This window comes from Macrotis lagotis, chromosome 3 (genome assembly GCF_037893015.1).
Source record: "Macrotis lagotis isolate mMagLag1 chromosome 3, bilby.v1.9.chrom.fasta, whole genome shotgun sequence".
Classification (NCBI taxonomy): Eukaryota; Metazoa; Chordata; class Mammalia; order Peramelemorphia; family Peramelidae; genus Macrotis; species Macrotis lagotis.
The window spans coordinates 281,460,787-281,530,940 of NC_133660.1; the positions used below are offsets into that span (position 1 = coordinate 281,460,787).

Below are 70,154 nucleotides of genomic sequence, written 5' to 3' on the forward strand. Positions count from 1 at the left end.
CACTGTACCACCTAGCTGTCCCACCCCAGAGACTCAATGTTTTTTTGTGCAACAGACTCGTGTGGCAGGCTGGGGAAGCCTGGCATCCCATCAAAGAATCATGTATAAAATAGAATATATTTTTTGAGGCTGCAAAGTCAATTATATCAAAATACAGTTATCAAAATATTTTTAAAAACAAGTTCATGGACCTCACTATCAGGATACATCTTAGAACATATGTACATGAGTTCATACAAAGTAATTTGAAGAGAGATAGAAAACCAGAGAATACTAACAAATGAAGTGGGATTACAGAAGCCTTTATGAGGAAGCTGAGCCAATACTCCTCAAGGGGCTCTATCTTTGGGCTCACTTAGATCTGCTCACCAAGAGTTTGGAGATACCTGATCCCAGTGGAAGAATTGGGTCTCTCTCTCTCTCTCTCTCTCTCTCTCTCTCTCTCTCTCTCTCTCTCTCTCTCTCTCTCTCTCTCTCTCTCTCTCCCTCTTCTCTTCTCTTCTTCCCTCCCTTTCCCTCTCCTCTCTCTCCCTCCATCTTTCTCTCTCATTCCCCCGCCCTAACTCTGGTAAACTTCCAGAGAAAGCCCCAAAACAAAGCATAGGTGGGACTCACATCTAGGGTCTCCCCAAAATGTGGGTCATAGGGTCTCTTCTAGAAAAGTATTCAATACATGATACTTACTATATGTGTGACCTTGGGCTAGTCACTTAACCCCATTGCCTTGCCAAAAAAAATTTGAAAGAAAAAGAATTCAATACATACAGTTGGTATCAAATCTGGAGCAACACTTTATTTCTTCTAGCTTAGAAAATAGTCAAGACATAGGACTTGCAGGAACAAGAAGAGGGAACACAAAACATCTCTAGTCACCATTATAGTCATTCTTCTCCCTGGAGAAGATAGATGAGTTTATATAAATGCAGAACACATAATTCACTTTCATCTCAGATGTGCAAGATCCAAGAGATTCCTAAGGACCAGATCTCTGACCAGCCAAGGCAAGTCCAGGGGTTCCAAGAATGAATTGTTATGGTGATGGTGCCATAGTATATAAAATACAGGGCTTGGAGTCAGAAAGACCCCTCTTCCTGAGTTCAAATTTGGCCTCAGATATTTCCTAGCTATGTGTTCCTGGACAAGTCCCTTCACCCTGATATCTTAGTTTCCTCATCTGTAAAATGAACCAAAGAAGGAAATGGCAAGCCCCTTCAGTATCTCTGCCAAGAAAACCCAAATAGAATCATAAAGAATCAGACATGACTGAAATGACTGGCCAGCAAGAACAGAAATCCAAAAATGGTCTTGGGAGTGGGCTTTCCTTCTTCTTGTTTCCTATGTCCCATTACCCCTTCCACTTCTCACATCTCAACTTTCCCCATTGCTATTTCAATATATCATGACTTGGCATAGGAAATTAAATGAGAATTTTTGGAGAATTTTGCAGAAGCCAGAGATGACACTCAAAGATCATAGACAACATAGAAAAAGTTTAAAAACTCAGAAATGCATAAAATAGATCAATCCAAATTTTAAAATAAGATACTGTAAACATCTCATAAAAGAAAAACAAAAAATTCAGACTCCTCTTGTATGAAGGGTGGCCAAAAAAATTTACATGGTTTTTCCAGGTGGCGGCAGTGCTGCGCCCCTAACCCCAAACTATGCTAAGAAGCTGTCATCACCAAAGCAATTTGGTATCAGACAATGGAATGGTTGATCAATGGAACAGATAGGTGCATAATATACAGCATCAAATGCTCACAGTAGAATTGTGTTTGATAAACCTAGAGATCCCAGTTATTGGGATATAATGCTGGGAAAACTGAAAAGCAATCTGGCAGAAACTGGGTATAGAACAACATCTCATACCATGTAGCAAAGTGAATTCTAAATAAGTACATGATTTAAATATAAATTGTAACATCATAAGCAAATTTTAAAGCATGGATGAAAGGACCTCTCAGGTCTATGGATAAGAGGAGAGTTTGGAACATTTTAATTACATAAAATTAAAAATTTTTGCACAAACAAAACCAGATAAAGTTTGGAGAATTCTGGGGGAGGGATGTGTGGCAAATTTTTTTCTTTTTCCTTTTTTTCATCCATATGCACATGTATATTTTTTAGGTTACAAAATTTCCTTCCCACCCCCCTCCCCTCAGTGGTAAATAGTTAAATTAGCATTATATTTACATATATATTTTGATAAACACGTTTATAAATTAGTTATTTTGGTATGAGGAATTCGGATTAAGGGAACGAGATACGTAAGAGATAATTTTTATAAATTGTTCATCAGTTTTGGAAGGGTTGGGTTTTGGTTTTGTTTTTGTTTTTGGATGGGGGATAACATTGTCCATAGCCAGTCTAATATGGCTGTCCTAGCTCTCTGAACTGCTGAGAGAGCTGCTTCCATCAAAATCGATCATCTCACAATGCTGTTGTTCATGTGAACATTGTTCTCTTGGTTTTTGCTCCCTTTGCTCAGCACCAGATTCGGTAAGGCATTCCGTGTTCCTCTAGAGTCCAACCATTTATGGTTCCTTATAGAACAATAATATTCCATAGTATTCATGTACTTGTTTAGCCATTCCCCAGTGGATGGCATCCCCTCAATTTACAATTCTTTGCCACTACAAAAAGGGCTGTATGAATATCTTGGATCATGTAGGACTTTTCCTATTTTTTTATGATTTCTTCTTGCTGAGTCAAAGTGTATGAACATTTTTATTGCTCTTTAGGCTTACTTCCATATTGCTCTCCAGAAAGGTTGGATCCATTCACAATTCCACCAATAATGCATTAATGCCCCAATCTTCCCACAACCTCTCCAGCATTGATCATTTTCCCTTTTCCTTATCTTGGCCAAACTGATAGGTGTGAGATGATACCTCATGGTGGTTTTGATTAAATCTGCAGCAAATTTATCTCAGAAAAGACTGATTTCTAAGATATATAGGAAGCCGAATCAAATTTACTAGAATTAGAGCCAATACCCCAACTGATAAGTAGTCAGAGGATTGGAATAGGCAGTTTTCACAAGAAGAAATTCAAGCTAAACTATATGAAATACAAGCTATATGAAAATACAAGGTGCGAGCTACCACCTCACACCTGTCAGATCAGATGACAGAAAAGGAAGGGTCTGTAGGAAAGCAGGTACACAACACACTGTTTGGAACTGTGCTCAACAGACTGTGTGTGTACTTTGACCTGACAATATCACTATGCTCTAGAAAAATCACCAAAAGAGGAAAAGAACCTATGTGTACAAAAATATGTAGAATAGTTCCTTTCCTAGTGACAAAGAATTGGAAATCAAGGGGATGCCCATTGGTTGGCACATGGACAAACAATTCCTGGTATAGGAAAGTGATGTAATTCTGTTGTGGTATAAGAAATAATGAAGGGTGGGGTGGATGGGTGGTACAGTGGATAGAGCACCAGCCCTGGAGTCAGGAGGACCTGAGGTCAAATCCGGTCTCAGACACTTAATAATTCCCTAGCTGTGTGGCCTTGGGCAAGCCACTTAACTCCATTGCCTTGCAAAAACTAAAAAAAAAAAAATGATGAAGAGGATGGTTTCTGGAACACCTGGAAAGATCTGTGTGAACTGATGCAGAAGAGAGTGAGCAGAACCAAGAAAACAATTTACACACGACCAGCAATGCCATAAAGGTAATCGACTGTGAAAAACTTAGTAATTGTGATCAATACAATGATCCACCACCGTTACAAATAACTCCTATTAAGTCTTAGAGGCAGCATGATGTAATGGGGTAAACACTAAATTTGCAATCAGAGGATCTGGAGTTAGCTCAGGTACTGCTTGCTGTAAGGGCTTGGTCCTCAGTTCCCCCCAACTACCAAATGAAAGGGTTGGATCATCTGGATTCTGAGAATGCTTCCAGCTCTGTAGGTATGAGCTTATGAACCTGTGACGTAGAAAGTCTATATGAATGGGAGGGAGGGGAGAGGGGAGGAAGGGAGAATTAGCAGGACCAGGCAAGTCACCTAACCACTCCTTTGTGTCTTGTATCTAGTTACATGTTGTCTCCCCAGTTGGAATGGGAGGGCAGGGATTCTGGGGTTTGCCTTTCTCTGTTTCTCCAGGTCTTAGGACAGTGATGGACAGAATAAAAGTTTAATAAACAGTTTCTGACTGACTGGTCTTGGGCCAGCCCAACTCTGGAGCCTCAGACTCACTGTGTGACAGGGTCTCTTCCAGGATTTCCAACTTGCCAACAGGTAGCGTGAAGGGTGGATCTGGACATCTGGTCTTCCCTTTGAGTCCAGTGCTGTCCTGATCCCAACCCCCAAACCAGGCTAAGTAGATCAACAAGGCAGGCCCTTGGTTCCAAGTGTGACCCCAGACGGCCTCCTGACCATCTTGGGAAGCAGAAGAGCCTCCAGGACCGGGGCAGGCTTTGGTGGGAGAAGAATGTGGAGGGACAGGAGGAGAGTACTCAGAATAGGGAGGCCCATGCCCCAAGCATTGAGCCCCAGCAGAAACCATGATCCTGGACCATAGCATCTACAATGACAGGTTATGGGTTAGGGTTAACAATATAGGAAAGTGGAGGGTCTTGAGAAGAGGAAGGGGGAGAGGGAGGAAACCAAGTCAACCTCTCCCTTCTCCCACTCCATTGCACTGCAATCCCCTTCTCTCCAGCAGCTTTACCCTTCTCTCAGTCTTCTCTCTTCTCCCTCTGCAGGCTTCCTGCCCCCCTCGCCTTTCCATTTCTCACCTTTTTTTTGGCAGTTAGCAAGAATAAATTACTTTTTAAAAATAACTTCATTTCACAGGGGATCAAGTCAGAAGTGTTGGGGAGAGGGAAGGTCCCAGACCACCTGGGGGCGGCAGCTCAAAGTGGGGTCAGGAAAGAGAAGGGGGAACTGGGGGGAGGCAGAAGGAAGGGAGAGGTCTGAAGAAAGTTCTCATCCATAGATCCCAAAGGACAACATTTTCTGATCCAGACCTCAGAGCGTGTGTGTGTGTGTCATATATGAGGGGGTGAGTATGTGTCTCAGCTTGTGTGATGGGAAGGGGGAAAGGACTTGGGGTATCTAGGGAACAGATGGGTCCCCGGGTTCTGGCATGGGCAAGGTCTCTCCCAGGGTGTTCTGTGTTAGTCACACACTTCTCCCTGTGTGTGTGTGTGTGTATGTGCTTTTAAGTGTGATAATGGTCCTGAATCTGGGGCCATCAGATTGGGTGTGATCAGTGGGTCCATGTTTTTCAGTGTGTGAAGTGGTGGGAGCAGGACTCATAGTCGGTGGGTACTAAAATCTCAATAAAGATGTGATCTGGATGGCCAGCGTGTGTATCAGATACTATTAGTGGATAGTGTCCTAGTGTATCTCAGCTTGTGTGTGTCAGTGGTTTGTGTGTGTGTCCCTGTGGAGCTGTGAGGAAGGACACGAGCGGTCACAGACACGGTCCCGGCTGGAACCAGGGAAGGAGACAGACACTCAGTAGCAGCAGCGGTGGCAGTAGAGACAGCTGATGGGCATTGGAGCTGGAACCCACAGCAATTGGTCCAGACCTGTGTTTGCCTTCCGTCCAGAGGCCGGTGAGTCCTCCTGCCCCACTTGCCCCCAGCAGCCCTGGGACAGAGGAGAGCTCACCCCCATGACTCCCCAAGGAGATCCCTGAAGCCCCCAACCCTGTATCTATCTTAGACCCTGTTGGGAAAATAGGGTCCCCAAAATAGGGGCAAGACCCTCAGCCTCTCCTAACACCAAACCTTCCCCATTCTGATATTCCATGGGGACAGAGAACCCCCCCAAGTGCTGCCCGGGACAGCAACCCCCAACAGATATTTACCCCCCAAACTGGGACCTGAATATCCTTGGGCTAACCCTCCTTTCAGACCTTCCAGGGTCCCCTCCCACCGCAATACAAGCAACTGCCCTCTCCCCAGAAAGGAGAATTCCCCTCCACAAGGTCATCCCCCACAGCCCCCCCAACTAAACACAAACAGATAAGCCCCTGCCGATAGAGTGACCAACCCTCCAAAACAGACCGATACGTAAAATCTTACCTGAGGACCTGGTCCTCCCCCACCCAAAATGCACCCATGCCCAGTCCCCGATGTCGTATTCCCTGCTGCACCCCATATTTGTAGCAGAGCTGATGACCAGAAACCACTTGCACTTCACTAGAGTCTGTCAGTCACTGTGCCTGGAACCCCAAGGGTCCTGTCCTCCTAGAGAGGCTCCCCCATGACCCTATGAGAATCTCCTCCAGTCCAGCTAGCTGGATTCTGGGTCCACTCCCAGAGCACCCCTTTCTGCCTAGTCCTTTCCATTACATTCACCTTTTCCACCAAATTGACTCCTCTCCTTTGTCCAACCTTCTAGTCATGGGTCTCACATTGACCCACTCTCCTTGACCCTTCCCCCGTGTTGAGCCTTCCTTGGGTACTGTCTCCTCCCCTTGACACTTCCCCCTTGTCCAACCTTCCTGCCATTGACCTCTACCCTCTATCTGACTCTTTCTCACATTGACCTTGCCGTGTGTCTGGCCCCAACCTCATACCAGGACCTCCCTGATCCGCCACAACCCTTTTAGGGAACCTTCTGATCTTTGGCACCTATGGCCATGGCTAGCAGTCGCGGGGAGAAGGTCACCATGCAAGAACATATGGCCATCAACGTGAGTCCGGGTCCAATCCGTCCCATCCGCCAGATCTCCGACTACTTCCCCCACTTCTACCCCTTTGCTCCTGCCCTACTCCGGCCCCGGCCTGCTCCTCTGCCTGCACTGCCCAGTGGGCCAGTCCCAGAGACAACCTTGAGCAGCCCTATAGAGGAAGCCCAGACCCCAACTGCAAAACCTGGAGGCTTTCAGGTTCCCCAGTATCTGGAGCAGGAACACGATGGAGACTCAGATGAGACCAGTGAGTATTCAGATCTTGGGGTCTGCCAAGGGGTGGAGGGAGGGGGAAAGAGCCATATTACTTTATCCCCAACCCTTGTCTATCTGAGCAAGGCCAGGAAGGGAACTCCCCCCAGCCTCTCCTAATCCCAAACTTTCCCCCATCCTGATACCCCACTGGGGCCAGAAACTCCCCCAACTGCTCCCCAACACAGAAACCCCTATCAGATATGCCCCCCCAAACTAGTACCTGAGCATCCTTGGACTAGCCCTCCATTCAGACTTCCCAACTTCCCCTCCCACTGCAGTCCAAGCAACTACTCTCTTGGAAAGATCTCTCCAAGAAGGGGGACTGAGATGACAGTACCTCCCATAGGTCAGTCTCACCTTTCTAGCATAACTATAGCTCAGAAACTCACCTGTGCCAATGCCACACACACACACACACACACACACACACACACACCTGCTCCTCTCCGTGGGGGGGGGGCAACATCAGTAGAGCCAAGGTTGGAGGTCACATGGATGTGGGGAAGATGCTGGGGTCCCCCGCCCCCATCTCTGCTGCCCTATCAGCTAAGAACATTGAGAACACAGGACGTCCATCCAGGGGTGGACAGGGCTCTTGGTAGGCATCCATCCATCCATCCAGTCTAAGCCAGGGGCCCTGAGACCACCCTCAGCCCCCAGTCAGTCCATAAACAGTTAAAGCAGTGCCTTCTATGGGCCAGACACTGTCCTAAACCTTGGGCAGACACAGAAAGGTTTGAAGAGATGAAAAGCTAAAAAGGAGCCAACACTCAAAGTGATGTTAGCTGTGAACAGGAGTTATAATGCTCAAAGGGAAGGTCCTAGGACTCAGGCAGATGGAGAGAGGTTTCCTGGAGAAGGGGGGACCTCAGCTGGGCCCCCAAGGGAGCCAGGAAGTCCTCATGACCTCTCTCTCTCCCTAGCTGCTCTGGGCTCCCTTGAATTCACCCTCCTTTTGGACCAGAAGAACTGTGTCCTCCACTGCACCATCCATCGGGCTAAGGTGAGAGGATAGGGCTGGGGCCTGAGGTCCAAGCAACTTCCCCATCCTCCACCAGACCTGAAAGCATCTGCCCCCCCCCCTTGTCCTCCAGGGTCTGAAGCCTTTGGACTCAGGTTCCATTGACACCTTCGTGAAGGCAAATTTATTGCCAGGAACTAGCAAGGTGAGGAGCGGGGAGGGTGGGGCTTAGGACGGGGATGTGGGGAGCTGGAGGGGACCCCCAGGGGCTTCATGCTTGAGGAATGGGAACTGAGGACCAGAAAGGGGACTGGAGGGAGTGGCAGTGCCAGGTCCACTTGACCTGGTACAGGGGGAGTCAGGTGAGCAGAGTGCCTAGGACTGGGGCCGGACTTTTTCAGAGCTGCCTTCTCTCACCCACCACCCTGCCCCTACCCACAAGGATCTTGCCAGATGTCAGGAAAACAAGATGGTGGAGGTAGAATGACTACTGAACCATGAAGGCCCCTTCTAACAAAAATCCTATGAGATCCCGTGAGAGTGATCATTTTAGGGCACTGGTTGGAATTACCTGGGATCAGAGAAGAGTGAGGTCAACTAGGGGATGCCGCAGTGGCTAGAACCCCTGGCCAATCAGGAAGACATTCTCCTGAGTTCAAATCCATCCTCAGATATTTTCTAGTTGTGTGACCCTGGGCAAGTCCCTTCACCCTGTTTGTCTCAGTTTCCTCCTCTGTCAAATGAGCTGGGGAAGATGGCAAACCACTCCAGGATTAAATTTAAATTAAAAGATGCTCTTTGGAAGGAAAGCTATGGCAAAATGGCAGCATACTAAAAAGCAGAGACATCACTTTGTTGGCCAGGGTCCTTAGGGTCAAAGCTATGGTTTTCCCAGTGGCATCGAAGGGCTGGGAGAGTTGGACGATAAGGAAAGCTGAGTAGCACAGAAGCAACTCTCCCTTGGACAACAGGGGGATCAAAGCAGTCAACAACTAAAGAAATTAATTTAGTTAGCCACTGGACACTCAAATATTGAAGCTGAAGCCAGGATAACGAGACAATGGGACTCCCGGTGTTGGGAAAGACTGAAGGCAAAAGAAAAAGGGCTTGGCAGAGGATGAGATGGATGGAGAGTAACATGGAAGCCATGAGAATGAGCTTGGACAGAGATAGATAGTAGATGATGGAAGGGTCTGGGGTGCTCTGGTCTGGGAGGGCATGAAGAGTCAGACATAACTGAACTACAGCAATATAGCAAGGTCCTGGTGGGCTTCTGCTTAAATGCTTAAATGGTGCTTAAATGGTCTGTAAAGGAGGGTTTTGTTGAGGAAGGGAAAGGGTGCTCCAGGTGGAGGTCACAACCTCAGCAAAGGCCCATGAACCAAAGTATGAAGGTGGGGTGGAACAAGGGCAGGATGAAGGATAGAGCAAAGGCTGGAGGGGGAGATTGGGGCCTAGACTGCTAGAGAAAAAAGGTTGGATTTATCCTATTGGTAAGAGGAAGCCTTTATAGGTTCTTGAGCAAGGGTGTGTCATGAAAATAATAATAATAATCTCACATTCAAATAGAATTTCCAACTTTTAAAAGATTTTTTGACATTTTCCATATGAGGAATCTGAGGCTTTGAGAGGCTAAGCCCAAGGTTCCACAGGCAGGATTGAGCCCAGGTTCTCTCTACTCTAAATCCACACCTTCTTCCACTAGTTAAGGAAGATGGACAAGATGAAGGGGACAAGGAAGGGATGAGGCAGGAAGAGCAGTTAGGGAATGAGTTGGATAATCCAGACCAGACACCACTGATGGGGGCCTCTCGAGATGCCAGCCCTGCTCTCCAATATAGTAGGAGCATTGTAGAGAAGGGAAGAGATTCCAGAGAGATTTCAGAAGGACCAACGGCAGGTCATCGATATGGGGCTGACCCTTCGGACAGGAAACAGACTCACGCACAGGCTGCCCTGTTATCCAGAGGACGAGGTCATTCACAGCTCGTGGCCTCCCCTGGACCAAGCAACAGAACAGGTACAAAGTAGCTCTCCTGAGCTGGTCCCTACCCTCACCCCTGCCCTAGGCAAGTCAGCTACGGACCCGAACTGTGAGGGGCAGCCGGGGGCCATGCTGGGATGAGACCCTCACCTACCACGGCTTCACCTGCCAGGATGCTGGGCGCAAGACCCTGCGGTGAGCCCCCTTGCTGCATGCGCTAGGTGTGGGGGCCCTAGACCAGGCCTGCCCTCCCTGTCTGAGTCAGGGAACCCTCAGGTGTCTTTCGGTCTTTCTGTCTGTGCGACCTGCATCTCCTGGGCACAATTTTCTTGGATGGCAACCCCTTCCACTGGCCCAAGGGGGGCAGCATGCAGAAAAACATTCCTTCCAACTAAAGATGGTGCATGAGTCTCACCATCAGGGATGTCACAGGAGAAGTGTGACTAGAAGAGAGGTGGGGCTGGTTATAGGAGCTGTCCTTGGGCTGGGGAAGTGAGAATGAGGAAAGAGCCTCCAATATCCTAGGGTGGGGGGAGTTAGGGAAAGTTCCAAGTCACCCTGGGGTGGGAGGCTTGGCAGATGCCCCTCAAGTCATGCTCTCCAAGGAAACTGTAACTGTAAACCTCAGTCATTGCTATGGAAGTGCCAGCTATATATCCTGCCCACCGTGGATCTGGCTGTTGGTCATTGGCATAACTGTGCTTGTGAGCCCAAGTTCTTCACTGGCATCGCTACCATCACCAGGGGAGGGGACACTCCAAGGGCCATAAAAGGGCTTTGGCATCAGTGAGTGAGGGAGGGAAACATGAGGAGACAGGTCACAGTCTTCCTGGGGCTTTGATCAACCTAGGAGGGCTGAGGACATGAAAACCCTCCTCCCAACAGCAAGAAAGGGGTACACTGGAATTAGGGAGAAGGCAAGAGAGCCCCATGTAATGTTCAGGGGTGGACTGGGATCAAGATGGGTAGGTGGTCCCCAAAGTACTTTGCTTACCAGCCTTCCTGGGTCTCTACGATTCCTCCCTTCCTCAGTTTCCTGCCAAGATGGATTTGGAAACAAGTTGATGCCCTGCACTCCAGGTGCAAAAATCACCAGTTAGGGCATGACTTGGAAACCCTGAGGGGTCTGGGAGCTGAAGGAGATGGGAGCAATGGGGTATAGAGATGGGCAAGGAGACAGGTGTGAACCTGGGGGCAAGGGGAGCTGGGCAGAGGTGCTAGACTGGGGTCAGAGGGCAGAGTCCGGATGAACCCGAGCAGTGACAGGGACCCGGGATCTGGGACCAGGCTGTGTGTGTGTGAGGAGTCCCGCCTGCGGAGGCGGGCAGAGCCCCTGGGGGAGCTGCGAGTGCCCCTGAAGAAGCTGGTGCCCAACCTGACAAGGAGCTACAACGTCTGCCTGGAGAAAAGGCGCCTGGTGAGATGGGCGAGGGGTGAGGAGGCTGCCAAGGGCTGAGGCCAGGGCAGGGGCAGGGAGACAGATGAACTGGGAGAGGTGGGGAGGGGAAGGCTCTAGAATGGGATGAGCCGGAGCCCTGGGCCCCCAGGCTGACATTCTGCCCTCTGGGTTTTCAGACCAAGAGGCCCAGCAGCCTGGACACTGCCCGGGGAATGTCCCTGTATGAGGAGGTAGGTCCAATGGGCCGCCCCATCCACCTTCACCAGCTTCTGGAACTCTGGTACACCAGCGGCAGGCCCCATGTGGAGCTCCCCCATCAGTTAATTCTATTTTGGGGAGATGCTGGGGGCTTCCAACTGTCTTTCTGATGTTAACCGCTTGGATGTGATCTCTCCTGCTAAATCTCTTGGTGCCACTGACAGCCCATACCTAGAGGGACAGCTGGGGAGTAGAAGGGTGCACTTAGTGCAAGATGAAAAAGGAGGGGACAAGGGACCCCAAAGACAGGCATCCCACAGTGCCAGGGTTAGGACACCAAGGATCTCAGGGCTGGTGCTGTGCGAGGGGTGAGGGGACTTGGAAGGTGGGACCCTGTGGGTAAAGAAAGTGGGGCCTGGCCTTTCCGAGGGAGTTCAGGCCCCAGGGAGCAGACCCAAGGAATCTGGGGGGCCGCCCTCCAGCCCTTCACCAAACCACCTCATCCCAGGCCCCAGGCCTCAGGCCCATGGTGATGGGCAGACCCAAGTCCAACATTCTATCGGCAGGCGGGCTGTGAGCCTGACCAGGGAACAAGGGGCCCGTGCAAACGCATCCCCCTCGTGGTTTTGGCCTGAGACCCTGTTTGACCAGGGCTCCAACTAAAGGCAACATTATGTTAACACTGGCAGAGCTCTTAGAACGGGGATGCCAGGGCTGGAGGGGGTCTCAGAACAGGGACTGGCAGAATTGTCAGACACCCCTCCCCCCAGTCTGCCTCCATTTGGAGCCATTATCTCAGTCTGCCCTCCACTCAAGTTGTCTCTGGCCTCCAGCCCCTTGCAGAGGATCCAGCCCTAACTCCTGCCCCTCCTCCCTCCCTCTGAATCCTTCTCGAGGCCATTGGCAGATGGGGAAACTGAGCCCCAGAGAAGTGGAGTTGCCTAAGATCAGAGGGAGCCACAGAGCAGATTGTGCCCTTGGTGTTAAGAGAGATCTCCGACCTCCTCCCCACACTTCTGCTAGAGTAGAGCTGAGGGGCCTCTGGGTCCCTATTTGGGCTGAGGGTTCATGTGGGTCTAAGTCAGCCTCTCCAGCTCGGGTCTGTGCTGGAGTGGGGGGTAGAAGAACCCTATAATTCACCACAGCAGCCCGTGTCAGACCCCCTGAGGCCCCCTGCCCACATTTGTTCCGGGGGCCAGGCCAGGCCAGTGACAGCTGTGACATCCGACCTGCAGGAGGAGGTGGAGGCAGCCGGAGAGGAGAGGGGCCGGATTCTGCTGTCGCTCTGCTACAGCTCGCAGCGGGGGGGCCTGTTAGTCGGGATCTTGCGCTGCGCCCACCTCGCCCCCATGGATGCCAACGGGTATTCAGACCCATTTGTGCGCATGTGAGTGAGCTGGGTCACCAGGATCCAAACTTCCCCCACCCCAGCAACCAGGACCTTCTCCACTAGTAGGGAGAGTTAGGGGCCACAGGCAGAAAGACTCCCCCCAATTCTCGCACCCTCCCCACCCACCAACTACTCATCCCTCAGCTTCCTCAGACCAAACACGGGTAAAAAGTCCAAATATAAGACAACCGTCCGGAAGAAGACCCTCAACCCTGAGTTCAACGAGGTGAGTTGGGGGGCCAGGCCTGACCCCAGGCCCCTCTCTGGGAGGTGCTTGGGGGCCCACGAGTAACCAGCCGAATTCACAGGAATTCTTCTATGCGGGTCAGAGGGAGGAGCTGGCCAAGAAGACCCTCCTGGTGTCGGTGTGGGACTATGACCTGGGCACGGCCGATGACTTCATTGGTGAGGACGGGGGGATGGGCTGGGGCAGGGGGAGAAGCCCTGGGTGGGGGGCTCTGCTCAGAAGGTGCACGCTCCCACCAGGTGGGGTGCAGCTGAGCATCCACTCCACTGGGGAGAAGCTGCGACACTGGAGCGAGTGTTTGGCCCGAAGTGATCGGCGCCTGGAGCTGTGGCACCCGCTGGATGGAGCCCCTCCTCAGCTCAGCGATTAGGCCGGAGGAAGGTGTGGTGCAAGGAACCCTGGACCCACTGGCCACCGAGTCACATTCTTCTTTTTTCTGCAATCCCCAATAAACTGCTTCAACCTGTTGTGCCTGTTTCTCAGACTCTGCAGTTTGGGATCTCCCCGGGTATAATGGGCAGTCGAACAAAGCTGGGGTCCCTAAACTCCAAATCTAGCCCCACTCCCTCTGAGGCCTCCCCCAGAAGGATCTGGCCCTCCATGAGTCAGTAAGCAGAGGGAGTTAAATAGAAACTCAGCAACGGCCCAAGGGCCGCCCCAACTTTATTCACACACATCAGCTCAGGGAGGGGGAAGGGGTGGTGGGATCCAGCCTAGGCAGCCTGGCGGGCCGGGTACTCCTTTGCAAAACGTTGCATCCGATCTTCAAGTTCTGGGCGAAAGTGGCGGATCAGACCCTGCTCAAGGGGGTTAGGAAAAGGAGCTCAGGAGCAAAGACCACCCCAAGGACCCCCTGCTCACACCTGGGGGCCATTTCCTTCATACCTTGTGTGCTCCCCTCACCAGCCAAAGATCATTTTCTTCCTCCCCTGTGCCCCCCCCCAGATCCCCAGTACCTGCACAGGCCAGGCAGCCCCATCACCCAGGGCACAGATGGTGTGGCCCTCAATCTGCTTGCTGATCTCCCAGAGGGCATCGATCTCAGCCACGCGGGCATCCCCCTTGACGAATCGCCACATCACTTTGTTCATCCAGTCCACACCTGGGGTGGCCAGGGAGATGGGGTTCCGATGACCCGAGGCTGGTCCCATGCAGGGCTCCCCTCCCCCCCTTCCCCATGTTGGGGGGCTCACCCTCTCGACAAGGTGTGCACTGGCCACAACTCTCATGCTTGTAGAATTCGATGAGGCGTGCGATGGCTTTCACGATGTCTGTCTGAGGGGGCGGGAGGAGTCGCTACTGAGACAAGGAAGGGGCGCAGGGGCAAAGATTGGGGGGGACGCTGGGACACCCTCACCCCCAGACTGAGAGGGAGGCAGGACAGAAGGTGCCCTTACTGAGCGATTCATGACGATGACGGCGGCGGTGCCCAGCCCGGTCTGGGCCTGGATCAGCCCATCGAAGTCCATCAGCACCGTCTCACACACAGACTTGGGAATCAGAGGGGTAGATGAGCCGCCGGGGATCACCGCCAGGAGATTGTCCCAGCCGCCAATCACACCCCCTGAGGGCCACAGGTTTGGTTAGTGCTTGGGCCCCCAACCCCTCCCTGGAGTTTTCCCCCTCATCCTAAAATCTCCTCCCCTTCCTAAACTCCCTCCTTTCACCCTAGGGTCCCCCTCCCCAGGGCCCCCCATCCTCACCCGCGTGCTTCTCTATCAGCTCCTTGAGTGGCACCGACATCTCCTCCTCCACGGTGCAGGGGTAATTGACATGGCCAGAGATGTTAAAAAGCTTGGTGCCCGAGTTCCGCTCCCGGCCAAAGCTTGCAAACCAGGACCCGCCACGGCGGCAGATGGTAGGAGACACGGCCACGGTTTCCACATTGGCAACGGTGGTGGGGCAGCCAAACACGCCTGCCAGAAGGGTGGGAGGTCTGGACAGAAACCCCAGCACTGCCCCCCCCCCCGCCTCCTCCCTCCCAAAGGTCTCCTCTCTGCTGATACCCCTGGGGTCAAGGGTCCTCATGGAGATCTCCACCCTACAGCTCAGGACCAGGGACCTCACCCCCATCAGAGCTGGAGCAGTTATGCCCAGACACCCTCCCCTACACTGAGCCTAGAGTCCAAAGCCCACCCCCAAGGCCTGGGCTCTCTGGTCCAGCCAGCCCTGGTGCTGTGTGTCCACCCTGGGCACGTACCCACGTCGGCAGGGAACGGTGGCTTGAGGCGAGGCTTTCCCTGCTTGCCCTCGATGGATTCGATGAGTGCCGTCTCCTCCCCACAGATGTAGGCCCCGGCCCCCCGTACCACAAACACGTCAAAGTCATAGCCAGATTCACAGGCGTTCCTGCCGATCAGCCCAGCCTCGTAGGCCTCCCGGATGGCCACCTGGGGGGAAAGGGTAAGAGGAGAGGGTGGTGAGGGGGCATCTGGGAGTACTGGGAGAGGGCTCTGGGGAAGGCTCGAGGCAGAGATTGTCGATGGGGGCTGGGAAGAGGAGGCTCTCTGTCAGCATTGCTCTTGGGGAGCCCCCTTCAGGTTCAAGCTTGGTCCCCCTCACCTGCAGGTTGGAGGCTTCATTGTAGAACTCGCCCCGGATGTAGATATACGCAGCCCGGGCTCCCATGGCGCGGCCCCCAATGAGGCAGCCCTCCACCAGTTTGTGGGGGTCGTGCCTCATGATCTCCCGATCCTTGCAGGTGCCGGGCTCCCCCTCGTCTGCATTCACCACAAGGTACTTTGGCCTGGGGAAGGCAGGGGACGGACGGGTCAGTGGAGCCCCGGCCGCGTCCTCCCCAGTCATCCAAGCTCTGTCCAGTCGGGGCTCCGGGGTCCAGCAGGAGCGGTGAGGAAGGGCATGACCGGCTGTGCCTCCCCCACAATCCCGGCGACCCCCACCTGCCGTCCGAGGGCTTGTTCATGAAGCTCCACTTGAGGCCCGTGGGGAAGCCGGCGCCCCCGCGGCCGCGCAGCCCCGACGTCTTGATCTCGCCCAGGATCCAGTCCGGCCCCTTCAGCAGAATCTCCTTCGTCTTGTACCAGTCCCCGCGGCTCAAGGCCCCTTTCAGCCTGGGGCGGGACAGGGCGGGTGAGATGGGCGGCCGCCCCCCACCAGCCGCCCCCCACCAGCCCCCCACCAGCCCCCTGAGCACCTCCACTCGTGGCGGCCGTAGAGGTTGGTGAAGACGCGGTCCTCGTCCTTCAGGGACCCGAAGGTCGTCTTCTTGGGGGGCGCCTGCGGAGAGGGGGGCTCGGGAGCGCCGGGGCCGGGGGACCCCGGGTCTCCTCCCCCTCCCGGGGGCTCCTCTCCCTCTGCCCCCCTCAAATCCCCGTGTCCGTGACCGGGGGGGGCGAGGGGGCGGCCAAGGGTCAAGGTCAAGTGTCCCCGGGGAGCCCGGGCCAGGCCCAGAAGTGGGGAGGGGGCAGCGCCCCCAGCAAGAGGGGGAGGGGGGGGGCACCCTCAAGCCCCGCCCCCGCCGGCGGCCCCGCCCCCATCCCGGCCCCGCCGCCCCGCGGGGGGGGGGCGCCCTTACCGTTCCTGCCTCCTGGAAGGTGAGGCGGGACAGGACCCTGCCGGAGAGCGCCCCCCGCACGAGCCGCTGCGACGCCAGCATGGTGCGGGCGGCGGGAGAGGCCGAGGCTCGGCGGCGCCGCTGTCACCTTCGCTCCGGACGGACGGGCAGGAGCCGGCGCCGCGGCGCGCCACTTAGACGTCACGCGCCGCGCGCCACTTAGACGTCACGCGCCGCGCGCCGCGCGCCGGCGTCACGCAGTCACGCGGCTGCCGGCCCCGCCCCCGGGCGCGCGCCGCCCGGCCCGAGGCATTCTGGGGATCGTGGTCCGCCGGGCGCGCCTGCGCAGCGAGGCTCGCGGAGGCGCCTCGGGTCCCCGCCCGCCGCCTGGGGTCGCTGTCCTTCCCGGAAGAGGGCGAGGCGTCCCTCTAGCGCGGGGCCCCCAGAGCACGCCGGGAATTCGGAAGGGGAGGCCTGCGGGCCCCCGCCTCGTCCCCGGCAGCCCCGGCCCGGCCTGCACGCGGCCCCGTCCCCATGGCCGCCCCGCGCGGGCATCACCTCCCCGGGCCACGGCCTTCCGGACGAAGGACAAGCGTGGCATCCCAACGCCGGGGCCAGCCTCTGTAGGAAGCCTTCATGGGCGGGCCTCCCTCCCTTGGGCCCTGCCTGCGCCTCCAGGGGCGGCCACGGATAGAGCCCTGCCCTCGGACTCCGGAGGACAGCCGGGGCGATCACAGCTCGCACCCACCACCCGGCCCAGCCCCGGCCCAAGTCAGCCTGACGCTGGATCCCCAGAAGGGTCTGGAGGAGAAAGTGAGGCTGGGGACGTCGCACAGCCCCCCCGATGGCATGGTCTTTGAGAAGGAAGGGCCCACATTCTCATTACTCCCGTCTGTAGCGCGCTTGTGCGCCTCTTCTTCCTGAGATTGTGAGCTCGCAGGCAGGGACTGCCTTGCTTTTCTATATCCCATGCCAGAGTGGGCACCTAATACAGACTTGGTCCTGCTTGGTTGGTTCCCGCCCTTCATTATGGAAGAAGTGACATCACTATGTTTGAGACACATGCCAGTGTGTCCGACTGGCTGATACTGACTAACTGAAACTAGACCCATAACTTTGTTCCGATTAATCGACCAAAGAGTCTTTGCCATTGCTGTGTCTGTACGGCAGTCTGCAACGCATCCATACCGGCCCTTCCTTTGTGACTGCTGTCCACATCCTCATAAATACTCCGGCTGTTTGAACTTCAGAGTTTCTAGATAGCTCTGGTCTTGTCACCAGAAAAGGCTGTTGTTGACTGACTGGGAACCTCACCTTCCAAAGGGTTGAGTGGAAACTCTTTGGGTGCAGGGATTGTCCAGTATGTGTCTTTGCATCTCCAACCTGCACAAAGAGGGGCCTCAGTTGTTGAATTTGAATTTTAAAGCCACAGACATCAGTACCGAAGTAAAGGTGCCACCCTTGGCACAACAGTAACTGTCCACAACAAAGACCGTCCCTAGCCAGTAATGCCAACTGGAGGCATTCCCAGATCATGGGGCTGATCCAATTAGGTTTATGTGGATCTGTCAGCAGGTCCAAGACTTGAAATTTCTTCCATGCGGGAAGTGTCTCAGGAGCCGCTTGAAAACTCCTTAATGCCTCTTCATCTGTGGATATCTTTGAGCCTCAGAGAGTGACCCAAGCCATAGAAGGTCACGTGACTTGCCCAGGGTCATCCAGCTAAGATCTAAGAAAACCTAAGCAGAGGTCTTCTTGATTCCAAGTTTGGTCTGCTCAAACATTTCTTGATGTATTTGTCATTCACTCCCACTTGACTGTGTTTTCTCTCTCCTGCATTTCCCTCCCACCTCTGGGTGCTGCAGACAATAGGAAGTGTGAAGACAAACTGTCCAGAGACATTTTTCATGAAAGCAGTGGCTAAGGTTTATCCTAAAAGAGTTTTTAAACCTAGACGGGGCAAGAAATTGGTCATTATAGCTAGCACATATGAGGCATTGTAAAGTTGACAACATGCTTGGAGCATGTCTTCATGAATCACCACAACAACCCAGAGAAAATGATGCTCTTCTTATTCCCCCTTTTAATAGATGAGAAAACTGAGGCCCAGAGGGTGATTTGCCCAGGGACACATAAAATGTTACTTAAGACAGAATTGGAACCCAGGTCTTCCTACTGCTAGTCCCATACTTTATTGACTGCATCCTTGCCTCACAAAAATGCAGAGGAAGAGACCCTGACTCCTCCCTCCCCATCCAGAAATTATAGTGATCAAGCTCATTTTAATTCAGGGCTGCTAGATGGCATATTCATTTATCTAATCTTTCTGTACCTCAGTTTCTTCAGGAATAAAATGGGATAGGCATGCCAGGCCCAGCTGAGATGCTGTCCTGGGCAAGAAGGAACCAGCACACACTCAATGAGTACAGAAACTGTGGCAGGGGAATGCATCTGCTGGCTGTGGACCCTTAAGTCTTGGTTCTAGGCCAGAGGGGAAAAGTAAAGGTCTAGCTACTAGAAGGTTCTCGGGAAGTAAGATCATTTCCAACATAGTGGGTGCAGAGGGCTCTAGTTGAGGCTTGGAGAGAAGAAAGAATGCAGAGGCTGGGCCCTGGAGAAGGCTCCTGAGATCAGAGGCAGCATCCTCCACAATACAAGGCTAGAGGTGAATATAGTAATAAAATGCTAGTATTTACATGAGCAGGCAAAGGAGAAAGAACCCAACCATGCACAGTTACTATGGAATAGAGAAGACCAGGGTTCATCTTCAGAGGAAGATGCTGAAGCACAAAAAGACCTCTCCTACCTTGAGTAATGTCAAATGGCTACCTGCCCAAAAAAATTCATAGAAAAATTCAAAAAAAGACTTTAAAAATCAAAATAGAGAGATTGAGAAAAAACTAAAAAATATATAAGAATAATACAAGAAACCCAATATTATGAAAAGAAAGTAAACCAATTGGAAAAGGCGATCCAGAATCTTAAGGAAGAAAATGAGTCTTTGAAAATTAAAATTGGTTAAGGGGAAGTCAGTTAAGCTATAAGAGACCAAAAAATAATAAAACAAAATATAAATAATGAAAAAATAGAAGAGAATGTGAAATACTCCCTGAAAGCTATGATCAAAAAAAAAATCTTGATATAAGACAAGAAAAAATTAAAGAAAAACATCCTGAAGTGTTAGAACAAGAGGCAAAAGTAGAAATAGAAAAAAATTCACCAATCACCACCTGAAAGTGATCCTAGGAGGAAAACTGACAGGAATATCATTCCAAAATTCAACATTCCAAAATTCCCAGGTTAAATAGAAAAATATTAAGAACAATAATATAAAAACAATTTAAATATGGCAGAGCCACAATTAGAAATACATAAGACTTAGCATTAGCAACATATCCTTTAAAAGACCTCAGCTCTTGGAGCACTTACAAATCAAAGAACAAGAGTTGACCAAAAATATCATACCCAGCAAAGTTAAGTATAATCCTAAAGGATAAAAATGGATGTTCGATGAATTACCAGACCTTGGGATTTTGTTGCAAAAAGACCTGAATTTAACAGAAAATACAAGAGATATACAAGGCAAACATCTAAAACTAATTATAAGGGACTTAAGGATAATAAGTGGAAACGTTAAACATGTCCAAGGTTATTAGTAATTGAGTAGTTCAAAGGGAAGATTGGGGTAGAACTGAGTAGGATGTGATTCTTAAAAGTAAAACGGTGTTGGAAAAGATTTTTTTAAAGTTATACAAAGGGGTGAGAGGAAGAATTGATAGAGGGGAATAGGATGAAGAAGGAAAGCTGATAGTTCTGGAACCCTCTACTAGGGAAGGAGTTAAGGAGGGAACAATATTTGTGTATACACACATACAGGGTATAAAAGTCTTTTAAATTCAGAAAGAAATAGGAGAGAGGGAGGGTACTGAGTCAGAGGATGAGGAATAGGATAAGAGAATTTCTAGAAGGGTCGGAGGGAATCAAGGAAAGGTATAGAAGGGTGTGTAAAATAGGAATTAGTGGAAGGGTGATAGCTCAAGGAAGAGGAAGGTAAAGTAGCAAGTAGAGCAGTGAGGAGGGGTTGCTACTTTCAAAAAATGTTATAAAAAGATCTACACAAACCAAATATATAGATATTTTTGAGTATATGCATATATGTATCTAGTGTCTATGAGAATGTATACAGATTTGTATGTATATGTGTTGTCAAAGCATTTTAAACTATATTCCTGATAAAAAGACTGATTTTATGTCTCAGTCACCTTTGCCATTAGATAAGAAGTCAAGACTCATGGGTATCTCCTCCTATATTGAAATTTAGAAAGACAATTAGAAAACTGGAAAACTTTGTCTTGCTTTCTTGATGCTAAAAGTTCAGATAGAGCCCTCAGGGAAGTTAATGATTTCTCCCCATCCTTTGCTTTTTAAAAACATTTTACTTATTAAGGCAATGGGCTTTATGCGGCTTGCCCAAGGCCACATAGGCAATTATTAAGTGACTGAGATTAGATTTGAACTCAGGTCCTTCTGACTCCAGGTTCAGTACTCTATCCACTGCACCACCTAGTTGCCCCTATCATTTGCTTTTGGATAAATGTTCCCTTCTCTCTCAGTTCAAGGAGTCATTTTGGACAGATGGCCTCCACCTATAGGGTTTTTTTTGTTGTTTTTGATTTTTTTAGGTTTTTGCAAGACAAATGGGGTTAAGTGGCTTGCCCAAGGCCACACAGCTAGGTAACTAGTGTCTGAGACCAGATTTGAAAGGTATTCCTAACGCCAGGGCCAGTGCTTTATCCACTACGCCACCTAGCTGCCCCTCCACTTATAGGTTTTGGTAAATCCTAGAGAATAAAACTTTGTGTCTAGCCTATATTTTCTGTCATTTTATTTTAACCTTATGTTTTTAAGATTTACAATTTTTGTGCCATAATATGTAGATATGGATAGGAATTTGGGGAGGGCCATGTTCTTCTCCTTTCAGACATGCTCCTTGGAAGGAAGGGATCTGTGATTTTTCAAATCCATGCTCTATTTTGAACCCAGGTTTTAGTTTAGGATGAACAGTACTGACCTGGAAAGGGGGTAGACTCCCTTTTAACAACACTCCAAAAAAAAAAATGCTGACATATGTTGAACCTGGCCAGAGATGGTCTTGCAATGAAGTGAATCTACCACTTTTTCAACTCAATTACTCTATTTTTGAACCTTTGTTTTGGTTGAAGTTGAAATATTCTCTGGAATTTACCATTGGTTATTGAAATTCCTACCTCGGTTAAGAATTTCCTCTGGTTTAGCCTTTAGATAGCACTCTTGGTTTTCTGTCACTAGACTATGTGACAGAGGTGATTTGGGGGTTGTGCCACTTGCAGCCCAACATGTGAAACTTTGGACAACCCTCCTTTCTGCTCTGTGTGTGTGTGTGTGTGTGTGTGTGCGCGCGCTCAGGTATCTGTGTTTATTTGTTGCTCTTTTTAATGCTGGTATTTCTGTTATGAACTAGTACAAGTTTAGAATGAGTTTCGAGAATTACTTCACATGGACTCCAGCCACTTGCCTTCCCTTCTCCTTCACATAAAGCAGAAAATTCCTTTATCACACCAACCAAAGTGGTGGGGAGCCCCTAGAAATCCCGGACTTTTTCCTCAGAGATATTGGTGGCTGGTGAATAGTGAGGTTTTTTCCTCTGATATTAATCACGTAGTGAAAGAAGAATCACATCCAAATGGAAGAAAAAAATATTAGAGAGAAAAAAAGATATAACTCATAAGACAACTATTTATTAAAATGGAAGATAGAAAGCTTTAGTCTGCATTTAAACTGCACAGTTCCTCTTCTGGATATGGATGATATTCTCCACCACAGATCTTTTTTGTGTTGTCTTTAATTTTTTTTTTTTTTTTTTTTTAGTTTTTTGCAAGGCAATGGGGTTAAGTGGCTTGCCCAAGGCCACAGAGCTCGGTAATTATTAAGTATCTGAGGCCGGATTTGAACTCAGGTACTCCTGACTCCTGGGCCAGTGCTCTATCCACTGCGCCACCTAGCCACCGCCTGTCTTTGATTATTGTACACAGAAATGATTGAGTCCAACTATTAGAAACTAGGAGGGAGGGGAATTCAGAGAAGCCTGGAAAGATTTGCATGAACTGATGCTGAGTGAGATGAGCAGAACCAGGAGAACACTGTATACCCTAACGGCAACATGGGGGTGATGATCAACCTTGATGGACTCGCTCATTCTATTAGTGCAACAATCAGTGACAATTTGGGGGTATCTGTGATGGAGAATACCATCTGTATTCAGAGAAAGAATTGTGGAGTTTAGGGATTTTTTTGGCAAGGCAATGGGGTTAAGTGACTTGCCCAAGGCCACACAGCTAGGTCATTATTAAGTGTCTGAGGCTGGATTGAAGTCAGGTCCTCCTGACTCCAGGGCCGGTGCTCTATCCACTGCACCACCTAGCTGCCCCTGAATTGTGCAGTTTAATTAAAAGAAAAAGTTATTATGTAATTTTGCTATCTCATATTTTATTTTTTCCTTCAGGATATGTTTTCTCATCACATTCAGTTTGGATCAATGTCTAGCATGGAAGCAATGTAAAGACTATCAGACTGCTTCTGTGAGGGGTGTGGGGAGGGAAGCGAGATTGGGGTAAAATGGTAAAATTCAAAAACAGTAAAAAAAAAAAAAAGATTCTCTTTGCTCTCTGAAACAAATCTGTTTATACCTGGTTGCGTTGCTTGGGTTTTTTCCTGCGTGCTTTTATTGGCTGTGTCAGTTGTCTACTGTATTTTCTCTGTCCTGATTGACCACATATGTCCCACTTTTTATTTTCCCTCCCCTGCCAGAGAACTGTCTTCTAGCCACTTGTCATTTTCTCTCCTATGAATTTCTAGTTAGGAAAAGGGGGTAAAATTAGAATTCTTCTGTCAAAATTTGCAGTTCAGGTGTCATGGATCAGATTAACCCAGAAAATGAAATTTTGAAGGAGGAAAGCCTGTTTTTCCTATTCCTAGCTCTGTTTGAGTCAAACCCTCATGGTCCATTCATTTCTTAAATTTTGCTCTGGTAACTTGGTTGCATATCTCTCTCTGTCTCTCTCTGTTTCTGTCTCTTTGTATCTGACTCTGTCTCTGTCTCTGTCTCTCTCTCTCTCTCCTCAGTTCTCTTTAACTTATCTCATTCACTTTGGAAGCTTTTCTCCTGGATCCCTCATCACTTTCTCTCTGTAAATCTAAAAGAAGATAGCACAGGCTAGATGGTCTTTTGAAATTCAAAGTTTATTTTAAGAAAATGGGAAAAGATACCAGAAAAGTATTTTGGATTTTAATTGGATATTTTAAAGGTTTTACAAATTAAACTAATGTAAAATGTATTATTGAAATGAAAGACCTTCAGGAAATTGGAATTTTGTTGCAAATTATGTATGAGACTTCTACTTTAAAAATCTTGTCAGTCTTGGAAAATATCTTGGTCCTCACCATATAAGATAGGAAGTAACCTGAAAGTGCTGTGATATATTGCTTTTGTGAGTAATTAATCAGAATTTGACTACAGTTTGAATAGATTCTGAAAGTTTTTGTCATTTGATTTTTAAGGTAACTTTTTCATATGTGTGTGTGGGTATGTATTAGAACTGTAAATCAAATGATATGTTATGAACTCTTTCTGGGAGTGTGGAACCCAGATTTGAAAAGCTCATATTTTGGATCGATTGACTCCTAGCATCATGAAAGAGAGCAGAGTGCTGGGGGAATCAAGCTTTTGGTTTCAGAATACAGAATGGAAACTGAAAACCCTATTCAGATCACTTAGTAAACTTGGTTCTAAAATATAAATTACTTAAAAAGACTAATTTAAAATTAATAAGCAATATCAGATTGTTGTCTAATTTAGGATCTCATCATTTTCAAGATTTCAGGGCCTGGCTCCATGCTGGAGCATTTTAAAGAGAGATGTAGATGCCACTACATCTTTCTGGGAGAAAGTACACAGAGAGTGTTACCTTTAGAGATCAGTTAGTAAATGAAGGTTAAACTAAAAGAAAGGATTTGAGATAATAATCTGCAGGAAGCTTTTTGAAGCTATTCACATCTTGTTTTAGTAGGAAAGCAAATTTTCTTAGAGTCAAAAAGTTAATCTGTGAACTATAATTCACCACATGCATATAAAGAAAAAGAGAAAGGTGTATATATATATATATATATATATATATATATATATATACATATATATATATTAGAAATCAAGTTTGTTTCTAAGTCTATATTTAGCTTGATTTAGAACAGATTTTAGTTCTGAAAGAAAAAAGAATAGGACTACCTAAATTAAGAAATTTATTAGGTTCTACAATCTCTTTTAATTAGATAATCTCTCCATATATCTATATAGATATATAGATATATGCATATGTGTATATAAAATATCCAGGTGTGTGAGTATTTATATATGTCTAAGTATGTGTGAATGTATGTTTCCATGCTTCATTGTAGCCTGGGTGGAAGGAGGGGTAAGTAATCTGTGCACAGCAGAGAACAGAACACCTACAAGGATGTAAAGAAATGATGACAACTTGGAACACAATGTGTAGTATTTATTATACAGGCTTTCTTGAAATGGCAATTTGTTGCTTTATATTCTAAATCTTCTTATGTTGTGCAGTGCACATATATGACAATGATTTTTTCTTATTTTGTATTTAAGTTTAAAATAGAAATACATAAAAACAAATAATTGATCAGAAACAATAAGAGATAGTTGGATATATATATATATGTATGTATGTATGTATATATATATACATATATATATAGAGAGAGAGCAGCTAGGTGACACAGTAGATAGAGCACCAGTCTGGAGTTTGGAGGACCTGAGTTCAAATTTGAACTCAGAGTCTTAATAATTACCTAATTGTATGAGCTTGGGCAAGTCACTTTACCCCATTGCCTTAAAAATAAAATTTAAAATAATGCATATACAAATAAGATACTTTGCTAAGTTTACTAATAAATATAAATGATGGTTATTATTTTTTTAGGGGTTTTTTTTGCAAGGCAATGGGGTTAAGTGGCTTGCCCAAGGCCACACAGCTAGGTCATTATTAAGTGTCTGAGACCGGATTTGAACCCAGGTACTCCTGACTCCAGGGCCGGTGCTTTATCCACTGCACCACCCAGCTGCCCCTAAATGCTGGTTATTACTATAAAATCTTTTAAGACTATTGCTAGGATATAATGCTAGGAGTCCCTGTGGAACCTGATAGTCTGGGTTCTAATTCCTCAAGAATGAGCACCCAAATTTACCCTGAGGACCTGCATTTGGGGCCTATGCCCCTTAAGGGCTCATTCTTCCAAAGGAAAATTTAAGTGAGCCCCAAGTTTCAGTTTTGTGTTCTACTGGGGAGTGTTTATAGGATCCTTCACATGGCTGCATTGTGACTACTCAACCCCTAAGGGCATATGAACCTCCCACACTAGCAACAAAGGATCCCAGTGTAGATAATGTGGGAAAGGCCATCCGACAAAACTTAGGCTGACTCATAGAATGAGAATCAGGCTTAGAGAATGCCTTAGAACATGGGAAAACTGGACCTATGATGGGTTTTTTCCACAGCCTTTACAGAGGGAAGGAAGAGGGAATAGGAAAGGGGAAAGGAGCTGTCCATCAGTCATGAACAAGGAGAATCTGCTGCCCAAAGGGACCTTCCTCCAAGGGGGCAGCTGCAGCTCTGTCTCTCTGCTTTAGATAGTGATGCCAGCCACCCCTTGTGGAGCCTGGTTGTATTCCACCCCTTTTAAGTCTCTGTCCTGTTTCCTGGTCCCCTTCCTCCAAATTTCCTGGGTGAAAGTTCTCATCTTCTATGGACAAAAACCAAGCAACACTGTCCCAAGCAAAGATTCAGGGCGTTCGTTGTCTCATTGGCCCAAGGAAGCTTAGGACGACATGCAGATGCTGTTGTTTTTACATTGCAGTCCTTTCCAGACATTCCACCTAAACAGGTTAGTGAGTCTTCCCTTGTTACAGATCAATTAAACAAAACCCCCTGACACCTTCCCTGTGTCTGCCAGCAATATTACATATCCATCGATCCCCACTTCCCCAGTCAAAGGAGAGAGAACATTTCTTCTTCTCTTTGGGGGGGGGGCATGATTCTATAATGCTTGGTTTCACATGACCCAACTTAAAGCCAAATCTAATTGAGCAAGCCTAAAGTGGCAACGACAAAATCAGATAACTGCTTTGCTACAGGGAGGTTCTGCCACATATCTCAGACAAATGTTCCCAAGTTCTCAAGTCCAAGCAAATATTCTTGCACATTTAGCTTGAATGCCATGAGAAGTCTCCTTGGTTCACTTAGGAGATATATCTAACCAGGCACCAACTCTCTGCCCTGTCCCCCAATTCTTCCCTAGATTTTTTCCTTTTTAGATTTTTTTCTGTCTTCTTTCTTAGAGACAAACTCCTTTCCATGTTTAGTGTGGACCCTCCCCCCTGACAGGGATTCAATCTTCCCTAAGAGACCAGATACCCACATTTATAAGTTATTTTTTAAAAATATTTTACTGATGTTTTTCTTCTTTACTTCCCAATGAGTCCCCTGACTCCAGTAAAATCTTCCTTTGTAACAAAGAGCAGTTCAACCAAACAAACTAATCCATTGGTTATATCTGATAATGTATTCCTCATTCTATACCTGTAGTCCACCACCTCTGCCAAGAAGAAGGAGTTATATAAAACAGACATTTATCCTAACAAAGTTCATAGCTCTATAATGATGCCAGTCCCAGTTCCAGTAACTTTTTCCCTGACTCCTTAAAAAAAGATTTCTTTGGGGGGTGGTTAGGTGGCATAGTGGATAGAGTATCAGCCCTGGAGTCAGGAATATCTGAGTTCAAATCCAGCCTCAGACACTTAATAATTACCCAACTTTGTGGCCTTGGTTAAGCCACTTAACTCCTTTTGCCTTGCAAAAATGTAAAAAAAAAAAAGAAAAAAAAAAGATTTCTTTGGAGTAGAGGCCAAGTGGTAAAACCACATAGGATAAAGGTAATACACATTAGTAACTTTGGAGGAGTTGTTCGAGTTGTTGGTCCTTTCCACTGCTTCATCAACAATGTCCTAATATGCCTATTTTCCCAAAACCTCTCCAACATTTACCACTTCTTTGTTCATGTTAAACAAGTTTTTACAGAGCAGTCTCTAATCTGGGTGTGACAGAGCAAGCCAGAGACAGAATGCCAGTAAATCCAGAAGCAGTTTATTAATTACTTTCTCTGTAAGGAACCAATTTGCAAAATATGGGATTACTCCCTCTTTGGAGCTCTGCCTTGCTGTAGTTCCAGCAAGGACAATCAGATTTGAATGATCCTCCCAGGACAATCCCACCTTGCAAGACGATCCAACAATTCTATCACCTGTGTCCATACAACACAGGTGTTCTCGAGTTCTGTGGCTAAATTGATTGTATAGTTCTGAGAATATTCTACTATTCTGACACAACAGGGCTTGGGTGCACAACAGACCAGGATTGTACTGATAAGTACAAGTCAGTGAAAAATGCAGGACCTCTCCTGATTGATGATGATGACTTCTGCTACTTTGTTTTCGATGTTTTCCCAGGTCTAGACCCTGCCTGTGAAAAGGATCTCTAGGAACTAATTATTATTATATTAAATTCATTACACATAGATTACTCAAAATGAAAATCGTAACTGCTGACTTCATCTTCAATAATGCAATGGGTGCGATATGAAACCTCAAAGTTGCTTTAATTTACATTTTTCTATTTGTTAGTGATTTAGAGCGTTTTTCATATAATTATGTAACTTGGATTTCTCCCTCTGAAAACTGTCTATTTATATCCTTTTACCATTTATCAACTGAGAAGTGACTCAGTTTTATACACTTGAGTCAATTCCTTATATATCTTGGATATGAGACATTTATTAGAAAAAATAATGAAAAGATTTTCTTCTGGTTATCCATATTCTCTATAATTTTTTGTTAGATCTCTTTATGGAAATATTTGCAAATTTCGTGTAATCAAAAATGTCCATTTTATCTTATGGATTTTCTCTTCTGGTTTCATAAACTCTTTACCTATTCATAAATCTAAAAAATAATTTCTTCCTTGCTCCTCTCAGTTAATGTTGTTTGTGCATACTCACTTGCCTTCTTGATATGTGGAAGAGGGGCAGGAGGGAGAGAAAAGGAATTTGGAACTCAATTTTTTTTTTATTAAAGATTTTGAGTTTTACAATTTTCCCCCCAATCTTACTTCCCTCCCCCCACCCCCCACCTCCACAGAAAGCAATCTGTCAGGCTTTACATTGTTCCCATGGTATACATTGATCCAAATTGAGTGTGATGAGAGAGAAATCAGATCCTTAAGGAAGAAACATAAAGTATAAGAGATAACAAGATCAGACAATAAGATATCTGGGTTTTTTCCTAAATTAAAGAGAATAGTCATTGGTCTTTGTCCAAACTCCATGGCTCTTTATCTGGATACAGATGGGATTCTCCATTGCAGACAGCCCCAAATTGTCTCTGGTTGTTGCACTGATGGAATGAGCAAGTTCATCGAGGTTCAATATCGCCCCCATGTTGCTGTTAGGGTGGACAGTGTTTCTCTGGTTCTGCTCATCTCACTCAGCATCAGTTCATGCAAATCCCTCCAGGCTTCTCTGAATTCCCGTCCCTCCTGGTTTCTAATAGAACAATAGTGTTCCATACATACACGACAGTTTGCTAAGCCATTCCTCAATTGAAAGACATTTACTGGATTTCCAGTTCTTTGTCACCACAAACAGGGCTGCTAGGAATATCAGGGCTGCTAGGAATATTTTTGTGCAAGTGTTGTTTTTACACTTCTTCATCATCTCTTGCTGGATCAAAGGGGATGCTCATTTTTGTTGTCCTTTGGGCGTGAACTCAAATTTTTTTTAAAAAAATCAAAATAATTAAACAAAGGAATGAAAGAACAAAGAAAGATAGTATAAAATGATTTAACATCTGGGCCATATATGTATTTGGAGTCTATTTCAGTGTGTGGTGTGAGGTGTTGTTTTAACCTAATTGTTGCCTGATTGCCGTCTAATTTTTCCAGTACGTTTTTCAAATAACAAATTCCAGGGATCTTCAGACATATTGATCATTCTTTTCTTATGAATGCTTTGTGAACTAAATCTGTTTTGCTGATGGGCCTCTATCTCTTTTTTTAACCAGTTCCAAGTGATTTTAATGATCACAGATTTGTAATACAATTTGAGATCTGGTAATGATAGATTCTTTTCTTCCCACTTTTTTCAATTATTACACTTGAGACTCTTGATCTTTTGTTATTCCAGATGGTTTTTGTTATTATTTTTCCAGTCTACAAAATATTCTTTTGGTATTTGGGTTAGTACAGCACTGAATAAACAAACTAATTCACCTACCCATTAGCAACTAATGCTTCTTCAATCATTTAGGCTTGTCTTTATTTCTACAAAGAGTGTTTTATAGTTAGCGGCATATAGTTTCTGGGTACATCTTGATAAATACATTCCCAAATATTTTCTAGTCTCTATTCTTATTTTGAATGAAACTTTCCTTACTAGCTTTACTTGTTAGATTTTGTTGGTTTTATATCTAGTAATCCTAATGCTTTACATGGATTTAGTGTATATCCTGCACCTTTGCTGAAGTTATTATTTCAATTAATCTTTACTTAATTCCCTAGGGTTCTCTAAATATGCTGTCATACATCTGCAAAAGCTTTAATTTTCTTTCCTCTTTGCCTATGACCATTTCTTTTATTTCTGTTTCTTGTTTTATTGGCAGATAGGCAGAGCAGTGGGTAGAGTTCTGGACTTGAAGTCAGGAAAACATGAGCTCAAATCTTGTCTCAGACACTTACTAGCTTTGTAAACCTAAGTAAGTCCCTCAGAGGCTCAGTTGAATCCCTCTGAGGCTCAGTTTCCTCTGAGTAAAAGGGAGAAGGGAACAAGCAATTATTATAGTCTGCTTTGCTTCAGGTTCTGTATAAAACGCTTTACAAATATTATCTCATTTGTTCCTTATAAAAACTGTGTGAGATGGATATTGTTATTATCCCCATTTACATTTGAGAAAACTGAGGCAAACAAAGGTTAAGTCACTTGTCTATAAATCACATTGCTAGTAGGAATCTGAGGCTGGATTTGAACTTGGTTCTTCCTAACTTCAGGTCCAATGCTCTACCTTTGGTGTACCTAGTTGCTTTATAGATAAGCAATAATAGCTGCCTCTCAGGACGTTCAGAGTATCAGATGAAATCAACATGGATTGGGTAAATTCTAACTATTACTATTGTTGCTATAACTTGCATTTTCAGCACTATGTTGAATAGTAGGTCATAAAGGGCACCCTTGTTTTACCCCTGAGTCTACTGGAGAGGTCTCTAATTCTTCTTCATGGTTTTAGATAGCCTTTTTTTTTAACTTACTACATCAAGGAAATTTCTTCCTATGATTTCTAGAGTTCTAATAGGAACATGTTGGATTTTATTAAAAGCTTTTTCAGAATTTATTGGCATAAACATAAAGCTTTATTACTTATATGTGATTTATTATATTTATGGTCTTCCTTTTGCTGAACCAACCGTACCTTCCTGGTGTTAGCCCAACCTGATCAGATATCATTTTTATCACTGACGCCAGCTTCCTTGTTCTGGAGTTGCAATCACCTTTGGATGGATTAGGATTCAAGGACAGCCTGAAGGGCAACACAAGGCCTCTGTGGGACTCAGCTGTCATAGTTTTCTGGGAGGCTGTGGTCATTTTCAGTTTTGGTGGACTCATTGTTGACACAGGTATGCACCAGACACACCGGTGAATCCTCACTGGGGCCATGGGGATCTGTCACTGAACAAAGTCAAGGTGGAGGAAGTACCCTGGATTCCTGTCTGAGGACAATTTCCCAGGTCTGGTCAAATTGAATGTTTCAAACTCCGAGCAGAGCACTGAACCATACCTGTGATAAACTCTCCAGATAAACCACAAACTCATAGTTTTACCAACATAAGGTCTGTAGAGGCCTCAGGTCTCCAAAATCTGAGCAGGAACATAGAAAAGCCTGTGATTGGTGAAGGGAAAGGAAGAAGGAAGCAGGAGATCAGAGGGAGTGTGTGTGGAATGGCTTGAAATGGGGGACAAATCTCTAACTTCAGGGTTCTCCTGAAGTTGACCCTGGCACCAAGATTCCTCAGTCTACTTGAGGGAGGGACCTTGAGAAGGCTCAAAGGCACAACTCTGTCATCAAGAGCCACCCTGAGAGGGAGCCAATATCCTTGTAACCTGCCAATAAGCAGGGACTGGACTATTGACCTTAGAACACAGAACATGGAATGTCAGAGCTGAGAGAGACTAGAGAACATGGAACATAGACTTTCCTAACTGGGAGAGGCCTCCCAGCTTGGAATGATAGATCTGGATGGGAAGTTAGAGAACGTCTTTTGTAGATGGTCATTGTCCAAAGTGAGAAATTCAACTCATCAAGCAATTATTAACTACTGGTTATGTGCTGGAGCTTCAGTGGCTTGGGGCAGGTAAAGGAGAAACTCCAACTAGAAGGGGCTGGGGCGGGGGGGAAGCCAGCAGGGGGCCAGGGCCAGGGAGGAGTTTGGGAGACCAGTATGTGTCCACCTCAGCCAGAGCTGTAGACCTCCAGGCCTTGGTTTTGTTTAGGGCCCTACTCACCAACAGCACAGACTCATAATAATGCATTATATTCCTTCGTTAGGCAGTCAAGTCAATAAACATTGATTGAGTAATCCTACCATGGCCAGGCCCTGTGTTTAGGGATACTAAAGAAAAGCCACAAAACAGAAAGGGGAGAGCCATAATTATGGACAGACAAAGGATGGCCTAGGGACTTTGGGAAGAGTTTCAGAAAGGAAGCTCTGTCATCAAAGGATACTAGGAAAGATCTCTTCCAGAAGGTGGGGTTTTAACTGGGACTTACTGAAGTCAGTGAAAGTGGGAGAGGGAGATGAGACAGGAGAGAATTCTAGGCAAGGAAAGATAGTGTCAATGTCACCAGATTTCTGAGTACATCTAGGGAATAAGGTGTAGGAAGGATGGAAAGGTAGGAGATAGCCAGGCCACCAAGGAGTAGGGTATAGGAAGGATGAAAAGGCAGGAGAGAGACAGGCCATTGAAGAGCTTTCAAAACTAAACAGGGGATTTTATTTTTGCTCCTGCAGGACACAGCAAGCTACTGGAGTTGATTAAGGGGTTAGGAGGATGATGGGGGCAGAGAACAAGATAGAAAGAGAAAGAGTTGAGGGCAACTGCAATAATCCAGGTGTGAGGCAGAGGCTTACCCCAGGGGGTGGCAGCTATGTCAAAAAGGAGAGGATGTATATGAGAAACTTCAGGAAGGTAGAAACAACAAGGTTTGGCTTTGTAGGTGACCGTGAACCTTAATGTTAATAGGAAAGTCGGGAAGAGGGTGTTTTGAACAAGCTAAGTTTCAAGTGCCTACAGGATATCCAGCCTGAAATGTCCAAAATGCAGATGGTGATGAGAGACTTGGCTTAGGAAGGTTAGGGATGAATCTGGGAATTCTCTTGAAGCCATGGAAACCAAGATAGCCAAGTGAGACAGAATCAAGTGAAAAGAGAATAGGGCAAGGAGAGACCACACACAATTAGTGGGCATGGTCTGATGAAGATCTAGCAAAGGAGACAGAGGAGGAGTGGTCAGACAGGTAGAAGGAAAACCAAGAGAGAGAGAGAGGTGTCCTGAAAACCCAGAGAGAAGGGAATATCCAGAGAAAGGTGAGACCGACAGTGTCCAAGGCTGCAGAGAGGCCAAAAAGGATGAGTTTTGAGAAGCTATTGATTTGACCATTAAGACTCCCTGGTCACTTTCAGCCGCTGGTCAGCTCCTCCGCTTTCTTCCCTTGATTCTCCCAGTTTCATGGAACCCCATGGAACCTGGACGCTGGCTAATCTCAGTGATGGGCACTCACTGGTCCAGTTGGTGCCGGAGCATGAGTGGCCACTAGAGGTCAGGCCAAGACAGCCTAACCCAAACTCGCCTGCCCGAGGCCACAGAAACTGAAAGTGAAGGTCAATTATATTTGTTCTTAATGAATTAAATATTTTGTGTCTCTGTTTTTCCAACTACACGCAATCATTCTTTGCAAGGTTTTGAGTTTTAGATTTTTCTCCTTCCCTGTCTTCCCTCCCCTCTCCCCTTCACCAAAAGCAATCTAATGTAGATCCTACATGTATCATGCTAAACATAGAACTGTTAGTCATGTTGTAAGAGAAGAATTGAATCAAAATGGAGGAAAATCAAGAGAGAGGAACAAACATAATACAAAAGATAACTTTTAAGAATTGAAGATAATAAGCTTTGGTCTTCCTTTAAACTCCACAGATCCTTCTCTGGATATGGATGGAATTTTCCATCACGTCTCAGAACTGTCTTTGATTACTATATTGTTGAAGTGAACAAATCTATCACAGTAGGCCATCACCCAATGTGGCTGTTCTTCTGGTTCTGTTCTCTTCATTCAGCATCAAGTCATACAAGTCTTTTCCAGGCTTTTCTGAAGTCCCCTCCCTCATAATTTCTTATGGAACAAAAGGACTCCATCATATACACATACCCAATGGATGGGCATTCCCTCAATTTCCAATTCTCTGTCACTATGAAAAAGGCTGCTTAAATATTTTTCTTCATGTGGATTTGGTAGGGGGGGGGGTGTTTGTTTTGGACAAGACAGTGGGGTTAAGTGACTTGCCCAAGGTCACACAGCTAAGTAAAAATTAACTCTCTGAGGCCAAATTTGAACTCAGATCCTCCTGAACCCAGGGTAGGTGTTTTTATCCACTGCACTACCTAGCTATCCCAACATGTGAGTTTTTACCCTTCTGTGTGATCTATTTGGGAAACAGATCTAGAAGTGGCATTGCTGATTCAAAGGGTTCAGGCAGTTTTATTGTCTTTTGGGCATAATTTCAAATTACTCTCCAGAAGGGATGGATCAGTTAATAACACCACCAACAATAATGCATTGGTACCCCAGTTTTCCCACATTCCCTCCAACATTGATCATCTTCCTTTTTAGATATATTGAGCAATCTGAGAGGTGTGAGGTGGTACCTCAGAGTTGTTTTAATTTGCATTTCTCTAATCAATAATGACTTAGAGCATTTTTTCATAAGACTATAGATAGCTATAATTTCTTCATCTGAAAATTGCCTTTTCATATTAATTGACCATTTGTCAACTGAGGAATGACTTATAGTCTTATAAATGTGTCTCAGTTCTCTATATATTTTAGAAATGAGCAGAATATCTACTATTCCAGAAAAGCACCAGGTTTTGCTATCAGTGGACCTGGGTTCTAATTCTGCCTATCTTTGCAATCTCTTTGTCCATCAACTTTAATTCTCAGATGGACTAGACTTTCCATTCCTCTCCAATGGATGAGTAAACTGAGACCCATATCACCTCATCTGACTAATGCCTCTCAGGGAATGGCAGAGCCCAGCCTGGAGAGGCCCTTGGCCTCCTGCTGCCATCCTCAGTATCTGTTCAGAATCCTGTCCTTCCCCATGGCAGGGAAAGAGATTCTGCAGAGCCAGGGATTGAATGGATAATCCCCAGCTCAACCTCTTAGCCCATTAGGGCTGCGCCCCCAGTCCATCCTGGCATTAGAGAGGGTAGATAGGGGCAGCTTCAAACACTAAGCCTCACTTCTTTCCTGAACTGGGTCAAGATAATGGGATGCAGCTCAGCCAGCTGGGCCTCTTCTGTATGAACTGATACATAGAGAACAGCTTCCTCATAACTCCTTTGGTGATGATATTAGAAGTGACCAGTGACAGAGACCAAGAGATACTTGGATAGGTGTTGCCCTTTCCAGGCTTGCCCTGATTGTTTGCTTTGGAAAGGATACCTGGCATCCTTGGTCTACCTGCCGGTCCTAGAGGGTTGAGCCACTCCAGATTTCATGCCGTTGACAAAGCTGTGGATGCCATCACTCAAGTCTAAGCACTCCTTCCCCTCCTCCCCATTTACCTCATTGCCTGTTCCCTATCCCCCTTACAGTCACAATTTCATCAAGTGGATTCAGGTTTGGGGGAGATCCAATGGATAGAGGTCTGCCAATCAACATAAACATTGGAAGACATAACCAAACAAGAAAACCTAAGGAGAACTGGAGCTTAGGGGAGTGCTAAAGAACTAAAGCAGCTTCCCACCCTGCCCCTTCCTGGTTCCTTGTAGAAGTGGGGGACAATGGGTGCAGGGGATTGCAGTTATCAGAACTTTGGGGTCCTCACATTCAATTCAGCAGCCATGAAGGGACTACCAGACATGGGGATATGAAAAAACCAAAAAGTCCTGAGGAAATCTAGGGGAGAGGAAGTACAAGGTGATGAGGGAGGGCTTTCTAGACAAGGGGCAGGAGAAAGAAGGGTGTGTCCAGGGAATGTCAGATTCAAGGTCAGGCATAGGTTTTTCTCAACTGAGGAAGACTTTAAATATCACACTGAGGAAGAATAGGAATTCCACATTTTAAAAAATGTCTTTTTGAATTCTACAAATTCGCACACAGCAGAATCCAAAATGAAGATTTCTTATGAAAGCTCCCATCTCCACTTAGTTTTAAAATTATAAATTGTTTGCTTCCTTTTCAAAACTATCCTGCTTGTCTGTGCTTCCTTCTGAGTTCTCTTCTGTTCTCTATTGTATATTTTTCAATATTTTAATAATGGTCCATTTTTGGGGGGGCTTCATTATTGCTACCCCAACTCCCCCCCCAACTTCTCACTTAAAAGAGAAAAAAGATGGGGAAAAAACCCAAATTCTTGTAACAAAAAAATGAAATAGGAATATGCTGAAAGCTCTGAGCATTGACACCTCAGAGAGAACTGCTACCTCCCCACCTCCAGGGAGGGAACTGGTGACTTGGTGAGTGCAAACTGAAATATAATTGTTCCCTTTTTTTGCAACACGGCTAATAGAAATGTTTTGCACAATTTCACATAGGTAATCCCGAGCATATTGCTTGCCTCTTTAATGGGGAGGAGAGGGAATGAAGGGAGAGAATTTGGAATTCAATTTTTTTTAAATAGCAAGAATAATTTTTTGCAAGTTTTATTTTTCCTATCTTGCTTCATTTCTTCCGGGTAATTTACAGAGTGCTTGTGGAGAATCCATTTCCTCCCCACGAGTCTCTGCTTGCAGTTGCCAAGTTAGAGTTACAAGACTTCTTGACCCTCTAGGGTGCTTTAGTTCTTGATTTGAGGCTTCCTGGGCTCCCCACTGCAGGTCTGAGTGGGGTAGGGGGGTCTGCCTGCTTGCTCACATGCTGGGCTCTTGTACTGGCTCCCACTCTCGCCTCTCAGGGTTGAGCCCTTCCTGGACTTTTTGAGGTCCAGAGCCCCAGATATTCAGGGCACTGAAGCAAAGCCCCATTCACCTTACCCTTGTTGCAGCTCTAATTGGAGGGAAGGCCATCAGCAAAGCCAAAGGTGTTGCTAACAGGAGGGGCTGAAGAAGTTGGGGGGTGGATGGTTGGGCACTCACTCTCAGAACAGTCAGGTGCACCCAGGGCCCTGCCCCTCCCCCTCTCAGTTAAATGAGGCGACCAGGTGTTTGTTTGTTTGAAAATCTTTATTTTGAGACGAGGATGGGGCTGAGCCATCACTGTTTACCATTGCCATTGATGGGGAGATCGGTGTGCTGGGGGGAGGCCAGGAAGGCCTTGAGCTTGGGCCGGGAGGAGAGTCGAGCTACATAGGCCGACAGTAAGGGGAAGGCGTCCAGGCAGCCAGGAGCCAGGATCTGGTGATTCAGTAGCAGGTCCAGGAGGTTGTAATCCACAAAGGAGATCTGGAGGGCAGAGGGGACCCCAGACCGGGTCAGCCAAGGGGAACTGGGAGGAAGGGCTCCCCCAGGTCTGGCAGTCTGGCCTCCCAGAACCTCACCTTGTCCCCCACAATAAAGGCCTTGCCTCCCTGGTTCTGGGACAGCAGGTTCTCAAAGGGCTTCAGCTGCACTGGCAGGTCCTTCACATACTGCTCCTTGCCCTCCTCCTGCAAAGCCAAGGCCCCTCCCAGTTCAGTTAGGACACAAGGGATGGAGAAGACGGGAGCCCAGGACTTTGGCCTCCCCGGAGGCCCTTCCCTGCCTAGGCAGACCGGCAGAACACACAGGTCATTGGAAGGAGTTGATGGAAAAGCCCCGAGTCCACCGGCTGCCTCACCACCTCTCCCAGCCTCAGTGGCCCCCTCTGTAGAACAGGGATCCCTGTGTCCCAGGGTGGGACCACGACAGGGGATGGGCAGGAGAAGGTCCCTCCCCACCCACTGGGGCACCCCCAAGGCAGGCCAGCCCGAGTCTGGGGCCCGCCGGCCACTCACATAGTTCTGGTAGATGAGGCGCACGTACTTGAGCCGCAGGTCCTCCACGCCGTCGTTGGCCACGTCCAAGAGCGTGGCCTCCCGGTCGTCCTTCCCGTAGAGCCCTGCCGAGGAGGGGGGCGTCCGGCCGGGCAACGGCCTGGCCCGAGGCGCTCCCCCCCACTCGCGGGCTTACCCAGACACAAGTGCTGAGCTGGAAGTGTTCCCGCCAGAGCAGGGCCCCCCCATCCAGCCCAGGGGACCCACGGGGCGGGGAGAAGGAGGGGAGGGATGGGGGGGGCCGCTGCTCCGCCTACCCAGCTGGCGCCCCAGGTGTCTCAGGATGGCGTTGCTCTGGTACAGGACCAAGTCTCCGTCCGTGAACTTGGGGAGCTGGCCGTAGAGCTGCAGGGGCACGGGGGGGGGGGCTGTTCTAGAGCCCAAGGCCGCGCTGCCCCCTCCCCCTGCCCCCGCCCCCGCCTCCCAGCCCCCCACTCACGCAGCTGGCCTTGAGGTCCCCCTTCATCCACATGTCCCCGGACACCACGTCCTCCTTCCAGGGCTGGCCCTGGTCAGCCAGGAGCATCCGCATGGCCTCGCAGCGCCCTGGGGGGCGGGGGGCGAAGCTCAGCGCCGCGGGGAGCACAGCCCCCCCGCCCCCCCGCGGCGCTTCCCGACTCCTGGGGCCCCTTCCCCCGCCCCGGGGTCTAGGATCTGGGGGGGCCCCTGCGGCGGAGTCGCACATTACCTCGAACAGGGAAGTAGGTGATGGTGTAGGGAGGCACTAGGAGAGAGGAGAGCGCGGTCAGCACCCCGCAGCGCCCCCGCAGGAGCCCCCCGCCCCCCGCCCCCCGAGACCCAGGACTTACTCTTGGGAACCTGGCGGAGCCGAGCAGGAAGCGGGCGGGGAGCGGCGGTTGTAATAAGCCCGGCCCCGCCCCGGCCCCGCCCCGGCCCCGCCCCGGCCCCCCACCCAGACCCCGGAATGTGCTGAGTCACGGTGGCCGGGGCATCCAGGGGCGCCGGGGGAGGGGAGAGGGGCCCGGAGGTTCCCCATCTGTAAAAGGAGGCGTCAGGGCGGTGCCCCCCCCCGACGCCCGGACCGGCTCTGGAGCCAGGAGCCCCCAGACCCGAAGAAGTACCGAGGGCAGGCCGCCAGCGACCCCCCGCGTCTGCCCAGAGCCGGGGCTGCTCCCTGGGGGGGACCCCAGCTTCGGCCCCCCCCAGTCAGATTGTCCCGGTTATGGGGGGGGCCTGCGGGAAAGGGGGGCACGTGACTGGAGCATCTGTGGGTCCGAGAGGTCTGGAACCCAAGTTAGAATGGAGGGGGGAATCCCCCCATGGGCCAGTCACTCGGAGGCCCGCGGGGGCCCAGGACCCGGGCCCATCATCCCTGACCTGCGCTCTGGCAGGAGGCACCCCAGAAGGAGGAGCCCCAGCCCTTCCCTGCGTGGAGGAAGCTGAAGCTCGATGAGTGGGAGAGAGTGAGTGTGAGTGTGTAAAAGTGAGTGTGTGCATGTGTGAAAGTGAGAGTGAGTGTGTGTACATGTGTGAAAGTGAGTGTGAGTGTGCACATGTGTGAAAGTGAGAGTGAGTGTGTGAGTGTGCACATGTGTGAAAGTGAGAGTGAGTGTGTGTACATGTATGAAAGTGAGCGTGAGTGTGTGTGTACATGTGTGAAAATGAGTGTGTGTACATGTGTGAAAGTGAGTGTGTGTGTACATGTGTGAAAGTGAGCGTGAGTGTGAGTGTGTACATGTGTGAAAGTGAGCGTGAGTGTGTGTGTGTGAAAGTGAGTGTGCATGAGTGTGTGTGTGATTGTGTAAACGCACTCCAACTTGCCTCCTTTCCTTCTTCCCCTTTCCCCTCCCCCAAGGCCTGTACCCCAGCTTCCCTCCCTACCCCCCCATCCTCTGGGGCCTTTGAACCTTTAATCTCTCAAATTCCAGAGCACCCGGAGGCCCACACCCCTCCCTCGCCATCCACAGACACGTCTGATCCTCCTGGACCCCGAAAGTTCATCTGGTTCTTCCCAAAGGGGTCCCTCCTTCTGGCCCCCCCGCTGCTGGCACTCCCCCCTTTCATTCGCAACTGGAAAGACTTCTCCAGCTCCTCCTCTGCCCCCGACTCTGGCTCCAGGCCTCCTCCCTTCAGCCCCTTCTCACCCGGACCTCTCGGTGCCTCTCCCGCTGCCCAGCGATCATCCATCTCTGGCCCCCTTGGGTCGGGGCCTGCCGAGCCTCTCTCCTCGCCCTCTCTTCCTGGGGGTGACACTCTGCATCGGACCCTGAGGTCCCAGGTCCGCGGGAGGGGCCACCTCTAACCCATCAATATCTCATTGACTCTTTGGTTCCCCCAACCAGATTGTGCTTCCCCCCAGAACAGGTCTCCTGCCATGAGTGTATACTCATGGTCACAAATGCAGCTGGCATGACTTGGGTTCCTGTGGGACTTCTCTTCCTGCCTTTGTGGGGTATGGAGCCAGTATTGGAATCGTGGCAACAAAAACCAAAAAGAAAGAAAAAGAAAAAAGAAACCGGGGGAACAAATGATATCGATGAGGGATTTCTTTCTTATTTTAATTTTTTTCCCAATTACATGTAAAACAACTTTTTTTTTTTTAGGTTTCTGCAAGGCAGTGGGGTTAAGTGGCTTGCCAAGGCCACACAGCTGGGTCATTATGAAGTGTCTGAGGCTGGATTTGCTGCCCCCCAACATGTAAAACAACTTTTAACATTGTTTTAAATTTTTTTTTTGTTTCAAATTCTCTTCCTACCCCTTCCCTCTCACTGAGAAGACAAGACATTTGATTTAGTTTGGGAACCCTAAAACTATAAGAAACCTTAAAAATAAAAGGTTAAAACAAAATGGACAGTAAATATAGGTTAGACATTTTTAAGTCTTCTCTAAGATTTACCTCTAGCTATAGGTAGAAACCATTAAGGTAATGACCATCCAAACTGGCAAAGAATGGAAATATTTATGCAAAAACAAAGACTAAGAATAGGGAAAATTCTTGACTTCCTTTGTGGCCTGGCAATAAAGATTGCACAAATCAATCTGCCCAGATTACTCCTCAGGCTCCCATCCTTGGACAACAGCATCTGATGAATTGTTGTCTCTTCCCTCCCAGCATTCTGATCACAGGTGAGAGATGCCCAGGAGTCTTGACTTCTTACACAAAGGCAAGGTGATAAGTGAAGGTTGAGTTCTCACTAAAACAAAAAAAAAAAATGCTTATAGTTTTGAGAAACTTCTTATACTTTGTTATTTCCTCCCATTTTGATCATAGCTGGCATCACGCTAACTAGATTGGGTAAAGAATTGTAGAAAGAAAATATGGAGGGGCATATTGGAGGGAGAAATAGCAGCTCTCGGAGACCTAGGGGAGCTGAAAGAATGGCCAGGCCACAATTATGAGGTCTGTCTGTGAGGGGGGGGCATAATGATGGACAATGCATCCACAGAATCAAGGGGAAAGTTACAGCCCTTTGATTAAATAACTCATACAAATAAGAAACACAAAACAGCAAAGGAAAATTCAGGTCCGTGTCTTCTGGAGCCCTCTGATGAAGTTCTGTAGCTTCAGATGTTATTCCAGAAGTCCTCCTTCCTTTCTAGGAGAAGATCTTAACGCAACTTTTAAGTGGGTCAAAACTCATATTTTCATCCCCAGGAAATAAAACTCTGCAACTTCAAAATTCTAAATAATCAGAACTGCAGGTGAGCTCAGGCTCACAAAGATCAAACAGATTATTTTATTATTTTGTTTAGTTTTTGCAAGGCAATGGGGTTAAGTGACTTGCCCAAGGCCACACAGCTAGGTCATTATGAAGTGTCTGAGACCGGATTTGAACCCAGGTCCTCCTGACTCCAGGGCCAATGCTCTATCCACTGTGCCCCCTAGCCTACCCCAGGTATTATAATCTTACATTGGCACAAGAGAGTATCACAGATAATATTATCCATGTTCAAATAACCAGAAGCAACAAAGCATTGCTTCCAGAATCATTTTAAAAACAATGAGAGAGGTGGCTAGGGGGCACAGTGGATAGAGCACCGGCCCTGGAGTCAGGAGGACCTGAGTTCAAATCTGACCTCAGACACTTCATTACCTAGCTGTGTGGCCTTGGGCAAGTCACTTAACCCCATTGCCTTGCAAAAAACAATTAGAACATCTTTATGTAACCCCAAATAATTTGCGTATAGTTCTACGGGTGTTTTAAATTTCAGCTGTAATGAACAACATGCATGAGGTTCCAAATAAAATGACATCTGAATTATTACCCTTCACTAAACAAGTTTCCATGCTTAAATCTTATTTTCTTAGAACAAAGCAACAGAGAGATTTTCTTAACTTCAATCTTATCTTAATGAATTTTATGTTTTGTTTCATAAATTTATTCACTTCTACCCAATAAACTCATGCCATTCGCAAAAAAGAAAATGAGCTTCTTCAGGAATGTCATCATATTTACATATATAAATAATTTCAAAATACCAATGCTTATGCCATGGAATGATAACAAATTTAGATGAAGAGGAAGAATTTTTCTACTTGCAATTATTACAGTAACTTTAAATACTTTTTAATATCAACCCAATGGCTAATGATTCAGTATTGCAATGGCAACTTTCAATGTTTTTAGGAATAGAAATTTTCTATGAAAACTATAAGCAATAGTGTCACATTATTGCAATAAATTAGCATACAGGTTTGAAAATGTAGTATGCCTTTTACAAATCACATAAAAACTTTTACAAAAGTCTTTTTCTGAGAGTGTTTCTCTTTTTTTAAAAAGCAACAATAAATATTACTGATGTTAAAAGGACAGTCACAAAAGCTTCATGAAATACATTAGTTGTGCACTTGTAAAGTAATAGACATCTTTCTTATTCAATTGTAAAGCAAAAATAAATCTTTAAAATTCGAATTTATTAAGCCTAAAATTTACCTTTAAGTATCATAAATAAGACAGGGAGAAGACACACCTAATGACAAAGTTCACTAAGGCTTTAAGAAATATTCATTCTATTCCTCTTTATCTTTACCTTTATCATGAGAAATAATTTCATATTAAATCTTCAGATTAACTTACATAGTTACAAGCAATATTATATGAGATTTGCTTTACCTAAATTTTCTTCATTCATTCATTCTGCTTGCTGCTAACAACACAATTTTGAACTTCCAAATGTTTCCTTTATAAGAACCTTTAAGGGGCGGCTAGGTGGCATAGTGGATAAAGCACCAGCCCTGGAGTCAGGAGGACCTGGTTCAAATCCTGTCTCAGACACTTAATAATGACCTAGCTGTGTGGCCTTGGGCAAGTCACTTAACCCCGTTTGCCTTGCAAAAACCTAAAAAAAAAAATAAGAGCCTTTGGTCCTTACTAATAATCATAATTGATACAACTAGCAACATTTTGTTAAGATACCCAAAATTTCATAAGCCAAATCATGCTTTTTTAAAAATTTAAAAATCCCTTAATTTAAATTGAGATAATTTTAGTATTACACAGATCATTCCATTTATAAGGTTAACAAATTAAAAGAGGTTGTATAACTTTAATACATCTTTTTTTTTAGGTTTTTCCAAGGCAATGGGGTTAAGTGGCTTGCCCAAGGCCACACAGCTAGGTCATTATTAAGTGTCTGAGTCTGGATTTGAACTCAGATCCTCCTGACTCCAGGGCTGGTGCTCTATCCACTGAGCCATCTAGTCACCCCTACATTTCTTAATCTAGGTAGTTATGTTCCTTTCCCTTCAGGACTTTCTTTTTTTTTTTTCTTTTTTTTTTTAACTAAAAGAAGATGTGGCTAGCTTCAAAAAGCTTCCTTCAGATATTTATCTCAAACTCTTTCTCCTATTTAAATTCAATTTGCTATCTTGATTTGTAAAAGGAAAGATTTTGGGGGGGGAGGGTTTCTAACTGAAGCCAAGCCACTAATATTATTAAAAACACTCTAGCAAGGAGCTAGACCCTGAAATCTTAAAAATGATGAAATCTTTAATTAGATGATAATTTGCTATTGCTTATTCATTTTAAATAAGAGTTTTTAAAACAATTAAAGGAATAATTCACATTTAGGAAATTTCATTTCATTTATCTGAGGCTAAAAATGAACTAAGTTGCCTATGGATCTTATTTTTCCCAAATTTTGTCAAATAAAATTTTAGATTAATAATTTAGTATTTTATATAGTTATATACATAAATAATATATTTAAAAGTTAATATAGAATAGAATTTTTAAACTTCCATTCTTAATTCTGAGACCAAAAGCTTGATTACTTCCTGAGTGTTTTCCATAGCAGCACCATACTCACTTTCATAATGCTAGAATTCAATCTACCCCAAGCATGAGCACATCAAACCATCCTAAACCATTTCAAAACTGGGTTCCACACTCCCAGAAAGATTTCATAACTTACCTTTTGATTTATAGATTTAATATATATATATATATATATACATGTTACCTTAAAAATCAAATTATAAATTTTCAGAGTTATTCAGATTTTAGTCAAATTCAGATAAAATTATTTGCACAATATTTACACGTTGCTTTTTATATGACAAGGACCAAGACATTTCTTTTAAAATTTAAAATACAGATATTAAAAATGAATTTAAATTTCATATAAATTTGCATCCAAGGGGCAGCTAGGTAGCACAGTGGATAGAGCACCAGCCCTGGAGTCAGGAGGACCTGAGTTCAAATCCAGTATCAGACACTTAATAATTACCTAGCTGCATTACCTTGGGCAAGTCACTTAACCCCATTGCCTTACAAAAACCAAAAAATAAAATAAAATAATTTTTAAAAATTACATCCAAATTCTAAATTTCCACAAAATATCTTCATTCAATGAACAGAATATTTTACATAGAATAATGATTAATTTATAACCTTTAAAATAGTCAATTAAACCTAAATAGCTCTATAATTTTTTTATTTTTTAAAAACAAACTTTGAGTTTCAAAATGGCTTCTAGCCTATTCTATCTTTTTTAGATTTAGAGAGAGACAGAGATGAGTTATCCAGGAGGAAAGCCTCCAATGTGAATAAGATAAAGAGATTGTTGAGAGAGAGAGAGAGAGAGAGAGAGAGAGAGAGAGAGAGAGAGAGAGAGAGAGAGAGAGAACTGTGCAGCCAAGTTATCAGAGCAAAGCTTAAGAAATTAATGGGTCATTTTTACCCAAGTTAGGAATAGGAAAAACAAGACTCTTATTCTAAGAGAGAAATTTGAATTTTTCTCCCATTTTACAGTTTAAAAAGTCATAGAAGAAAAATGTCAAGTGGCTAGACCTCTTGTCTGGCAGGGGAGGAAAAATACAAAAACAAACCAGTTCCATTTTAACACTCCTTGATTTTAACTTATGTGACCTTTGCTTAAATGAGTAAATCAAAACACAGCAATACAAAAGACAGCTGGAAACAACCAATCAAGATACAGAGAATGAGAAAGAGGGAAAGATGAAATTTCCCAATACCTGTGGCAGGGCCTCCAGTTCAAAAACTTAAAGAAAGTTAGGAACAAAAAAAAAAACACAGAATTCTTTTCCCTTTCAAAAACAGCACGATTTTCAGAAGAATCTGTGCCATGACCCTGAGTCTATAACAGGGGATTTTTGGAAAAGAAAAATGATCCAATTCCCCTATTTTCTTACTGTGAAACAGAGAGAAGGGGAGAGAGAGGTCAGGAGATGCTAACCCGGGAGGGGAATGAGAAGAGGGAGCAGGACTGGCCAATGAGGACAAAAAGACAGGTGGAGATTGGCCAATCAGGACACAGAGATGGGACAGCAAGCAGTCCATGCTGAGACAGCAGGGAGTTTGATTCTGTACCACATAGAACATCAGTTTAAACCAACACCTACAGAATATATCTACAGAGTCAGAGCACCTCGAAGCAAATTCTCCAGAAAGGTGCCAGACCAAGGGGAAAACCCACTTTGTGCTCAGAAACACACTCACCAAGATCAGGGACACTTAACAAGGAAGGACCAAACCTAGATCTTGGGACAATTTAGAGACAACTTCTCAGCCAGAGGCAAAATCCAGAGAATATTTCATTTCAAAATAAAAGAATTGAGTTTCTTATTTCACTTTATTTCAAGACCAGCTTTAACTAGGCTCAAAATTTGTTCTAGTGTTTTTCGAGGATTCCATATCCAAGTTCTTAAAAGGTAATCAACCTCATTTCCAAGTCAATATGATCCAATCCCACATCTTTCAACTAAAACATGGATTCAAAATAGAACAGGGATTTGAAAAGTTACAGACTGACTTCTTTCCTTTCAAGGAGCATGTCTAGGTATGGACCCAAGGCCTGTCCCTCCTCAAAATTCCTCTCTGTATCTGAATATCACAGGACAAAAACTGTGCACCCTAAAACTGTAAAAACCTTAAAAAATAGGATTAAAATAAAATGACAGAAAATATAGATTAGACATTTTAAATTTTATTCTTTAAGATCTTATCTCTAACCTATAGATAGAGGCCATTAAGGTAATGATCACCCCAAACTGGGGGAAAGGGGAAATAATTATGAAAAAGTGAAGAATAGGGAAAATGATTACCTCCTCTGTAACTGTCAGGTTGTCCAAATTGCTCCTCTTAAAAGACTCTCCTCCTTGTACAGAGCTATCTGATGAATTGTTGTCTCTTCTTGGCAGGGTCAGTGTCACAGCATCCTGATCATTGTCCTCCTGAGTTTGTCATTAACATAGGGAGACATTCCAGGAGTTTTGACTTCTTACATAGTGGCAAGGTGACTAGTAAGAAATCAGACTTTTTAACAGGATTTATAATTTTGAGAAACTTACTATACTTTGATACCCACCCCCTGAATTTATTTACTCTATCAATAAATCTCTTCCTTTCATATAAACACACACCATGATAAATGCAGTTAGGAGTAATTGGGTTCATGTGGAATTTTTCTTTCTGCTTTTAAAGCCTTTGTAGAGTGTGTGTCCAGTGTTGGGCAGCTAAGGTGGTATAGTGGATAGAGCACTGGTCTTGGGGTCAGAAGAAAAGGAATCTGATCTCAGACATTTGACACTAACTGGTTGTATGACCCTGGGCAAGTCACTTAACCCTGATTGCCTTGCATCCAGGGCCATCTTCAGTTGTTCTTATTCACATCTGGTCACTGGACTCAGATGGCTCTGGAGGAGAAAGTGAGGTTGGTGACTTAGCACAGCCCCACCTCATTGAAATTCAACTCATGTGCTTGTCATTGCATCACCACCCTAATGTTATGATCTTCTTTGAGAATGAAGGACAAACATTGTCATTGGGATTGTGGGGACAAATGATATGGACTATGTATTTTTTTATTTTAATATTCTCTCCCAATGACATGCAAAAACAATTTTTAACATTGTTTTAAAATTTTTTTGAGTTCCAAATTCTCTCCCTGTCTCTTTCCTCTGCACAGATATGTGCCGTCATGTAAAATGTATTTCCATATGAATCATATTGTTAGAAGAAAAAACACCAATGAACCCCAATCTCAATTAATGATCACTGGGTGGCTCCAAAATCTTGGAAGGGGAGGATCACATGCTTTGTGAAGGTCTTAGCATAATTGATAAGGCACAAAGATCCTGAGTTTGGGGAGGAGCTTTCCTTCCTGGCATGTCCTCTTGGAGGTGTATCTGATATCCAGTCCCATCCTAAATTGAGGGCCATATCCTTGATGGACAAAGCCAGAAGTAACTTTTCAGATTCTGCCTTCTGATAGTGAAGTTATATAAGAACACCATTCCAAGACTCTGTTTTGAGGGGCTGGTTTTCTAGCTGCCCCCCAACCCCACCACTGGCATATATAATCAATGAACTTAGAGAGAAACATTAATAAACGTGTATATTAACCTATTTTGATTTTGCTCTTTCATGGGGCCAAACACTGGAGGTTAATGTTTGTCCCTTATTGGGACAAACTCTGAAGTTTAAAACATATTTTTTTTGTTTTGATTTTGCAAGCAATGGGGTTGATTGACTTGCCCAAGGTCACACAGCTAGGTGTCTGCATCTGGATTTGAACTCAGGTCCTCCTGATTCCAGGGTCAGTGCTCTATCCAGCATTCCCTAGCTGCCCCTTAATTATTATTAAGGCCAAACTCTCAGAGGTTGTCAACATAGATCAAAAAATTCAAGATAAATAAAGAAAAAGTTTGCTTCAATCTGCATTCAGAATCTATCGGGGCTTTCTTTGGAGATGGAGAGCATTTTTCATTGTCATTCAGAATTGTCTTAGATTAATGTATCACTAAAAATAGCTAAATCATTCACAGTTGATATTCATATAACAAAACTCTTACTGTATACAACGTTGCGATTCTGCTCATTTTACTTTGCATCAGTTCAGGTAAGTCTTTCATGTAACTTTTTCCAGGTTTTTTGCTTGTCATTTCTTTTATAGCACAATAGTATTTTATCATAATCAAGAAAATCCCAAATGGACTAAGGAGTTAGACATGTTGACATGACTGAACCACTATAACAACAAAATCAGATATTTCTAAACTTTTAGCAAAGATGTTGGAGCCATCAATTGTATTTCTGTGAGCCTGTCTTTCCAACAACTGTTTCTGTTTTTTGTCATCTTTGCCAATGAGGGGAGGAGTGTGTGCATTATCTTAATTTGTGCTTTTCCTAGCATTCATTTATTCTGGAACTTCTTTTCATATGGTGGTTAATTCTTTGTGTTTTTTTCCTCTTTTGGAAAACTCTTCCTGCCTTTTGACTGCTTCTCGGTCTTGGAGAACAGACCTGAGACTTGCCTGCTATTTTTATTCTCTATCTCAAGAATTACCCCAGATTCTTCTCAGAATTGCTTTGATGAAGAATTGGGGGGGGGAGGTCTAGATACCTCTTGTTTGGGCTTCATTTTTGCATATTTTGTCGAATTGAAATGATCTATTTTACCTTCTGTGAGCTTCTCTATTCCTTCTTTAGCTAACAATTATCTCTCTGACTAAAAATCTGAAAGGAACTTTTTCTCTTACCTTCTACCTTCCATTTTCTTCCTCCCTAATTTATTAAAAATGTCATTACAGATCTCAATGGCTCAAGTCAACCTGCCCAGCTGGGCTGGGCAACATCTTGTTTTTGTGGCCTTCTTTGAGAATGAAGGACAAACATTATCATCATCACTCTGATTTAGGCCTTTACATCCTCACAACAACTTGGAGAGATAGGTGTTATTATTTCCATTTTCTAGATGAGGGAACTGAGGCAGGCAATTAGTGAGTTTCTGAGATTGCCTTTAAACTCAGGTCTCTCCACTGTGATGCCACCTAGTCTAAGTGAGTCCTCTTTCCAAACACAAATGTAGCTGGAATCCAGAAAGCTTAAATGTTTACACAGGGCAAGTTATCTAGATGCTATCTCATTTGATCCTTATTAATTCCACCTGCCCCATTTTCTTGGGCAGTTTTAGGGTAGTTGGTTTGGTCTTTGCCAGAATGGGCTGGAGCAGAGCCTGTCCTTTCCTTCATCCTCCCCTCCATCCTTTCCCCCTTCTCACTTCTCCTCTGGACACCAGTTCTGTAGTTTTGCTTGGTAGGATTCCCTGAACCTTCCCCTTATTAGACATTACTGTCTATAAAACAGCCTTTTGGGGACAGATCCATTCCCAGAATTTTAACCCAGAAGCAGTCTAGTCTTGCCTCTGATGTCTTCAGATAGGAGCCTTCTCCACTCCCAGGCCACCTGGGACCCTCCATATCTCCTGACATTGGCTCCCTGCCTGCCCACAGAAGATATCAGCTTCAAGACGGGGCTGAGAACATGGTCCCCAATCTTGGCTCTTTCCATCAGTCATAATGCTTTGAGCTCTTCCACAAGAGTCCTCTTGTGCCTCAATCCAGTTTGGACATGATCTGAGAAGGCCATGCCAATGGAAGCCAATCTCTGGCCATACCTGCTGGGCTACAAACCCAACCTGTCAGTCTCCTAACACAATGAAAAATGAAAACTAACACAATGAAAACCTGCCCACCCTGATCAAGGAGCAGCTGTTCTGAAGCCCAGTTGCATCAATGACAGGGTCTCTTTTTTGGGGGGGGAGGGGTTCGTAGGAACCTCCAGCTCTGTGAGACCATGAAACCATAACACAACAAATTGGTTCTAGAGACAAATGAGAGTTACGGAATCTGAATGCACATCAAAAATGATGAGAAGGGAAAACTTCAGTGACAAATCTCACCAAAGAAACAAAAGAGAGAATAATAGATTAGTAATGTAAATATACAGAAGTTAAAGACAATCTAGAAAAAGAAAAGAAAAAGCAATAAGATTAAAAGAAAACATGTTCACTATGTAAGCAAAATATCCCGCCTCTGACACACACTTGCTGTAACAGGATGCTGAACAAATCACTGAAACTCTCAGGGCCCCCAAACAACTTTCTTAGTCTAGAAAATTGAAGACCAAGTATTATTCTCCTTAATCAATGGAAGTTCCCTTACTGAAATCAAAGGCCAGGTTCAAGAAAAACCCTAATTCATAGATTGAGTAGATGGAAAGAAAAATAATTGTATGAATGAGGGTGGAGATAAGCTGATGAAAATGAATTAGTTCAACCATGAAGCTGCTCTGGACAGAAGAAATTGATGTGGAAACTGAAAAAAAAAAAAACCCCAAAACTATTCTTGACCATATCTTGAATCTTTGCCAAGAAAACAATTTGGTCACATTTATCTATGGGCTTAGCAAAAAGAAGAGAAAAGAAATATAGTTTTTTAACACATTCCAGATTTTTCCTGGATATATCAACCAGCTGTAGCGCAAATCAGCTCCATTATGCCCAAATACTGAGGAAAAGCATAGAAGGAATTAACAAACATGGAGAACATTTAATTTAGAATATATATTTAACATGAGAAAGAGATCTGGGAAGCAAGAATGCACTTTCAAGAGATTAAGTGAGCAGCAAATTTTACAAGACTTTGAAAGGGATAGGGCTACCACTCTTTTGTGATTGTTCGTTGTTTAACAATGATGTCTTAAGGGTGGCTGCATGGGGCAGTGGATAGAGCACTGGCCCTGGAGTCAGGAGTACCTGAGTTCAAATTTGGCCTCAGACACTTAATAATGACCTAGCTGTGTGGCCTTGGGCAAGCCACTTAACCCCATTGCCTTGCAAAAAAAAAGAAAAGAAAAGAAAACAAGAATGATGTCTTAATGAACTCAGACTGAATATCTGGAACCAGATCATACTGGTAAGTCTTATTTCTAGCCTCTGATACATTATGGTAAATCAGAGGGAATTCTTAGAAGAGTGATCAGGAAGACAGATGATCTAAATGGATAACAGATTACAGAAATTATGTGTAGTTTGCCAATTACCAACAACAGTGGTAGAAGATAAGCCTTTTATACAAGTTTAGTAGGAAAGGAATTGTTCCTAGCAACAGAAAACATATCTGAATACTCAAATGGGTCTGGAAATCCCCCCAGTGATGCAAGTAACAATACATCCATGCCTGTGCTTCCTGTGTGACTCTTGTCCATGGCTTGCCAGAAGAGATCCACCCAAGGTCTTGGAGGCCTTTCTCAATTTCTCCTGATGTTGTGAGGGTCCCAGTGGAAAACCCAAGTCCCTCCCCTTCACTCTGGCTTTTCTTCCTTTTACACAATTCTGAAATGACAAAAACATATTGATATCTAATCTCCCTTTGCTTTCAGCCCAGGTGTATACAAACAAGCACATGATGATCCTGATGGCCAACCCATATGCATCTGAGATAAATATAGCAGTCAGTGACAAGGACACATCAAACAAGTCACTAAATTAAATAAAGATATTATAGATGAGTCTGACAAAATAGTTATACGTGAAACCAGGGAACAGTTCTAAAGATTCTAACGTGAAGTGTGTCTTACATGTAATTAAAAGTGTGTTTCTTATTGCACAAATAGCCATCAATTACTGTGTGTTGAGTATGCTTGCTTAGCTTTTGTTGTCTGTTTGCCCACATTTTGTGTTATTTACGCTATGAGCAATATCTGTTTCTTAACCATTTTGTTATTTGTATATATTCAAATCCTTAAAGTTAAGCTATTTATAAAAACTGATGGTGTTGCTATATAGCTATGCTTTGCTTTGCCATTTACTATTTTAAAGTTGGTTTTTTAATTTAAGGCAATGGGGTTAAGTGGCTTGCCCAAGGCCACACAGCTAGGTCATTATTAAATGCCTGAGGCCGGATTTGAACTCAGGTCCTCCTGACTCCAGGGCTGGTGCTCTATCCACTGCGCCCCCTAGTGCCCAGTCATTTACTATTAATTGTTAAGTGCAATGGATATATTTGTACTCTTAAACTGGGAATTTACTATACTCTTTTTATTAAACATCTACTCTATGTCAATAAAAAAGAAACCTCCAGCTCCATCAAAGAAGACTAAGAGTGGCCATTTCAAAGTGTTTGCAAAATGCTTTATAAATAGCATCTTTTGGGGCAGCTAGGTGGCATAGTAGATACAGCACCCGTCCTGGAGTCAGGAGGACCTGAGTTCAAATATGACCTCAGACACTTAATAATGACCTAGCTGTGTGGCCTTGGGCAAGCCACTTAACCCCGTTTGCCTTGCAAAAAAACTAAAAAAAAAATAGCATCTTATTCACCTGGGAAGTAGATGCTGTTCTTAACCTCATTTTACAGTTAAGACAACCAAGGCAGATAGAGATTAAATGACTTACCCAGGGTCACTGAGCTGGTAAACATTTGAGGCTAGATTTGAAATCAAGGCTATCTAACTCCAGATCCAATTCCCTATCCACTGCACCACCACAGCAAAATTAGCAGCTTGGTATAAGACAGTCAAAACTAGTCCAAATAGCAAACTCCCTGAAAATTAGAATGAACCAAATAGAACCCAATGGGGTCATGAAACACCAAGAAATAGTAGAACAAAGTCAAAAGAAGAAAATGTCGGCATCTCCTAGTAAAATCGACTGACCTGGGAACCAGATCCAGGAGAGATTATTTCAGTCATTGAACTACCTGAAAGTTATAATAATAATAATAATAATGATAATAAAGCCTAGACATCCTTTTTAAAGAATCCATGAAAAAACAACTGCCCATACTTCTTAGAACTAAAGGACAAAGAGGAAATAGAAAGAATCCGTGGTCACCTCCTGAAAGAAACCCACAAATTAAAACTCCCAGGAATAACATGGTCCAAATCTGGAACTTCCAGTCAAAGGGGAAAAAAAATATTGCAAGCAGCCAGAAACAAAGAATTCAGAGTCTGTGGAGCCATGGTCAGAATCACCTATGATTTAGCAACCACCTATCAAGAAGCAAAAAGCTTGGAATATGATATTCCAGAAGGAAGATATAGATTTACAGAGTCGGGTACAGGGAAATAAGAAGGAAAGAGAAGGAAGAAGAGGGAATGAGAAAGAGGATGGATTAATGAAGGGATTAGTACTAATCAAAATAAACTCTAAGAATTACAGAAATACTTATAGCTTTTTTTTTGAAGCAGTAAAAAAATGTGACTCTGAGGGAGTGCCAGTAATTGGAGAGTGGATGAACAGATTTAAGAAACATAAATAGGTTCTGTAAGAAACAACAAAGAGGATGATTTCAGAGAAACCTGACTTTTACAGACTGATGCAGAGTAAAATTAACAGAACCAGGAGAAGTTATACAATGACAAACAATATTGTAAAGACACCTAACTGAAAGACTTAGGGACTCTGATCAGCATCATGACTAACCACGATTGCAGAGAAATGAAACAGGTTACCCCTTTTCTGATGAAAAGATGAAAGATTCAGAATGCAAATTTTGTGGGTATATCCCTCCAGTTATTTAAATATAGTTTTATTTGTATAAATATTTATATATATGTAATTTTATTCAGATTGGCAGGGGTGGAGTGGGGTGGGAGAGAGGGTAGAGTTTTGCTGGCTGAAAAAAAATAGAATTTAACTTAAATTAACTTAATTTAACTTAAAATATACATTAGAAAGATTCCTGAAAAGGGGAAGTAATAGATTTCAGGAGGAAGCATGCATTTATCCTGCAAAGAATAATATAGTAACACCACTGATGCTATCAGGTGGGAAATCACACAGTAAGGGTCAAAATAGGAAGTGAGGAGTAGTGTTCTGCCAAAGTAATCTAAGAAGTGTGGCCAAAGATAACAGTCTTGGGCAAAAAACTGAAGACTTGAGGAGCGCAACTTGATTTTTTCTTGTGATTCACTGAAGGCAGTTGTTGAAGAAGAGAAAAATTGATTTGAAAAATGAACTTGTCTTTAAAAACAAAAGAAAAAGAAAAATGAATTTGTCTAAGAAAGTGTATCTGACAATGGATTTTGGCCTTCTGGACCACAGTTCAAAATGAAAGGATGTCAGGTTCCTGCCCAGAGACTGAGCATATTTCACAGACTGGCAAGAATCTATTTTCTGAGTAATGTATGAATCTACTCACTACCTTCCCCACCCCAATCTAATCTTTCATCTGAGTGTAAGAGGAAGGACAATGCTTTCCTTCCTTTGTATCCCCAGCATTTAACACAGTGTCTGATACTTAATAAGAAGTTAATTAAAAGACTGTTTTTGTTGAAAGAGACTCGACTAAAAAGGAGTGGGAAAAGACTGTCTATGTCTGTCCATACAAAGTAGCTATAATGAAGGAAAAGGAATAGCAAACTGAGATATCACAAAAAGCATCATCCAAAAAAGAAGCCAGTATCTGGCCTCAAATGTCTTTACATAAATGCCTCAAATTTAGACAATGAACAAGGGAAACTAGAGATATTTAATTCAAGGAGGCAAATTAGTCTCACAGGTATCACTGATCTGTGACAAAATCCAGGATTGGAATACGACTCTGTTTGCTTATGCCTTATTCAAAGGAAGGAGGATGCGTACAAAGGGGAGAGTGAAGGGATGAAAGGATGTTATTTCTCATTAGAGAAAATCCAGAACCAGAGGAAGGTAAGCAGGACATAAAGCATTTGGGCAGAAATCAATCAAAAGTGATTTTGCCACTGGAGTATACTGCAGACCAATTGGGCAGAAAGAAGAGATAGATGATGCACCTAGGAAACAGATACAAGACTGGTACAGAGGCAGAATATAATAGTGATGGGGACTATTTAGACCCACCTGTTAGAGTCTCTCTCTCTCTCTCTCTCTCTCTCTCTCTCTCTCTCTCCTCTTTCTCCTCTCTTTTTTTTCTCTCTCTGTCTCTCCTTTTTCTCCTCTCTTTCTGTGTCTTTGTCTCTCCTCTCTGTTTCTCCTCTCTCTTTTTCTATCTCTTTCTCTCTCTATCTCTGTCTCTGTCTGCCTGTCTCTCTCTCTGTCTCTCTGTCTCTGTGTGTGTGTCTCTGTCTCTCTCTGTCTTTGTGTCTGTCTCTCCCCCTCTTTCTCCTCTTTCTATGCCTCTTTGCCTCTGTCTCTCTCTGTGTGTCTCTCTGTCTCTGTCTCTCTGTTTCTCTGTCTCTGTCTCTCTTCTCTCTCATCTCTCTATCTCTGTCTCTCCTTTCTTCCTGTCTCTCCTCTCTCTCTCTTTCTCTGTCTCTCTCTCTGTGTCTCTGTATCTGTCTCTGTCTTTCTCTGTCTCTGTATCTCTCTGTGTCTGTCTCTCTCTATCTCTCTTGCTATGTGTCTCTATCTCTGTGTCTGTCTTTCTGTGTGTGTATCTCTCTTTTCTCTCTGTCTCTGTGTGTGTCTCTGTCTCTCTCTTTCTCTGTCTGTCTCTCCTCCTTTCTCCTCTCTCTCTTTCTATGTTTCTCTGTCTCTGTCTCTCCTCTGTCTTTCTCCTCTCTTTTTCTCTCTATCTCTTTCCTCTCTCTCTCTCTCTTGCTGTCTCTCTCTGTGTCTCTGTGTCTGTCTGTCTGTGTGTGGGGGGGGTCTCTCTCTCTCTCCTCTGTATGTATGTATGTGTGTCTGTGTGTGTCTCTGTCTGTCTTTCTCCTCTCTTGCTGTCTGTGTCTCTGTGTCTCTGTGTTTGTCTGTCTCTGTGTGTGTGTCTCTGTCTCTGTGTCTCTGTCTGTATGTGTGTCTCTGTCTTTTTCTCTGTCTCTGTGTCTGTCTGTTTCTCTGTCTCATCTGTCTCTGTGTGTGTGTGTGTGTGTGTGTAGCAACACAGCCTGGCATTGTGGTATTGTGTAATCACTGAACTTACTGCCCACCACAATGCCCATCTTTTCCCTACACATTCTCTGAAGATCTCACATTGGTTCAAAAGGCTCCTGAGCCCCTCTTGGCTATAAGGTCGGGTCCTCCCACCCCATCCCTGAAATGGATGAACATCAAGCATAAGCACTGGCTTCAAGCCCTGAGAGCTGGAGCTCTCCCGCAGCAGGAGTCCTTTCCTGGTCCCCAGGGAATTCTTCCTTGGGTGTCTTCCATAGGCCTCCAGAGAAGGGCCCACCTCCTCTCTTCCTCCATGGATAGAGGCTCCTTGAGGGCAGAGAGTGTTTGTTTTGGCCACCTTTGCTTCTGCAGACCTGGTGCTGGACACATCCAGTGGCTGGCACACAGCGTTGTTTGTTGTTGAGTCATTTTTCAGTCATACTCAACTCTTCATGACCCTTCATGGTTTTCTTGGCCAAGACATTGGAGTGGTTTGCCATTTCCTTCTCCAAAAGAAGGCCTAGATAAACCTTTGATGAATGTTTCTGGCCTGGTTGATTGGTTGATTGCAGTGCCAGTCTCTTCTTCCCAGTGTCCTTGCCTTGCCCCAAATCTCAGACATTGTAAGAGTACAAGCTAGCTAATCTGCTCCCCAGGCAAGATTGCCAAGTTTCCCTGAAAATTCCATATCCCAGACTATCACTAAATCAACCTTCTTCCACAACATACTTCCTTTCTCTTTTCCCAGGTTACATACTCCTTTCCAATCTAAACTATTAAAATTTTCCCTTACTCATTCATTTCTCTACAACCTTTTAAATCAATCTGAAGTGATCACTTGCTTCAACCTCTGCTGTCTTTCTACCTACTCTTGCCTCCCACAGGAAAGACCAAAATTCTACTCAACACTATTGACTTTGTGAATTCAGTATCAAGATCTGGTCTGTTGGTGGTATCTTAATTTCTAAATATGTCCTTCTTCCTTTCTCTACCTAGCAAGGCATCCTGTGGCAACAGCGGGATGGAAGAAAGAAAGGGGACGGAGGAAGGAAGGAAGGAAGGAAGGAAGGAAGGAAGGAAGGAAGGAAGGAAGGAAGGAAGGAAGGAAGGAAGGAAGGAAGGAAGGGAGGGAGGGAGGGAGGGAGGGAGGAAGGAAGAAAGGAAGGGAGGGAGGGAGGGAGGAAAGAAGGAAGGAGGGAAGGAGGGAGGGAAGGAAGAAAGGAGGGAGGGAGGAAGGGAGAGAAGAAGGAAGGAAGGGAAAAGAAGGAAAGGAGGGGAGAAAAGATAAATGACTCAACAAGACTAAACTAACATTAACAACCGAAATTTGGCAAAGAAGACATAGTTCCATGTCAACATGTCATAGTCTGTCTCTCTCTGTCATACACACACACACACACACACACACACACACACACACACACACACACCACAGTAGTTTTGGGGAGCTGAAATTCATACTAGGATTTGCCAATGAGGAATAAAGTCTTGATTGACCAGTCAGACCCAGTCCAATGCAGAAGTAACGAGGACACAGAGTCCTCTATCCATCACTCATGCTGCATTTGGAAGTGAACTTGGAAGAGCTAAAGTTAGGTAGAAACTATTCAATCCGAACCCATTCTACTCAAAAAGCAAGACTGTGTATTGGAGAGAGCATGCCCCTTGGGCATTGGGAGGTAATGTTTGTACTTTTGTTCTTGTATCTTCAAAGTAAATTTCCCTAAGTAAAAACAAACAAAAACCTTGCCAACCAAAATCAAGGGCCTGGAGCTAAGGGAACTGAGAACAAACTGAGTCCCCAAATAAAGTCCCAACTACATGGCCCTTGAAGGGAGCAGTTTGGATCCTGCGACTCGAGAATTGTAGATTCAGCTTCCTAGAGAGGGGAGGAGGGAATTTTAGATAGCATCGAGTTCTAGAACCAGGTTTCTTGGAGAGAAAAGGAGCAAAAGCACCTTAAAGTTGGTGCAACAGGAAGAATTCCTGAATGAACTTGCTAGGGAGAAGGGGCAGACCCATGGCTATGGGGAAGAACAAAGAATAGAACTCTGATGAATGAACTAGGAGAGTGGTCTTACCAAAAACTCCAAGCACAAGGTGCCCTTTGCGAGGAACCTACACATTTGGGGCAGTACTAGAAGAATGGAGCATGTATGTAGAGTTCCCTAGAGGCACAAGGGAGAGTAAAGGGTTTTTTTCTATATTGTTATTGTCTTTATACCATGCTTTTATTTAAATTTTTTGGCCTCAATGTGCATTAGAGAAATTGGTCATCAGTTTTTTTCTCTGCTTTATTTCTCCCTGTTTTAAATATTAGGACCACATGTATCTCATAAAAAGACTATGATCCAGTACTTTCTCAATTATCAAGACAAATTTTGTAGTATGGGTATTAATTATTTGACAAAATTCACCCATAGGTCTGTGTGGACCAGGAATCTTTTTCTTTGGTCTCTGGAAATTGCATTTTACTTTGGTGGTTGGAGACTGTCATCTTCCAGTGTAAGATAACCTTTTGGTGGAGCCCCTAATCCTTGTTAGGGTTGTTTGGAGCAATTTGAACTTTGTTTCTCTTTCAAGGGTCCAATTCACAGGATGGTGCTATAAGCCAAAGGACTGTCTTCATCCCTGTGAATCTGCTGAGTCTCAGTGGAGAAAGGAGAGGCAACTTTCATTTTTCAGAGCTCCTCTGAGCCAGTTGGGGGTGATTTTTCATTCTTTCTATGGGATGAAATAAAGACTGTCCCCTAGCTGATAATATTTGTCCTTCATTCTCAAAGAAGGCCATGACATCAGGGAGGTGATAGCATGACAAGCATGTGAATTGGGTCTGAGTGATGGGGAGGCTGTGCTAAGTCTCCTCCCTGCCATCTGGATCCAGTGACCAGATATGAATCAGGATGGCTGGCGATGGCTCTGGAAGTGAGGCAATCAGGGTTAAGTGACTTGCCCAGAGTCACATAGCTAGTTGATGCCAGCTGTCTGAGGTCACATTCAAACTCTGGTCCTTCTGACTCTAAGGTCAGTGCCACTGAGCTGCCCTCCTCTAAGTTGATATTGTTAGAATGAGAACTTGCTTAAGAACTGGCATCCTTGGGGCGGCTAGGTGGTGCAGTGGATAGAGCACCAGCCCTGGAGTCAGGAAGACCTGGGTTCAAATCCAGCCTCAGACACTTCATAATGACCTAGCTGTGTGGCCTTGAGCAAGCCACTGAACCCCACTGCCTTTCCAAAACAAAACAAAACAAAACAAAAAAAGAGAACTGGGGTTTTTTAATTCATATTGTTAGACTACACCATTCAATGAGTCCGATCCTGAGGTTCCTGGAGGAGTGATTTCTTTTTTGAGAAGTTGCTGCAACAGAACCTAGTTCATGTACTACTTGAACCACGGGGACACCGCAGAGACTACGAAGCCAGTCTTTTTTTGTTTTGAATGGTTATGAATCTCCTAGGGAAAGTATGGAATGTTCTGGGCCTAAACACAATGAACTTTTCACTAGGCTCTGACTTTCTGATCATAGAAACCCAGCTAAAGGGGCTTTTTTGTTCATCTACAAACTTGCCAGTGTTTTCCCCTGGGCAAGACATTGTTAATAAGATTTTCATTGAAAATCCAACTAAAATCATGCTGGATTTTTGGCCGAATTGGGGCTTGTGTGCAGATGGGTCCTGACTGACCTTGTCAAAGTTTGGAAATTCCCTTCTATGGTAAAGATCAGCAACCCCTCAGCAACTTAGTGCCTAGCATGTTAAAAAAGCATCCTGGCACCCTCCAAGGTTAAGTGACTTTCCCACAATGACGTGGGAGCAAAGAACTGGAAACAAAGTGCATGACCATTCACGAGGAGGACATTTGGGTAAACTGAGGCATGTGAGTGCAATGGGATAGCTCAGTGAGAAAAGAGCTTGGAGGACCTGGGAAGACTGGCAAGAAGGAAGGGATCAAGCATTTATTAATCATCTCCTGAATGCCAGAGACCATTTAGATGCTCATTTCATCCAACTCTGGAAGGGAGGTGCTGTGATTATTTCCATTTTACATTTGAGGAAATGGAGGCAAACCCAAGTTAACTGACTTCACTAAGGTCTCACAGCTGGTATCTGAGGGCAGAACTGAACCCGGTCTTCCAGCTCCTCATCCTGGTCCCTTACCCACGGTGCTCCCAGCTGCCTCATTGACGTGGGACAACACAATGAAAGCAAAAGCAGGAAAACAATAGCGCAATGACTACAATGCAAATTTTAAAAAATAGCAGTGCTGAAAGGACTCCAGACTTTGAGTAAGTGAGAAAGGAATCATGGGCTGGGCGCAGAGTAGGGAGCCGTGAGGGCAGAATGGCACATACACTGCCAGATACAATTACTGTATCACTGGGCTTCTGTTTAACTCTTTTTCCTTGGTATAAGAGGACAGTATTTCCCAAAGTGACTGCGATATACAGAGTCAAGGCATCAATAAAACTAAAGAAAGGGGGGGGTGTACTTTATGGCAACAATGCCTCATGGGAGGAGACAAGTATTTTTCCTCCCTCCTCCCCATTGTTATACGCCCTTGTTATATGTGATGTGGTCTTGGAGGGAGGAGAGTTTCCTCTCCCGATTTTTCTTTTTCTTAGGGCTTTGTGAGAGATGTTTTCTCATGAGGTTACTACCATCTGCAAGCTTAACAGAAACAGATGTCCTGGCTAAGCTAGACTAGACTGGGCTGGACTGGGCTGGACTGGGCTGGACTGAACTGAAATGGACTGTGCTGGGTTGGATTGGACTGACCAGGACATGAGAGCACATGGGATCTAGGAGGGAGACTGGTCAGGGGTTCTGAAGAGAGTAGTTTCATGGCCAAACTTGGACCCAAGGAAGCTGGCTATGTCCAGGTTAGAAACTACCCCTGGAAATATCTGTGGTCAAATGACATATTTGCACAGTATGGGGCAGACAATCAGTGCTTAATAACTGCATGTTCCCCTCCCTTCCCTTTCAAAGGGCAGAATTCTGCCTTTTCTGTCAAATCCTATGGAAGAAGGAAAAGCCACACTCCAGCTACAGAATCCCTGGGTTATAAGGTCAATCCATGCCTGAATAAGAATTCCCTCTATGACATTCCCAAGGAGGATCTGTCCAGCCTTTACTTGAAGACCTTAAGTGATGGGGAGCTCACTCCTGGCTTGCCCAGTCTTCTGGGGCCAGCTCTCCTCATTAGGGAATTGTTCCTTTCATGACACCAGATCAGTCTTTGGTATCTAGCTCCTTGGCTTGCTCCTGGGTCACGCAAAATCAAGTCTAGACCTTCCTCCATGTGACAGCCCTTCAAAAACTTGGATATAGCTCCCTTATCTTCCCTCCCCCCAATCCACCAACCTTCTCTTCCAGTCATTGTCCCAAGAATTAGGGACACAAGAAGCAGCAAAGGAATGTCCCTGCCCTCAAAAAGCTCCCAATCTGATCTCTTGCTAAAATGAACTCAAGTCATGTTCAACCCCTTGCCAAGCATTCTGACAGTCCCAGTATGACCAGGGTTCGAGACCCTTTGCCATCCCTTCCTCCTCTGGATGCTCTTCAGCTCATCAACAGTCTTGTTAATCTCTGGTGCCCAGATCAGCCTTCCAGTGTCATGGCAACACCTGTAAAGAAGGTACGGCGGGGGAGGGAGCCAAATGGCGACAAGAGAGGATCGTCTCTTAGGCACTCTCTCATAAAACCTATAAACTAAGGACTCTAAATTTTCGAGAGACAGAACCCACAGAGGGGACCCAGTGAGGCAGTTCTCCTACTTAAGGTAGCCTGAAAAAGAGCAGAAAGGCTCTGCTCCCCAGGGTCAGAGGGGTGGCCCGCCAGAGGGGTGGCCTGTCAGAGCAAAAGAACTTCAGCCTCCCAGAGGAAGCCCCAGGGTGCTGGGAGCCACGGCTCACAGCAGCAGGGGAGTTTCCTGACCTACACCTCTGGGAGCACCAGGCACAAAGTGGGGGAACAGCGGGGGACCTCTGCCAGAGTGAGCATGTGAAGCCCAGCTCTCAGGGCACACAGTGAGCAGCTTGGCCAAGGCAGTCCAGATCCAGGAAACAGAAGCAGGCAGGGCTGGTAAGCAGGAGCCCCCAGGGCATGAGCCCATTGACCCTAGGGAGGGGAGTGAAGAGAGACTGCCGAGCTCTGTCCTGTGCCCCTGGAACAGGACACTGGGGCTCTGACCACATTCAGATCCTGGTTGCAGTCTAGGCCCCCCCATAGAACAGCAGGGCCACCCCCCACCTGAGCCCCATGGCAGTGCGGGGGAGCTTGTGGTCATTCACAGACAAGGAGGGAGGACAGAGCCTCACACACTGAGACCCTTGTGGGAGTGTCCCAAAAGCTCAGGAAGCACCCCAAAACAGGCTTAGGCTGGGAAAATGAGCAAGCAGAGAAGCAAGAGGAGCACCATTGAGAAATATTTTGCCTGTGAGCCCAGGAAGGATCAAAACACTCAGTCTGAAGATGAGGAAGCACAAGCTCCTGCATCTAAAGACTCCAAGAAAAACAGAAATTGGGCTCAGGCTATGACAGAGCTCAAAAAAGACTTTGAAAATCAAATGGGGGAGTTGGAAGAAAAACTGGGAAAAGAAAGGAAAGAGATGCAGGAAAAACATGAAAATGAAGTCAGCAGCTTAGTCAAGGAAATCCAAAAAAAAAAGGCTGAAGAAAATAGCATGCTAAAAAACAGCTTAGGTCAAATGGGTAAGACAGTTCAAAAAAGTTATTGAGGAGAAGAATGCTTTAAAAAGCAGAATTGGCCAGATGGAAAAAGAGATAAGAAAGCTCTCTGAGGAAAACAAATCCTTCAGACAAAGAATAGAACTCAGGGAGATTGATGTATTTATGAGAAATCAGGACTCAATACTTCAAAACCAAAAGAATGAAAAATTAGAAGAAAATGTGAGACATCTCATTGAAAAAACAACTGATATGGAAAATAGACTTAGAAAAGATAATCTAAAAATTATTGAATACCTGAAAGTCATGACCAGGTAAAGACATCATTTTCAAAGAATTACTACAGGAAAATTACCCTGATATCCTAGAACCAGAGGGCAAAATAGAAATGGAGAGAATCCACTGATCCCCCCGAGAAAGAGATCCCAAAAAACCAACCCCTAGGAATATTATAGCCAAGTTCCAGAACTCCCAAGGCAAAGAGAAAATATTACAAGCAGCCAGAAGGACACAATTCAAATATCATGGAGCTACAGTCAGGATCACACAGGACTTAGCAGCAACTACATTAAAAGCTTGTAGTGCTTGGAATATAATATTCCAGAAGGCAAAAGAGCTTAGAATGCAACCGAGAATCAACTACCCAGCAAGGCTGAATGTCCTCTTCCAGGGAAAAAGATGGACTTTCAATGAACCAGGGGAATTTCAAATGTTCCTGTTGGAATGGCCAGATCTAAACAGAAGGTTTGATCTTCAAATACAGGACTCAGGTGAAGCATAGAGAGTGGAGGAGAAGGGAGAAATATGAGGGACTTAATGATGATGAACTGCATGTATTCCTGCATAGAAAAGTGACACTGATAATACTCATATGAACCTTCTCAGTTAATAGAGCAGGTAGAGGGAGCTTTTATAGATGAAGCATAGGAGAAAGCTGAATTTGAAGATAAAATATGGTGTAAAAATGGAGTCAATAGGAAAAAAGGAAAATGTAATGGGAGAAAGAAAAAGGAGAGGGGGAATAGGCCAAGATATTTCATATAATAAGATTTTTCTTTATTACAATGAGCTATTGCAATGATATGGAAGGGGGAAGGCAAGGGGGGAATGAGGGAATCTTTGCCCTCATCAGAGGTGGCTAGGAGAGGAAACAGCATATATACTCAATGGGGTATAGACATCTGGAGTAAGGAGGAGAGAAGGGGACAGGGGGAAGGGGTGGGGATGTGAATGAAGGAGGAGAGGATGAACCATGGGGGGAGAGTGGTCAGATATAACACATTTTCTTTTTTACTTCTTGCAAGGGGCTGGGATTGGATGGCCTGTCTGAGACCATAGGGCCAGGTAGATGCTAGGCCTAAGGGGTAGTATGGGGGCTCAGGGCCTCTTGGCCCCAGGGCCAGGGATCTGTCTTCTGTGCCACTCAGCTACCCTACAGCAGAGTCAGAGTGAAAGGAGAGTGAAAATATAGTACATAGTAGTGGAGAAATACAAAAGGAGAGAGTTGCGATCAGCAATGGCAATGGTGGAAAAATATGGAAGTAACTTTTGCGATGGACTTACCATAAAGAATGTGATCCACCCGCGATAGAGCTGGTGGTGTTGGAACACAGACTGAAGCACGTTTTTAATTATTATTGGGGGGGGGGTGCAGGGCAAATGGGGCTGGGTGGCCTGCCTGGGGCTACATAGCAGGGTGATTATTGGGTGTCTGAGGCCAGACTTGGACCCCAGTGCTCCTGGCTCCAGGGCTGGTGCTCCATCCATTGCACCACCTGGCCATACCTACAATTATTACTATTATTTTTAATTTTAATTTTTTTCTCTCCCCTTTACTTTATCACTCAAGTGAGTCTATAGTTTTTGGGGGAGGGGGTATTTTGTTTACTCTTAAACAAGAATATTTTATTAATGTATAAAAAACATTTGTACAAAGTGAGAATAAATATTAAATTTAAAAAATTAAAGAAAAGAAGGTACAGGATGTATGCTGGGCAGCTCGAGGGCAGGAGGGCTGGATGGCAAGAGAGAAACACTCTAGTTCTGTGGACCAGTCAGTGAGGTAGGCAGAGGGAGCAGTGGACTTGGAGACAGGAAGATCTAGGTTCAAATCCTGCCTCATCCTGGGTGAGTCACTTAATTTGTCTACATCAGTTTCCTCATCTGTAAAATGGGGATAATGGGAGCGCCTAGGTTGTGAGAGATGAGATATTTGCAAAACACTACAAAAATGCAAGCATTGTCACAAAGAATCAATCAATAAGATTGCATTAATTCCTATATGCCTATGGAATTTATTTATTAATTCCTATATCTATTGTTTTGTGTGCCAATCACTGTCCTACATTCCAAGGATGCCAAGAGCAATAGCCATTTCTACCCTCAAGAGGCTAAGGCTCAAGAGGAAGAGGTCAGCTTCTGTGTGTAAATTAATAAATTGGGGGACTTTGGCTGGCAGCAGCCTAGGAGGATTGCTCCAGAGCTGAAAGGGTCTGGAGAGAGAGAGAGCAGGTAGAGGGAGCTTTTATAGATGAAGCATAGGAGAAAGCTGAATTTGAAGATAAAATATGGCCTATTCCCCCTCTCCAGAGAGAGAAAGGGTCTGGAGAGATCAGGAGTTCCACCTGCCTTATTTTATTAATGGGGAAACTTGAAGCCAGAATGTGACTTGCTCAAGGTCACACAGTCAAGTGTCAGAGTTGGTTTCTGCAACCTGTGACACTGTGCTGCTTCCCAGGCTCTTTCTCCAGATTTGTTTCCTCCCTGTAATCTGAGTAAGTCAGATGAGGATCATAGGATTCCAGAGTCCCCTCTCCCCATTCATTTTTACAGATGAGGAAACTGAGTCAGAGAGCATCAAAGGGATGTGGGTTGGGGCCACAGAGGCAGGTCTCCCAAATACAGTGTTCTCTGAGATTTGAGGAGTAGAGAAGGCTTCCCCTTGCCATCAGCCACCCTCTCACCATCCTGTGATGGGCAACTTGTTGGATGTGGGCACAGCCAGAGTCAGAATGTCTGTAGGCACACAGATCCCCGCTTTGTCTATTCCTCTCCTTCCTTGGAGCAGCTGAGTGGGAACAGATGTGAGGGGGAAAGGATCTTGTCTCCAGGAAGCTGAGCAATCAGCAGACAGTCCCCAGGCAAAGATCAGCTACCAGTGCAGCTCAACAGACTCTGCCTGTGTCTCTGTTTCCCTCCTCAGTAAAAAGAGGGCTCAGAGAAGATCAGTGACTCTCAGCCAGTGCAGACCCCAGAGACCCAAGGAGTGATCTACAACAATAAACAATAGCCATTCCAGTGAGCAGGATGTTATTCTGTTATCCCATTTTCCAAGTGACTAAGCTGAGGCTCAGGGTCAATGCCACGGGCAGTAAGAATCCCAGTCCTTCACCACTCTGCCAACATGCCCATGGTGGGCCAAATAAAGACTTTCCCTTTGTCGGTTCCTATTCTCCAATGTCTTCTGATGTTTCAAGAATTCATGAAATCGGGCGGCTAGGTGGCGTAGTGGATAAAGCACTGGCCTTGGAGTCAGGAGGACCTGGGTTCAAATCTGGTCTCAGACACTTAATTACCTAGCTGTGTGGCCTTGGGCAAGCCACTTAACCCCATTTGCCTTGCAAAAACCTAAAAAAAAAAAAAAAGAATTTATGAAATCAAAATTCCTTTAAAAGCACCATCGAACTCATTGCCACTTTCCATCACTACACAGCTGCTCATTCGATGGATACCAATGTGACTACCACCAGCAATGGTATCTGAGAAATACCTTAATGTTATTCAATGTGTTTATTATGTGCTTGGCCCTGTTTGAGGCCATAACATACAGACAAAAGGGGACCGTTGCCTGCCCTCAAGGGAATTCCATTCTATTGAGGAGGCTAACATGCAGAAATCTCTAGACATAAGTACAAAGACAAGGTTTGGAGGGGAGGGGAGGCTGGTCCCAGCAGTTGAGGGCATCAGAAAGGCTTCATGTTGTAGGAGTTGAGCTTTGAAGGAAGGTGATGGGAGATGATGGGCATGGAGCTGTCCCTCCCTGTGTGACCTTCTGAAAGTTGCCCACTCTCAGATGCTCAGTCCCTTTGTCTGTGAATGGACCTAGCCATTCTTGTCATCCCTGCAGGGGTCAGAGGGTGAGCAGGAGTCCCTGGTAGATCACAAGATGCCCATCAGTCCCCGGTTTTGGGGCTATGTTTTGTGGAGGGTCAGGCAGAGGCCCAGGTGGGGCTGGCATTGGCCTTGAAGGGTGGCAGGAGATCTGGGGCTTGGTGCCAGGAACCTGGCCTGCTAAGTATGCCACAGCTCCGTCTGGAATCCCTGACATGGGGCCAGGTCTATTGGTGGAACTCTATCCTGATCCCTGGGTCTCTGTAACCCGGCCCTGAGGTGGCAGGGATTGGCTGACCTGGTTACCATGAAGCCTGTTTGGCAGGACAGATGTGTGGGGGCTGAACTGGCCCTGCCGCTTAGGGCCCGACAGATGCAGAGGGAGCAGGAGGTGAAGATGAGGGAGAAAGGAGGGGGGCCCTCGTCAGGGCTGGACCCTGCTCTTCTCTCTCCAGGCCCCCTGTGGCTTCTGTCCTCACTCATTTCCTATTGGCTTCTCTGCTAGTAGCAGGGACAGCTTTGCTTTTGCCTCTGTCTTCCCAGCACCCAAGGCGATGCTGTCACACAGTAGGCACTTACTCCACGCACACATTGTTAAACTCTCTTTGATGGGATGGCTGGTTTTCCTGAACTACTTTTATTTTTGTCACAAAGAATAACTCTAGGAAAAGGAGAGGAGAGTTCGACACTTGGGCTTAATGGTGACATAAATAGAAATCATTAAAGAAATAATTGCTCATTACATAAACTAATTGAGGAAATGGGATGTTCCGGTGGTAGGACTTAAGGCCAGCCCCATTGGGATTTCAAGTCCTGCCATTTACTCATCCCCCTGCCCTTGCACTCCCTTGGTGTCTGTCAGGAAGTTCAGGAGGTATCTACCAAGTGCTGGCCCCTGCGCCAGCTCTGAAAAACCGGGCGCTATCCTCAAGGAGCTTACAATTTAACCAGAGGACAGTAGCAAAAACTCATAAAGTACAAATAAAACCACAGACTGGATGAATGAGAAGTAATGAACAGAGGGAGTGGAGGAGGTGGGATGCGGGCAGGGGTTTAGTTGGCACTTGAAAAGAGTCAGGGAGGGCAGATGGGGGGATTGGGGCCTGCAGGACGGAGAAAAAATGTCCAAAGTCAAAAGATGGTTGCCAAGGGGTCATTGGAAGGAAGAGAACCGTGGAGGAGTGAGGAAGAAGGAGCCTGGAAAGGTGGCCAGAGCCAGGTTAGGGAGGACTATGAAGGTTTTGTGTTTGACCCGGAGGTCACTGAATAGGGGCTGATAGGGTCAGAGGACTTTTCAAAATCGCTTTGGGGAGGCAGATAATACCCTCCCTCCCCATCCCTCCCAGCAGCCATTGCTATAGTCCGAAATGAGGGCTTTGTTGTCATGACGCCTAGAAGAGATTTGGAAGATGATCTTATCAAACCCTTTCATTTTAGAGAGAAATCCAGGGTCCAGAGAAAGTCACAGAGCAGGCTTGGTGGCAGGCCTGAGCTTGGACCCCAAATCTCCCTGCCTGCCTGCTTGCCCACGGCCTGTTCATACTTCCATCCTTACTCTGACTATAACGATCCAGATTCATGTGTCCCCACAACTCCCCAACTCCATGTGACTGGAGCAAGGATAATCATTCCCATTCCCCTCTCTTCAAGTTCTGACTAACAGAGAAACTGAGGATCAGAGAGATCTACCCTGATGTCCATAGCACCTCCCTCAGTCCTTGAAAGGGTTCAGAGATTAAAGAGAGAGGGAAGAAAATTAGTATGTACATAGCTTTTGATCTTCACAGCATCTTAGGAGATAGGTACTGTTATTAATCCCATTTTACAGTTGAGGAAACTGAGGCAAAGAGAGGTTAAATGGTTACTAAGGATCGAAAGTTGGATTTGAACAGAAGTCTTTCTGACTCCAGGATCAGGATTTTATCTATTTAAGTTCACTGTCCAGAAAGAATTGCTAAGTCCAAAGGGGAAGGGGAACAGCTTCCCTGAACCCCTGAGGGTCCCTCCCCCACCAGTCTCAGAGAGGGAAAGCCAGGAAGGGATCCTTGCTCCAAGGTTTCTTGGCAGTGGGACCCTCATCCAGTTTCAACTTGAGATATCACATGGCCCTAGGAATGGACACCCCTACTTCTGAACTTATTTAAAAAGCACAACCCACCAGGGCGGCCTCTGGCTCTCCCTGGACACCCCCTGGGCTGGGGCCCCAAGGGTTCCCAGACCATCAGGGATTGCTCTTATTCCAGGTTCATAACGGGAACTGGAAGGGATGTCGGGGATCATTGGATTCAAGTAGATTTTACGGGGAGCAAACCACGGACTAAGAGAAGAGACTGACCCACTAGTAAGTGCCCAAGGCTTCCTGACTCCCGGACTCAACAGAACGGAATCTCTCCACTAAACCATCTCCTTTTTTGGCATGATCTGAAAGCCTGACCCTCCCTAGTGTCCTCCCTGCTTGAATCCTTCCCCTGTTCCCTCTGCCACCATCTATGTTGCTTGGGAGAGGTCCACCCTAGCACTGAGTGGTGGTAGAGGGGACAGTGAGGATGATGGGCAGCCTGCCTTGCCTTGGGAGAGGCCTATTGGCTTTAGCAAGAATCAGTCTAATTCTTTGATTTCTTTTTTAATTAATTTTTCTTTCAGTTAAGTTTCAATTCTTTTCTCTCCACCAACTTCCCATTGGGAAAAAAAACAGAAAAGGAAAACCAAATTTTGTAAACAAAACAAATCCCAGGGTGGACCTCACCTGCAAAAGTGCTCTCTTCTTGCTTGAGCCTGTGCTCTGTGACTGCACAGTTTAGTAAGCAGCAGCTCCTGGAGGCAGGGCTGGCCACCTGGCCTCAGTGGCTGCCCCAGTTATTTTTTTACTGAAGCTTCAGACTTCCTAGGCAGCCCATCTCTCCCCTGGCCAGCTCTGATTATGGGGAATACTTGCCTTACTTGAAACGTTAAAACAGACATCAATGCAATGGGATTCAGGGAGGGAGCTCTTGGTTCTGCCATCTGGGACCTACCTCTTCCCCCGGACAGAACTTCCAGTGCTTGAAGAAAACAGCCATGTCCTAGCCCCAGGCTTCTGTTCTCCAGGCCAAACATCCCCATTTCCTTCCATTGACCTTCCTAAGACAAGATCTCCAGTCCTTCCACTAAACTGGTCACCTTCCACTGAGCTCAACTGAGTCTACCAATGTCTTTCCTGGATGTTGGTAGGTCCAGAACTGAGCAAGATCCTGCAGGGATTCTTG

General features: G+C 45.4%; 3 protein-coding genes across 3 annotated transcripts; 1 reads left to right on the top strand and 2 right to left on the bottom strand.

Moving 5' to 3' along the window:
- Positions 1–6,607: 6,607 nt before the first annotated feature.
- On the top strand, positions 6,608–13,462 carry LOC141516618 (double C2-like domain-containing protein gamma). The gene is made up of 10 exons (XM_074227624.1): positions 6,608–6,905; positions 7,837–7,916; positions 8,008–8,079; positions 9,944–10,053; positions 11,146–11,275; positions 11,434–11,487; positions 12,691–12,842; positions 12,990–13,071; positions 13,154–13,250; positions 13,332–13,462. The coding sequence occupies exons 1-10, from the start codon at positions 6,608–6,610 to the stop codon at positions 13,460–13,462; spliced, it is 1,206 nt and encodes a 401-aa protein (XP_074083725.1).
- A 252-nt stretch (positions 13,463–13,714) lies between these two features.
- NDUFV1 (NADH:ubiquinone oxidoreductase core subunit V1) lies at positions 13,715–16,808 on the bottom strand. The gene is made up of 10 exons (XM_074227623.1): positions 16,628–16,808; positions 16,247–16,329; positions 15,993–16,163; positions 15,655–15,838; positions 15,293–15,482; positions 14,796–15,008; positions 14,490–14,656; positions 14,286–14,367; positions 14,049–14,194; positions 13,715–13,889 (listed from the first exon to the last, which is right to left on the bottom strand). The coding sequence occupies exons 1-10, from the start codon at positions 16,706–16,708 to the stop codon at positions 13,806–13,808; spliced, it is 1,401 nt and encodes a 466-aa protein (XP_074083724.1). The 5' UTR covers positions 16,709–16,808; the 3' UTR covers positions 13,715–13,805.
- Positions 16,809–37,242: 20,434 nt separating this feature from the next.
- Positions 37,243–38,938, bottom strand: GSTP1 (glutathione S-transferase pi 1). Its single transcript, XM_074227625.1, has 7 exons — positions 38,859–38,938; positions 38,738–38,773; positions 38,489–38,595; positions 38,307–38,394; positions 38,011–38,114; positions 37,576–37,683; positions 37,243–37,480 (listed from the first exon to the last, which is right to left on the bottom strand). Coding segments are annotated over exons 1-7 (633 nt in total). The 5' UTR covers positions 38,860–38,938; the 3' UTR covers positions 37,243–37,291.
- Between the last annotated feature and the right edge of the window lie 31,216 nt (positions 38,939–70,154).

What these genes read in the sequence shown, in the direction of transcription:
- LOC141516618 (XM_074227624.1), top strand. Translation starts at nt 6,608, where the DNA reads ATGGCTAGCAGTCGCGGGGAGAAGGTCACCATGCAAGAACATATGGCC. An exon ending in TATTGCCAGGAACTAGCAAG is followed by an intron (nt 8,080 to 9,943) that starts GTGAGGAGCGGG and finishes CCCCTGCCCTAG; the next exon opens with GCAAGTCAGCTACGGACCCG. An exon ending in GCTGGGCGCAAGACCCTGCG is followed by an intron (nt 10,054 to 11,145) that starts GTGAGCCCCCTT and finishes ATCTGGGACCAG; the next exon opens with GCTGTGTGTGTGTGAGGAGT.
- NDUFV1 (XM_074227623.1), bottom strand. Translation starts at nt 16,708, where the DNA reads ATGCTGGCGTCGCAGCGGCTCGTGCGGGGGGCGCTCTCCGGCAGGGTC. An exon ending in CCTTCCAGGAGGCAGGAACG is followed by an intron (nt 16,330 to 16,627) that starts GTAAGGGCGCCC and finishes CCCTCTCCGCAG; the next exon opens with GCGCCCCCCAAGAAGACGAC. An exon ending in TCATCGTCATGAATCGCTCA is followed by an intron (nt 14,368 to 14,489) that starts GTAAGGGCACCT and finishes CCGCCCCCTCAG; the next exon opens with ACAGACATCGTGAAAGCCAT.
- GSTP1 (XM_074227625.1), bottom strand. An exon ending in ACACCTGGGGCGCCAGCTGG is followed by an intron (nt 38,115 to 38,306) that starts GTAGGCGGAGCA and finishes CCTCCTCGGCAG; the next exon opens with GGCTCTACGGGAAGGACGAC. An exon ending in GCCTCATCTACCAGAACTAT is followed by an intron (nt 37,684 to 38,010) that starts GTGAGTGGCCGG and finishes TTGGCTTTGCAG; the next exon opens with GAGGAGGGCAAGGAGCAGTA.